Below are 70,037 nucleotides of genomic sequence, written 5' to 3'. Positions count from 1 at the left end.
CTTTGAAATCAACAACATTCCAAGATGGGTGAAAGAAGGTCAATGCAAGTGTTATTGTTAATTTTTTCTTGCATTTGTATCACATCCTCTTCCTTTTCCATACAGCTGCTGAGAAGTATCCAGCCAATGCAAGGTGCAGCTTATGTGTCTAAAGCTAATAAACATGATGTTTCAAAAGGTAGAAACAGCCTTAGAACATCAAAAGTGTAGGTGTTCATCTTACAATATTTCTGAGGTTCTTTCTTCTGAAAGTTTTTTTGGCTTTTAGAAACATTGTGTGGCTGGCACTTGTTTTGCAATGTTCTGAGACTCTTTTTATCTTTTGAATTATCATTAAAGATAACCCCATTGTTTCCATTAAAAGTTTCCAATGCTATAAATGCCAGAAATGCCAAAATTCAATCTCTGTGAATTTTATCTTCAGTTTTAGCCCAAGGCTCACATTATCATATTTCTTTATATATCTTCACCTTTTAATATAACTGAAAAAATATTGTTACCTTCTTTTAATGGCTTGTCCTAAAAGTGATACTTATTTTGCATATCTGACGTGCTAACATATTTTTAAATCAGATTTGAAATTATTGCCAATATAATTTGTGTTTTTCATAACAGCTAATCTTTAGTTTGAAAATTGTCCCCCAGGGAAGTTCTTATTATTCTATCTAAATATTTCAACCAATCCTGCTGCCAATTCATCTTGCTTAGAGTAGGGGTTTTTAAGTCACTGAGGGGTGCTTCTCCCTGCCTCTGATTCATGAATACTTTTTCCCTCGCTTTGAAATTTGTTTCTTCTCCACTTCACTCTCAAGTAAACTTTTTCTCTTATTAACTTTCTACTTTTCTTTTCCTGTCAGTCCATCAAGGTCAGCAAGTTCTAGAAATAAGAATCACTAGGAGGGCACTTTAATGTGGTTAGGATATTTTAACAGAATCTTGAAAGGCTATTTAAGTCCTTCTCTACTTCACTTTGTGCCTAACATAATCAGCTGCTTTGAGTTTCTTCCCAAACTTATGTTCCCAGGTCAGTAGTGAGTTGCTCCTGGTTTGGCCTGGTTCTAAGAACTGGTAGCAGTGGCGGCAGGAGGCTCCGCCCACCTACCTGGGACACTTGGTTGCACACAAACGTGAACTGTTAGTAAAGGGTTTTAGAACCCATTACTGACCCAGGTAGAAGAATTTGCCACTTCCTTCTCTAAATCAAGTTGATTATCTATCATATCCCTTCAAAGTTACCTCTGTATTCTTATCAATTAGGGTTTTCTCCTAATTATTGTTTTTTAGAGTTTGTCTCTTCAGACCAAGTCTGTCTGCATCAAGTGAAGTATCTGGGTTTCCTCCAATCTCTGGATTTGTTTCTGTACTTAAACTTCACTTTGTCCCAAATTTTTAATTTGTTTATTCCGCTCTTATGTCCTTGATAGCATTTTCATTTCCAGTTTTGGTTTCCTGGTAGGCTCCACACTGCCTGGTAAGTGTGTATTATTATTATTATTATTATTATTATTATTATTATTATTATTATTAATTAGATTTGTATGCCGCCCCTCTCCGTAGACTCGATATGATACCCATTTTGTAAGGTGGGTGGCTATTTAAATTCCATTTAAAAATAAAAAAATTAATAAAGAATCGTCTTGGTTCAATATATAATCTCTTACTCCTATTTTACCTTTACACTGCAAGCATCTTTATTATTTCCCGATAATTACACCTCCTGACAATCACAATTCTAGCTCCCATCATTTCCTTGTTTCTGGTGGCCAATTTCTACTAGTTTTCTTCATTCTCCTAACTGCAACTCACGAGATTACGCTAGTGAAAGAGTATTAAATAAAACCCAAGAAGTTGCAGACTTTAAAAGTCAACATTAGTCATTCCATTTAATGTTTTATGCCATAGAAGTGTTATGACTGAAAAACTACTTCAACTGAAATCTGTGGTTAAAAGGAGCTATTATTTAATCCAATTGCTTTAGATTACTCAGGGAGAAAATGGTTCCAAACAAACAAAATTGAATCTGCTGCTGCCAGATTTTGCCAACACAATAGCAATTCTCTCCTCGCCATCCTTATTGCTCCATCTTATCAATTACAGTGAAGATCTTTTCTGCTTGTAGTAGAAAATCTAATTTGTAATGCTCATTGACTAAAGGAAACAATTTTTTGCAGGCACTCTTTCAGTGGAAACAGTTCCTCTCTTTCGCTTGTCTTTTGGTCATATGGAAAAGTCAGCACTGTATTATTCTGTACAGTTATAGGAATGCAAATTGCTTGGGGGACTGACACATATTTTTTAGCATACTTGTAATTGCAATCAAGTTGTAATTGCAATCAATTGCAACCATTGCCTGTTTCCTTGTTTTAGAAATAGTGACTGTCCCAAAGTCACCCAGTTAGTTTTAAGCCACAGGCAGCACTGCAAAGCACGGCTTCCTCTTTTTCCAACTCTCTGCTTTAACTTTGGTTCTCTTAATGTAATCATTATTGTTATTATTAAAATAATAATTAAAATAATAATTTAAATACTTTTCAAATTACACTTGCTTTTATTCACTTAGATTACTAGGTTAAATTATGATCTGTTTTTAAATAAAATTTATTTATTTAAAGCTGCTCCAGAGACTCAGAGCAGCTAACAACAACAATAAAACAGTGTACAATAGTAGTCTAATACTAAAAATGATTAAAAAACCCATTAATATAAAAACCAAACATACATACATACATACATACATACATACATACATACATACATACATACATACCATGCATAGAATTGTAAAGGCCTAGGGGGAAAGAGGATCTCAATTCCCCCATGCCTGAACTGATTTAGTGTTTTTTTTAATTGAAATTTAATCTAGACCCAATTTAAGTTTATGATCTGAAATTTGGGAGCAAAAGAATTCTACTTAAATCACCTGAAGATTTGATTTGGAATATTTGGAATATAGGCTCTAACACAGAAGTATCAGAATGTCCTGAAATTTCTTCAATTTTGGAAAGAAAGAAATCAAAATAGCAAGAATGGGAGACTTAAAAGCATTGCAGCTAAATATCTTCAAATGTTTTAGCACTATGTTTGAAATATCACTTCCATGTTGCTTTAAGCCAAAGATAAGGAAAGGATAGCACAGGGCTTCCAAGTTGTTCAGTAAAGTGTCTAGATTTACTGAACTCATCCAGTAAGTATGTCACCCCAGGTTAAAAGTAAGAACTTGTCCAAAATTGTTTACTTTTGAAATGTTGGAATTGTGTGCTTGGCATGACATTGAAGAATAGTAGTTTCCTTGCCATTGTGGAATAATGTACTTTGCTGTCTCTGAATGTTGTATTTTGTGGGTGAAATATGGTTAGGATAGTTAGGATAGTTATTTGCATATGGGGAAAGATTCCTAATCATTAGGAGAGTGAGGAACTTCACTGTTTCAGCCAGGTCTCTGAAGAACATCAGAGAACATCATTTTATCATGGCTTTTGGACATATAAAAAAGCCAGAAATTTCAGGATTCAAATACACATGATGATACATTTGTTGTTGTTGTTGTTAGTGTCCATCCCATCATGACCCCATTGACAACTTTACTCCAGGCCTTTCTGTCTTCTATCATCCCCCAGAGTCCATTTAAGGTCATGCCAACTGCCTCAGTGACTCCATCCAACCATCTCATTTTTCTGTCGTCCACTGCTTCTTTTGCCCTTAATTGTTCCCAGCATTTGGCTCTTCTCTAGTGAGTCCTTCCTTCTCGTTAGATGATCAAAGTATTTGAGTTTCATGTTCAGGATCTGGATTTCTAAAGAGTAGTCAGGGTTGATCTCTTGGACTGACCAGTTTGATCGCCTTGAAGTCCAAGGAACTTGCAGGACTCTTCTCCAGCACCATAGTTCAAAGGCTCCAATTCTTTGGCACTCAGACTTTCTTATGGTCCAAATTTTACAGCTATACATTACAACTTGGAAAACCATAGCCTCGACTATAGGCACTTTTGTTGGCAGGGTGATGTCTTTGCTTTTTAGTCGGCTGTCTAGATTTGCCATAACTTTCCTCCCCGTCGTTCCTCCAAATGATACATAGATTTTTAAAATCAGCTTTTGATTGATACCAGAGGATTTCTTGCTGGGATCAATGAACAGTCAATTAGAAAAGAGACATGGGAGATTATTTCTATACAGGATTATATGCCAGACTTTCTTTCTTTCTTTCTTTCTTTCTTTCTTTCTTTCTTTCTTTCTTTCTTTCTTTCTTTCTTTCTTTCTTTCCTTGTTTGTTTGCTTGCTTTGTCAAGTACATATTGGTGATATACAAAGATAAAACAACATTTATATACACGATACTCATAAAAAAAGATTAGGGCAGGGGACAGAAGGCACTTTGGTGCACTTATGCACTTATTATATACAAAAAAATATGTAAAGACTCTTTTCTTTGTTTTTTTTAATTTTTAAAAATATGAAAATCTATTATTTGCTTTGTATTGGCTACTGCAACTTGACTAATGATGAATATTAGATTTTAAGGGTGACAGGATGCTCAATACAGGTAGCTGGCAAGCTTGAGTCATCCTGAGGAGCGCATAATTATGCCCAAATATGAGAATGTGGTTAGCTAGCAATATTCTATTAATTATTAATTAGCAAAACAGCAAAGACAGACTTTCATAGTGAGATATAATACACAGAAGAGAGGCAGGGAATAGAGAAAGAGACAGGAATCAAACAAATACATTCACAGATTTCTTTACCTTAAAAACAGAAGGGGTTTGAGCCTTCTCTGTGGCGGCCCCGACCCTCTGGAACAAGCCCCCACCCTCCTTGCCTTTCGTAAGCTCCTCAAAACCCACCTCTGCCGTCAGGCATGGGGGAATTAAGATAATCTTTCCCCCTAGGCTTCTACAATTTATGCATGGTATGTTTGTATGCATGATTGGTTTTATAAAAAGGGTTTTTAGCTGTTATAGTATGGGATTTTTACATTCTGTTTTTTGTCACTGTTGTTAGCCGCCCCGAGTCCAAGGAGACGGGCGGCATACAAATCCAATAAATAATAATAATAATAATAATAATAATAATAATAATAATAATAATAATAATAAGTGGATGTAAGTGTTTGTTTGACACTAATTCACAGAGTGATTAGAGCGGGGGTGTCAAACTCAAGTCATCATGTTGTCAGCACGTGATGTCTCATAACTTTATTTCTCCTGGATGACCAGCATGTGACATATCTTGCCTGTGGGCGGGCAGTGAGTTTGATACCCCTGGATTAGAGTGTTAAATTTATCTCATCCTTGCAGGATTTAAAATTATTTCTGGACTGGCCAGTCCTGAGTCCACATTCAAAATGTTAGAAGGACCATGGCAGGATCAACCCCAATGTGCATTATTCCATAACTATTAAAGAAGAAAAATCACTCTTGCATCTCCAAAACATTCTAAGAGACAGAGTATTTATTATTATTATTATTATCATCATCATTATTACTATTATTATTATTATTATTATTAATGAACTCAATCTGTATAGTCTGATCGAAACATTTAAATATGTTAAGGGGTTAAATAAGGTTCAGGAGGAAAGTGTTTTTAATAGGAAAGTGAACACAAGAACAAGGGGACACAATCTGAAATTAGTTGGGGGAAAGATCAAAAGCAACGTGAGGAAATATTATTTCACTGAAAGAGTAGTAGATCCTTGGAGCAAACTTCCAGCAGACGTGGTTGGTAAATCCACAGTAACTGAATTTAAACATGCCTGGGATAAACATATATCCATTGCAAGATGAAATACAGGAAATAGTATAAGGGCAGCCTAGATGGACCATGAGGTCTTTTTCTGCCGTCAGTCTTCTATGTTTCTATGTTTCTATGTTTCTATTTAGATTTGTATGCCGCCCCTCTTCAAGGACTTGGAGCGGTTCACAACAAGCAATACAAAATACAAATCCAATATTAAAAACAGTTTTAAAACCCTTATTAAAAACAATCATTCGACCCAAACAAACCATACATAAACGAAACAGCCAAGGGGTATTAGAGTGTTAAATTTATCTCATCCTCAAACCATATAGCCCATAGGCTGGCTATTCATGGAGAACCTCATTTTGCTTTCCATAATCTCCCTGTATAGAAGTGAGGTTCCAACACCATTTATTCATTGTCAGAAACAGCAGAAAAGCAATGTGTTTAGAAAGATATGAAGCACTTTAGTTTAAAGCATCTTGACTGCCTTCAGTGCTTCAGAACTGCACTCGATTTTGATTAGTGAATTTTCTTTGATGGGGTTGATTTGACTGAAGCCTTCACAAGCTGCATCGCCCCTTTGAAGATTTGCATGGTTTACAATCTTGTTTGAGTGAGTTTGCACATAGGTGAAACTGTATGTATAATCCCCTCTTGTAAATTTAAAGTTCTCTTCAGTTTTTTTTCCTTTTGATCACCGTCCTCTTTTGTTGAACTTATCAATGCTGTGCCTCATCCTGTGCTTATAAGTAAAATTACACTTTGCAATTCCTTAGGTAGCATCTTAACAGTAGCATTGCAGTGAATTTAGGGCCAAAGCATGTTTCCCAAGCCCTAAAGTAAAATCTGAAAATGGCCCAAATTTGTTCTATAACAACTTTTAAAACACATTTTGTCTCATAGCTATTTCTTTCTACCTAATAGAAATCATCCCTTTTCATGATTATAGGCAATTTCCCCCTTGAAAATGAATCTTGTTGGTATTAAGACTTTAAGCTGATATTTAGGTCTTGCTTCACTTACTGGTGGTGTTGTGTCCAGAGGACAGTTAGGCCTTGTACCCGCCCCATATTCTTTGGGCAGGAAAATACTATAATGTGATTGGTTGGCAGCCCGGCATATATATAGCTGCCAGGCACGGCCATGTTGTCTTTTGTTTCAGTTCTGTAACCGTTACTCCTCGTTAATAAAGAATAGTTATTTACCATAAGAATGCCGTCCTTCATTCAAGCAAAGATCTAACAGGTTGTATACGTGGTATACGTTTATGTCGCATGTCATTTGTCTTGGATGTTTTCATGTGTATTAGGCACTTGGCTTGAGGACTTCTCTAGCTGGTTGGCTTTCTCCTCCTGCTTTATTCCATTTCCATTTCAAATAGAATAAATAGATGATTAGTTCACTTGTGAAAACAACAGCAAGAATCATCATGAGCAAAATCTGTTTGGTTAAGCTAAATGTAAGTGTAAATTTACCTATTTTTCTTCAGAATTCTTCAGTATACATGCCATAAGCACTAGCAATTTTCTAAGAATTGGAATAAATTTCCCAATCATTTTAGAACTACAGTACATTGCTTAACACCAATTCCACCCCTCACCAGAAATTATTTTGTATTTTAATTTCTCTATCACTCCCTGTCCCTCTCCTTCTCTTTCCCCCTGTCCCTACCCCCTTTCTTTCCCCTTTGAGTCACTGTTCATTTCTGGGGATTACCTGGACAAGACCTTGCAAAGCTTTTGGCAAGATTTCATCATTGGTTGCCATTGCCTGCTTCCTAGGAAAGCTCAAGGTCACCGAGTTCTTTTTGTACCTCGGATAGACCAGAATTCCTGGTCTTCTAGTCTCTTATCCATTGCCTAACCATTACACCAAACTGGCTCATGCATATTGTCTATTATCTATCTATCTGTCTGTCTGTCTGTCTGTCTGTCTGTCTGTCTGTCTGTCTGTCTGTCTGTCTGTCTATTATCTGTCTGTCTGTCTGTCTGTCTGTCTATCTATCTATTATCTGTCTGTCTGTCTGTCTGTCTGTCTGTCTGTCTGTCTGTCTGTCTGTCTGTCTGTCTATCTATCTATATCTGGAGTGCATTTACCCTTAGACGTATATACTAATAGATTATTAATCCCACCTTCTCTTGGTTTTTGGCCTGTTACTTTACTCACTACACAACATTGGCTTCCTTTACAAAAAAAAAATAGAAGTCTTAAATTGAGGATCTGTATTTGCTATCTGAACTAGTACAAAGATGAGAAGGATTATAGTTCAGCAATGGAAAAACGTTACTGTGCAGAAGAGACCTCAACTTCAATATATTTGATTGAACAAGGGATATAATAGATGATATGATGGACATTGATTCAAGTAATAATTGAATTATTTAAATTAAGAATTAGAAATCAGCAAGGACTGCCAAACCTCTATATTCTTAATTTCAAAAATAGTCTGATATACAATATTTTGTTCTGCCCTTGAGAAATAATCCTAATTTATCCAAATTCAGTAGCCTGGATTGTGGAGGAGGGCGATGAAGCTCTACTCTCCTAACATTTAAGATGGGAAAACATAAACAAATAATATTTTGTATAAAATTGGGATGAAATTTATAAAATTAGATTATTTTAAAGAGACGTGTATCACATTTCCTAGAAATTGCCAAAGGAACTTTTTGATGAGATAGATCATAATGAAATTGGAGACAAATGGATCGTATATGGGGGAATATCTGTGGCAAATTTCCATCAAATGGGCTATGACATTTCATATAAAATGAAGACAAGGTATAATGATATAGAATAGACTGGAACTAAATGTTGAGAAGAGATAGTAGAAAGACATAGACAATATTAATTCATCCATCTTTTTCCGTAAAGAAAATGCAATCCTTAAGCCAATCAGATAACCACAGAAAAAGCTTCTTATGTCAGAGAATGAGAGATGAAAAATAATGAGCTGAGGAAATTATAAAATTCTTCCAAGCTATCTCCCCCCTGCCTCCAAGATCCTGGTGATTTCATACACACACACACACACACACACACACACACACACACACACAGAGTTTAACCTTCATGTTCTGTTCGGGTCTATATGACCTAAAATGAAATTTGAGACCCTGTAGATTTTTTCCCCTGCAGATCTGAAACTTGTGACTTAAATGACTTTGCCTCATTACTTTTTGCTGTGCGCTCATTGTTACCCTTATACAGTTCGGATCAATATGACCTGAACAGTTTTACAGGTCTGAAACTTGTGATTAATTGACTTTTCCTCATTTGAGGGGTTGTTACTATGAGTGTTTTTGGTGTTTTCAAATGCCAGGCAGATGGGGGCAGTGTGAATCTCTGGACAGAGTTAATTCCGGAGACCTGGAGCCACCACAGAGAAGGCTAGAACATAAGAACATAAGAAGAGCCATGCTGAATCAGGCCAGAGCCCATCGAGTCCAGCATTCTGTGTCACACAGTGGCCCACCAATTGTATATGGGCATCTTGAGCAGAAAGAGAAGGCAAAACCCTCCCTTTCCCTTGACCTCCAACAAATGGTACCCAAGGGAATCCTTCCTGCCTCAACCAATATAGAGGCGGCACTTAGACATCCGTTTCAATAACCACTAGCTCTTCTTGGTGGTCCCGCCAGCTGGCACTGCTTGGCTGATGGGACCCAGAGAAGGCCAACTCTGTGGGATCTAACTGGTCACTGGGACATGTGAGGCAAAAGACAGTCCTATAAGCAATCTGGTCCTAAACCATGTAGAGCTTTATAGGTAATGACCAACAGCTTAAATTGTGTTTGAAGACCAATCAGAAGCCAGTGCAGCTAACAGAGTGATGGAGTTATATGGGTATATCTGAGTAAACCCATAATAGCTCACGCAGCTGCATTCTGGACTAGTTGAAGTCTCCGAACATTCTTTAACGGTAGCTCCATGTAGAGCACATTACAGTATTCGAGCCTCGAGGTGATAAGGATATGAATGACTGTGAGAAGAGACTCCCTATCCAAATAAGGACGCAACTGGGACACCAGGCAGACCTGTGCAAAAGCCCCCCTAGTCACAGCTGAGAGATGTTGCTCTAGTCTCAATTGTAGATCTAGGAGGACTCCCAAGTTGCGGACCCTCTCTGAGGAGATCAGGATTTGGATGAACAGATGGAATTGTCCTTGGGAGGCAAAACCCACAGACACTCTGTCTTGTCGTGGTTGAGCTGACACCCATCCAGATCCCCACAGTAATATTAAGATATTGAACTGACCAAGTAAATTTTTTCAGACATTGTATACATATTTAACATTGTGTACATATTAATTTTATGTTGTGGATTTTTAATGTTGCAAACCATCTCCTATATGTGTGTTTCAGTGGCCATTAATATTAGTTACATAAATAAATAAGCAAGGAAGCAAGTAAGTAAGTGAGTAAGTAGGTAGGTAAGTAAGTAAGTAAGTAGACAAACAAACAAACAAGCAAGCAAGCAAGCAAGCAAGCAAACAAACAAACAAATAAATACTATAAAAAAGTTTATCAATTATTTTAGGACAGTAGGCAGATACTAAATTTTAAGACAACACCATAAATATGGTCATAGTGATGTGATTATTGCCTGGTCATAAAATGTTTGCTATGGTGAACCTCTCAGTTCCTGGCAAATAGATGGGAAAGAAATGGAGATAGTGACAGATTTTATTTTTCTAGATCTCCAAGATCACCACAGAGGGGGACTGAAGCAGGGATGGGTTCCATTGACTTTCACCACCGGTTCCCATCACAATGTTTCACGTGTGAAACAACAACAACGTGGTGAATCTATTATGGTTAAGTCATAAATCAGCCATTCGTAGCTTGCAAGTATCCAACTGCTTTTTGTTTTCAGAGAGAGAAGCACACTTCCCAAAAAATACTGGACTGTAGCCATCTTCGTTCTTATTTTCTAAGAATATTTATGAGAGTTAGAAAGAATCTTTGTCAATATAGAGCTTGGAACTTTGCTTTGTAACTATTTAGTTCCCAATATTTTAAAAATTAAAAATAGTTTAAGAAATGGGACGAACAAAGCACTATAGGATTATTCATGGGCAAAGAAGCTTGATAACATGGAATAAATATGGGCTCTGAATTTTTTTTTTTAATATAGCACTATAAAATGGATGCTCACACTTTTTCTATGACATTTTTAGAATACCTTTTCATTTTTTGGGGATTTATTTCCTTTCAAATGTGAAAGAGATAATTTCTTATCCACATTTCAGAATAGAGAGATTGTAGTAGATTAGTCAATTCTGGCTTTTGATATGGTAGAAAAGAGTCACAACAGACTTTTGCACATCTTCGAAAAAAGAGATGTTCTTGAATTGCGTTTATAAGCGATGTGAAATTTTACCTGTGATCCACTTTTTATAGCAGTTTGAATTGTTTGTTGTCTTTTCCCCCAATGGAAAAAGTATTGTTTTTATTTCTTATTACACATCTTTAATTCAAGTTCCTTTTAGAATAATTAACAAATCATATTCAAACATAAGTATTTCTGGTGATATGTCATGTAAAATCCTTTATAAATTTGCAATATTAGTTAATAGTAACCCTGTCAGGTGTGAAAAGTCAGGCCCATATTGACTGATTGCTAAAACCTGTAGATAGAAATCTTCTCATATTGAGTTTGCACCTAACAAAATTATACAAGGATCGACAGTATTCTAAGGAGGTTAGACCTCATTCTTTTGTGGCTCTGAAATGATTCTAAACTAATGTCTCATTTAACTACTCAAGCTCTGCCAGTTTCTCTCCTACAAGCACCCACCATTGGCAAAGCAGACAATAAAACAACTAATAATCTTTAAGGAGTCTACGTTTAAAACGTCTATCAATAAAATACCAGTCTTTGCCTGCTGACTTGATCCAATCGATGTTCTTAAGACATAATCCATTTCTGGGCTTTTCCATAGACCCAAAGTTGATTATGTGTAGTGATGGGTGAACACAACGGAGTTTGGGTTCGGCAAGTTCGGACGAACTTCACGCAAAATCCCAAACCGAACCCGAACGGGGAATCCCACCAAGAGATTCCGGGGGCAGAGCTTTGACATCACGTATACCAGCAGGCTGCTAAGGACACCAAGGTGATCACTTCCTGGATTCAATGGAATCCAGGAAGTGATCACCTTGGCATCCTTAGCAACCTGCCGGTGACGTCAAAGCTCCAAACGCCAAACGCGACCCCGAACTTTGCCTGAAATTTCTAAACATTTTGGGTTCGTGTTTGGCATACCAAACACCACAAAATTCGGTACGGACCCAAATTGTGCGAGTTTGGTTCACCCATCACTAATTATGTGCCATTAAGTCATTTTTGATTCCTGACAACTACATAGATTTTCTCTGTGCTATTAATATAAAATAGAAGCATGAAACTTTTCTTTGTCCTCAAAGTTTTAATATGGGATGGTCTTAGGCAAATTCAAAATAGAGATTGATTTTCATGATCAGCAGAACAATTACAAATATATATTGTCTTTCCATCAAACGTTTCTAGAAATTCATCTACCTTATTTTTCCTTCAGTTCTGAAAAATAATTTGGACAATATTTTATCTCATTTTTTCCTTTCTTTTTAAAACAATATGTACATTGTTCTGTTAATATGAAGCAAAAATAGAGCTTGTTGTACCATAGTTGCTTTAGGACTAGACATCTTTTTACATAAAATCTTATACTAACGTTCAGTAGGTCTTTGACATCTGTGTATCAGACATAGCAGATTGTAATCTGAATTGCCAGTCTAGTGTCTCCTCAGGTAGCCTCAGATTTTGGACTGGACGAGATGAAAAATGAGCAATTTAATTGTTTCTTCATTTATTATTATTGTGTGGTTTCCCTTTACCCAACGTCAGAGAAAGAAGTGGTTTTGAAATTTTCTGCCTCAAGTGCCAAAACAACACTAGCCTCTGCCATGTTATAATTTGTCTTATATAAGAAGGAATATAATTTCAGGAAAAAAAATGTCTTGGATCAGACCTCCATTTCTGTGTAATACAAAAGGCTTTTGAAAACCTGAATAGCCGACTATTCATTGTGTACCCAAAAGTTGCTTCAGGTTCTCAATGGGAGCCATATTTCCAGTAATCAAAAATCCAGTAAACAGCTGCTTTGGCTTCCTCTCAATTCTCAGTAAAAGCTCTGGAAAACAGAAAGCACACATGGAAACTGTCGTTATTATTTCCAAAGTAGTCATTAAATTTGATGTTCTATACAAAAAGTGCTACTTACAAAAGAGTTTGACAGAATGAAAAAACCGCCAACTACAAGTGAAGACTATCTTAAGCAAATAAGAAAGCAGAGAATTTCACAGCACAGAACTGAAGCAATCCAATGTTTGTTAGAATGTTTAATTTGGTAAGGTTATTAATGACAGCCAGCTTGGTGTAGTGGTTATGGTACAAAACTGGAAGAATATGAATTCTATTCCCATCTTAGGTTGAAGACAGGTGGGTTTCTTTGGGTTTTCCATCAGTTCTAGGAAGAAGACGATAGCAAACCACTCCTGAAATCTTGCAAAAGAAACTTCAGGGATTTAAAGGCACATATACACACCTAAACAATTATTGCCATAAAACCAGATTCATATTGAATTGGTTTGTGCCTCTATCTTTTAATGAATAAACTAAGAACCACATAGCATTGTTCCCAATCCAATTCTATTGCTCAGTCTCTCCTGATATTTGGAAGCTATCCATTCATTAGCTTTATGCAGCTAACATGGAATGCTGAAAGAAAGCCAAAATCAGTGTATACCAACCAGTGTCTTCTCCAAATGCCCAGCTACATATGAGCTGTCATTCACTCAATGCCCCACTGTGTAACCGGCTAGAATTCTCTTAACCATCTCACATTAAAAAGAAAAAAAAATATAACTGCCTCACTTGTTGGCAGTACAAATTACAAGTATTCTAATCTATTTCTTCAACATCTGAGCTGTTTCTTTGAAAGAAAAAGCAGCTAAGACACAATTCACTTTATTTTATTTATTTATTTATTTATTTATTTATTCTTTGTCCAATATACAATACATATGGAAGAGAATAGACATTAAGTAATATATATAAAGATAGAAAGTAAAAAAGAAGAGAAGATATATGATATAAGAGATACGGATAGAATATATATGATATAGATAGATAGATAGATAGATAGATAGATAGATAGATAGATAGATAGATAGATAGATAGATAGATAGATAGATAGATAAGGAGAGAATATATATGATATATGAGATAAGGAAAGACAATTGGACAGGGGACGATAGGCACATCAGTGCACTTATATACGCCCCTTACTGGCCTCTTAGGAACCTGGAGAGGTCAATCGTGGAGAGTCTAAGGGAGAAATGTTGGAGGTTATAGGTTGACACTATTGAGTCCGGTAATGAGTTCCACGCTTCGACAGCTCAATTGTTAAAGTCATATTTTTTACAGTCAAGTTTGGAGCGGTTAATATTAACTTTGAATCTGTTGTGTGCTCTTGTGTTATTGTGGTTGAAGCTGAAGTAGTCATTGACCGGAAGGACGTTGCAGCATATGATCTTGTGGGTAATACTTAAATCGTGTTTTAGGCGCCGTACTTCTAAGCTTTCAAGACCCAGGATAGTTAGTCTATTTTCGTAGGATATTCTGTTTCGAGTGGAGGAGTGAAGGGCTCTTCTGGTGAAATATCTTTGGACGTTTTCGAGAGTGTTTATGTCTGAGATGTGGTGTGGGTTCCAGACAGATGAGCTGTATTTGAGAATGGGTCTGGCATAAGTTTTGTAGGCTCTAGTCAGTAGTGTGAGATTGCCAGAGCAGAAGCTACGTAGGATCAGGTTAACAACTCTGGAAGCCTTTTTGGCGATATTGTTGCAGTGGGCTTTAGCACTTAGGTCGTTTGATATTAGTATTCCAAGGTCTTTTACTGAGTGTGGGTTGGCTGCGAGAATTTGTTTATTCAGTTCATATATGAGGTTTGGATTCTTTTTGCCGATGTGGAATGTTTGTTGGTTGATATTTGAAGTTGCCAGGTGTTAGACCAATCTGAAACAAAGTCAAGGTCTTTTTGGAGAGTGAGTGTGTTGTCAGTGGTGTTGAAAAGTTTCACATCGTCGGCAAAAAGCACACACTTGCTTGTGAATAGATGCCATTACATATAAAGCTTTTGGACTTAGGAACATGCCTCAATACAGGTAACCATAGTCATTCACCAGGCATATTTTCCAGACCTGAAAGCAAACAAGTTATTGAATGAGGAAGTTGGGGTGGAAGAAATAGCAGGAGTGACAGCAGTAGTGGGATTCTTTTTTTCCCCCTGAAGTAAAGTTTGAGATAGTGCTGTAGCCAAGCAGCTGAAGAACAAGGCAAAGTAGCAGGCAGTTGTCTCATAATAATTTATTTATTATTTATTTATTAGATTTGTATGCAGCCCCTCTCTGCAGACTCGGGGCTAGTGATGGGCGAACCGAACTTGCACAATTCAGGTCCGTATCGAATTTTGCAGTGTGCGGTATGCCGAACACGAACCCGAATTTTTTTGAAACTTCGGGCAAAGTTCGGGGTTGTGTTCGGCGTTTGGAGCTTTGATGGGCAGGTTGGCATCCTTAGCAACCTGCCGGTGACGTCAAAGTTCCGCCCCGTAATCTCTTCGAGGGAGGGTTTCCCCAGCTCCTTCAAAGGGAGGTCTTCACATAAAAATAAACATTGTTATTTTTATGAAAACGGATGCCGCAGTGGTGCTGCAAGCAAAGGGCAGTTCTTTCACGTAAAAATAAACATGTTAATTTTTACGTGAAAGGACTGCCCTTTGCTTGCAGCGCCGCTGCGGTGTCCTTTTTCGTAAAAATAACAATGTTTTTATTTATTATTTATTTATTACTTAGATTTGTATGCCGCCCCTCTCCGAAGACTCGGGGCGGCTTACGTGATGTCAAAGCTCCACCCCCAGAATCTTTTGCTGGGAATCCCCGTTCGGGTTCAGGTTCGGTTCAAGTTCGGCCAAATTTTGCGTAAAGTTCATCCAAACTAGCCGAATCCGAACACTGTTGGGTTCGCCCATCACTACTGGGGGCAGCTCACAACAATAATAATAACAATATACAATGTAACAAATGTAAGATTAAAAGAAAGTATGTAAAAACCCGTCATTTAAAAAACATACAACACAAGCATACCATACATAAACTCTATGGGGAGATGTCTCAATTTCCCCATGCCTGGTGATATGGGTGGGTCTTAAGCAATTTATGAAAGGCAAGGAGGGTGGGGAGCATTCATTAGAGCAGCTTTTATATTAAATAGTCATTCATACTCTGCCACTGAGATTGGGTGACTTATGAAGAGGTTGGTACTTGTCCTTCACTATGCTCAGTAAGAAGGAAACAAACAGTCCAATTGCAATATTGAAAATAAAATAAGAGGGTACAAAGCTCAAAATAGACTTATGTTGCTCTTGTAACTCACCAAAGATGTATAAATATGCAAATCAGCATAGGTACTAAAATGGTGCAGAGATAGAGTGGAGAAGAAATAAAACCATAGAAACTGGAGTAATGAGAAAGAAAAAAGGATGATGTCCTGTTGTCATAAGTCCATTGAAAAGACAAGATATCATGTGAACATTCTCATAATTTAATCTACTGCATCTATTTAAAATGTTCATATTATGTCTACTTTACCCCCAGAATGATTTATGCTACTATATCTTTCATTCCATTGAAAGTGGATGTAATAATTCTGTGATTGGTGATTCAAGTTAGCTTATTTTCCTTGCACAGTAAGTAGCAACATTGGTGGTGCTATGTCTAAATTCTATCTTGACCTTACCCTATGCTAGATACAGTTAGCAGTAAAACCGGGGAGTGGAGAAGTATGAAATTCAGGGGGAGGGAATTGAAATTTGCCTGTTGTGGATTGCTGTGATGGAAGTTCACAGAGATTGGTGTTTATTTCAGACAAACTTGCATAAAGAGAGAATGTCATGACCTAGCATTGGTTTGACAGAGTTTCTCTGGGGAAAAAGGCAGGAGGGCTCAGCTTGTGAAAGCATAAATGTGCAGATAAGAACTAAAATAAAAGCAAATGTGGATTACATAATACAAAGTCTGGGAAATCCCTGACATGATATTGCTGCCTCTGGCTGCACTTGCTTTGATGAAATCTAGCATGACTCAGATGATGGTGTTTATAGAAGTTATAACAATTCACATGAGACAATGTTATATTTTTTCCAAACGGGTATGCTTGTACAAATCTTGATCAGAAAACAGCTCTGTGGGAACTGTGCAAGTGTATTCTGTCTGCCAAATTCTATTTTCTTTATTTTTCTGGACTCCTCCTTTGATCAACATTTTTTTACTTTATGCATCTTGAAATTTGTGGCAAAGAAGTAGCTTAATTGTTGAATAGTTGCTGCTCAATGGTCAATGGCCTTCTCCATTCTGCAGATGTACTTTTACATATGTGCAAAGTGGACCTTCAGATTTAATGAGCACACCTTTTTCCAGATAGTCTGCTAAATTAAACTCTGACTGTATATGAATGAAGAATAACTATATTGAGAAGAGAGGGGAAACACAGAAGATTATAGCTAGATAGTGTTCTGTCCCAGCGATGAGTCCCCCCAAGAAATAGTCCCCCACACACTGATTTTACAGGATTTAAGCATGTAATTCTAATATTTTAGGAGCAGGGAGGTTTGGATTTAGAAATCCAGCAACAAAGCAAGAAATAGGTCTGGTGCTGTTCTGGTTTCTGGTAGAAAATTAGCAATTACAAATAACTCTTATTAAATGCATCATTTCATGAATAAAGAAACTCCATTTATTTCTCTGCTCTCCTGTAATTCAAACACATTCCATATAGCACTCGTCAGTTATCTCTCTTATCTGCATTTTTCACTTAAACAAGATTTATTTTCCTAACCACATAACTTTGAAAAACAGCAGCACTGACTGATAACAATACAAAATACTTTGGCTTACTTTAGCATGGCAAAAACACATCCATTTTCCTTTCGGCAACGTTGAAACTCCACCCTTTTTCTCCACTGACCCCCTGACATGCCCCCTGACATCACTACAATATTTAACCCATTCCTCTCCTTAATATCTTCTTCCAGACCTCTGTTCTCTACGTTTTTGGGCCCTTCTGAATTTAGGGTTAACCCAGCGCACGTCTGATTCTCCCTCACTAGATCCTGAGCTCATAGCTCCATCCTGTGGCTGGCCTCCCACCTGTTCTACTACCTGTAAACCCCCCCCCCACTAATTCATAAACACTATCTGAATCCAAGTCCTCCATATCTTCATCATCTTCCAACTGATCAGGAGTATGTACAACAGATGCTAGAGTCCAAAATATAAACTAAAACTCACAAAAAATTTATTTGATCACACAGCTCTCATTAACTGATTCACTCTGAGTTGGCGAGAAGCCCAGAGATAATGAGCCCAATTTCCCAGTTCATAATTCATCATTGAAATAATAATATCCTAAGAGAGAAATCCAAGTGGATATCTGGAATATTAAGTCGGAGGCACAGCTAGGTAATCAACAGCAGCTTTATTCAATTCCAACATGGAAAACAACCGGTACAAGCAATACATGAGCTCTAGGTAACTTAGGCTGGTGACAGCCCATTTATACTCCAGCCCATAATAACTCTGCCAATTAGCACACAACATTGCTCCCGCCAAGATTCATCTCTACCCAGTGACAGGAACACCCAATGCTATTCCACCACTAGTCACTGGGCAGAGACATAACATGGAACATAACAAAAGTTGACTTCCACACTGAAGCATCACGTGGTTCACCCTTAAATAGCCTAAGGGTGGGCCAATTGTTCTAGAGATCTATTCACACAGAGACGTCCTCTTACTTAGCCGCTTGTGCCTTCTGGCAACTCTGCGTACTCTAGCATCTAGAAGAGGCTTCTCCTGAGTCACTCATGTACACCTTGAGAGGTGCAGAAGGCCTGGTTGGCTGTCAGCTTTCAAAACCACATCCTCTCCAACCTCCTCACTATAAGACTTGGGTGCCAAGTGCACAAGCTTAGGGTATCAGGCCACAACCATCTCTCGATCCTCGGGATCCGTGATCAGCTGTTTGGGATATGGACGGACCACAACAGATAGATAGATGATAGATAGATAGATAGATAGATAGATAGATGATAGATAGCTAGAAATTCTAAAAAAATGTGGAAAGTTTACAGAGAGAAAGATGATATGTGAAGCAGCATATACAGTAAGACCTCACCTATCGCGGCTGTTATGTTCCAGACCCGGCCACGATAGGTGAAATCCGTGATGGGGAATTTATCCTCCTTCCCACCAGCTCCGGATGCCTGGAGGCGAGCAACAGCTAACCTTTCCCCCCAATACTACTTACTCTGCACCTGAAGAAAAGAAGGGGAGGGGGCAAAAGAATTGCAACCCCCGAGCATTCCCGACCCACTGCTGTTCTTTGCAGCAGTTCGGCCAAACATTGTCTTTTTTGCCTTGCCCCGGCTGGAAAGTCCCTGGTGAGCTGCCCCGGCTGGTTCTTTTTTTCTCTCTCTCTCTTTTCTTTTTTTCCCCCCTCCACCCACCCAGCACTTCCTCTTCCGCCCTCGAGCCCAGTCTGGAAATCCCCACCGTGTCGCGTTCCTTTCTTTGCTTGCGCTCACTCGTTCGCGCGCTGCCGGGAGCTCTTTCTACAACCCCAAGCACACCGCCGCTGCCGCCAATCACTAAGCGCGCCTCCAAAGACTGCCTTCTCGGCACTGGCAAGGCGGGTTGAACCAGGGGACGGGCCTCCGCCGGAGCTCAGTCCCTGCCCCGCTCATCATTCGGGAGTCCCGCTGGAATTATTCTAGCGCTTGTTTGTGTGGTGAAATGATTCAAATGAAGCTTCTCTCCTAGCATGAGCTGAGCGCTTGTCCTGCCCTTCCAAACTTCTAAGCGCCGTATCTGTGCCAACGCTGACTTCAAAACCCGCGATGAAGTGAAGCCGCGGTAGGGGAAGCGCGATATAGCGAGGGACTACTGTATATGTAATAGAAAGAACAGTGGTGCATAAGAATGGAACAGCATAGATAACTATAGTGTATGATGTTGGTGCAAATCAATTTAGCTATACAACCTCTTTTTCTTTCTTTTTTAAAGCACTTTGAATTACTTTGACATACTATTTCTTACTTCTTTTCTGTGCTCTGCATAACGTTGCTTTCTCTAAAAAAGATTGGCAAAGCAAGTTTCAGGCATCCTGAGATGTAGAATGAAAATAGATACACTGGGATAAGTTATGCCTCATTCTGTACCCATACATGACTTTCATTTAACAATAATTAAGTTATGAATTATAAATCTGCATATGCCGCATGCTAAAAATTCTTGCTATTATAAAGTCAAAGTCATACTTGATGATAATATGAGGTTTTGCTGCTCAAAAGGGAGGAAAAAAATGTAAATTATTCTACTGAAGATCTACATTCCTCCATTCCCTCTTCCTCTAACAAATCATAAGCACAGAAATGACAGAAGCTGACAGTTTCACAAATTACTCTTGAACTACCGCTATGGTCCAGATTCCGCTCACATTTAAATCTACATTTGGTTCAACATTTGGTTGTCTGCATCTTGAAATGATGGATCTTGAAATTTTACTGCCTGAGGTCTCCCTTCTGTTCTGTTTTCTTCCAGTGTTTTTCTGTGCTATGGAGAATGAGCTGAGAAGAAGATAAGTGGATGCTGAAATTTAAGTGGGTCACACTGGAGAGAGAGAGAAGGAAAGATCAAGGTATAAACAACTGTGAAAAACCCCAAAACCTGCAGGTAAGATGACACTTCCTCTTTCTGACTGAATTCACTTGGGGGCAGCATTGAACACAGAACATTTTCCAACATCTGGACTAGCCTGTCAATAAATTCACATGAACCTTATTGTTTTCCGAAATCTGAACACTTGGCAAAGCTGGTTATGTAGCATGTCACATTTGTTCAGTGTTGGAAAAAAGAAATATGATTTTTTAATAATCCATAAAAAGTGCATTCATTTTGAGAACAATCACAATACAATCTTAAAATGTTGTAAAATTAATATCATTCAATGATCATGTAATTTTATATTCAAGTGGAAACCCCCCCACACACAAAAAAAAACCCCACACACAGAATCAGCATTCTATGTGAGTAAATATTGGCATCTTATTTACTAAGTTCATATTTGCTAAGTTCAGAGTAATAACAGTGAATTTTCTATATGTGAGAACTTAAAAATGACTTGGAAATGGGCATCTTTCATGTCTATTAATTTATTAATAGACCAACAATCCATGTCCATATAGGTGTCTTTGTGGCGATAGTGAAAATGATTAAAGTCCGTTTGAACTTTAAATTACCGCGGAGCTGATGGATGGAAGCTTTTAGTCATTTGTTGAAAACAAGATTTCTTTTATTATAAAAGTAGAAAAAATAAAACATGTCCCGGTGGACAAAATAACAAATACATCTTACATGATGGTGGATAGGAATAAGAATGGAGATTTTAGAATGAAGAAGAATGAAGTGGTATTAGATATGGCAGGATATTACATCATAATAGGAGGAACTTAATAAAGCACACACAGTTAACTATTTAATTACTAAATGTCTCTGGGGCTGGCAATATTCAGCGTGACAGTCTTGCTATGATAGAACTCTTGGAGGGCGGGAGGGATTTCAAAATATGACAATGAATATATTTTTCAGCTTTACCGGGTAAAAAAGAAGTGCTAGCTCTTCTTAAGTAATCTGTAAAATGTTCAAAAGAGTTCACCAAAATCCCACTTTACTGAATTGAGCAGTTGGTGGCCATGGCAGGAGAAGGATACTGCAAAATCCCCATTCCCACCCACTTCTGGGGATGGATACTGCAAAATCCCCATTTCCTCCCTACTCCTGGGGGGAGGATATTGCAAAATCTCCATTCCCAACCTATTCTTGGGCCAGCCAGAGGTGGTATTTGCTGTTTCTCAAAATTTCTACTACCAGTTCTACATAACCTGGCAGAACCTGCTGGATTTCATCTCTGGAGTACTTCGATACTAAAAATAGTACAGTAGTGTCAATGGGAAGGAACATGGGAAATTAGATAGTACTATGATGCAAGTCCTAGCCCTTTCCTACATGAGTTGTGGTATATTACCCATTCACTAATGGAGCAGAGCTGGTGGCAATGTGTTGTTGTTTCTTCATTTTGCCAAAAGCAACAGAAGCTCCAACATTCAAAGTTTATTGGGCAATGAATAGTATTGTTGCCAGGTTGGTTGGAGTTCTTTATATCTGAACTACGTATATTGTACAAGTAGATATCTGTAATAAAACTACATATAAATATAGAAATTTTAAAAATAAGAATGGATATTAGTTCAGTCCCAGATATTCAAGCTGTCCACATCCTTCTATATTATATTTTCAAAGAAGTATAAGAACAAGGCTCTTTAGAAAGGCACTTAGAAACTCTTGAAAATGCTGCTCAAATGGAGACAGATATGTTTATGTTATTGAATGTGATAAAATACATTTTATTTGTAAGCCACGCAGTCTTTGGAATTAGAATAACATTTAAGCTGTTATTATTATGGTTCATCACATAGTCAGCCAGATGTTTGGAGTGGGATTTGGTATTTTTGTCTATCTACTGAGTCCTTGTCAAGGACCTGGGATAGACAGATAATATTGTTTGATAGAGTTACATTTACATTTTTTTCAAGATGTAAACTGTTCCAAAATAATCTGCTTTTTGCAAATGACTGATGGGGATTTTGTCAATGCCGATGGTATTCTAGTGGTGCTCCAGTTGTTTTGAGATTGCACCCAAGGTATCTATTACTACTGGTATTGGCTTTGCTTATTTTGCCACAATGTTCTATTTGTAGGTCTTTATAATTTATTATTTCTCTCAAGTCCTTTCTCTTGTCTCCTGCTACCTCTGTGTTTATTATTGACAATATGTTAAGTCTGGGATGTTATGTAGTAGGTGTCTGTTTGAATTCTGAAGTCCCATAACAATTTACTCTCTTCATTTTCTATTACTTTTCTATTTTATGGTCACACGGCTTCTTGCTGGCAGGCAAATGGCATTCTTTGCAGATTCCACAATACAAGATTGTTCCTACTTTGTCATATTGTCATTTATAATAGGTCTATGTCAGGGGTGTCAAACTTGATTTCATCAGGGTTGTGTTTGATGTCAGGGGACCGGGGGGGGGAGTGAGCTAGGGCTGGGGTGGTCATAATGGGCATGACACGGAACTTGTGTCAGGGGAAACAGGGGTTTCCAAGTGCTAAGGCATGAGTTTCCTGAGATCCTCCCTTATACTCATTATAATCTCCTTCCTCCTTCCTTCCTTCCTTCCTTCCTTCCTTCCTTCTTTCCTTCCTTCCTTCCTTCCTTCCTTTTCTTTTTCCTTCCTTCTTCATTCTCCTTCCTTCTTCCTTCCCTTTTCCTTATTTTTCCTTCCTTGCTCTTTTCCCATCTTTCCTTCTTTTTCCCAATAGCTAATTAGGTGGTTTAACCTATTGATTACTATATAATGATTCATAAAACAATTACTGTTATCTTTTGTATGTTTATCCAAAATGCACTTTGCTGGCTAACATTATTGATAAGTTCCAGATCTCTGTACCATAGAGTTGATGGCAACAGATGATTCATAAAGTGAATCTAAAGTGGTGATGGTTATTAAATTATCAAAGAGGCTAATTTATTTAACAGTTGGAGACCATTCTATTCATATTATTTTATTTCAAATTGGATCTCATTCCTTTGCCTATTTCTATTACATCTATTGTTTAGAGAAATACCTCAATTTTCAAATCATTCTTGCGTTATAACAACTAGAAGGTAGCTTCATATTCTCCAATTTCAAATATTTTATTATTATTGAAAACTCCAGCCTAATTATCTTTACATATGCCTTAGAACAAAAGATGGTGACTTTTTGCCAAGGATAGAGAGATTTTCCAGTCAGATATAGCACTAGCATGTTCACTGTTTATTTTTTCTGGCATAGGGCCTTTGTTCCTCCAGCTCAAAATAAATGTTAATTTAATAATACAGGTTAGAGTTAAATGCTGGAAAAGTCATCCAACCCCATTAGGGCTTTTGCACAGTTTTAAACTTTCTCAGAGAGAAATCCCTTTAGTCACAGAAGGAAATGGTTTTTGGAATCTCCCTTGGTCAGCTTGAAGCATTAAATCTTCACAAAATTTAACATATTATAAAAGCCAGCTTAAGTCCTACCATAACACTTTATGTAATGACGGTCCCCCACCCCCACCCCAATAGTCTGCAAAGGATGGCACTTGTTCCCAAAAAAGTTTTTAAAAAGCAGTGAATACAAAAGCAATATCTCTCTGTTGAAACCATCCAATATGTAGTTGTAGTCATGCAATTATAGTCAATTATTAATAATAAGATTTTATACACAAAACCTCATTTTAAGCCAAATGCCGTAAATGTATATTATCATGTGTGACTTATTGGATATTTATCTAGCTATCTAGCTATCAAACTTGTTATGCTTGCATTGGTGTCCTGGTATGAGATCTTCAATGATTTTCTTCTCAACCTCATTTGATTTCTAGCCAGGAAAGAACTGGAAATATATCCTTCTTCTGTGTATTTAACATTCCCGGTTTACTTTATATCATGATTGTCTCCATTATTTCTGATTTTTAGTATTTTATTATAAGCTAGCTGCAATTGTAGGATATTTCTCTTCTTTCCAACACATGTTGCACAGACAAAAGCAATTATGTAAATGCTTTTTCCCCAAGGGCTATGGCTATCTCCAGCAGGCCTTGAGAAACAATGTTTTCCCAAGATGTTGAGAGCAAGAGAATTTGGAGATCAGCTATTTCCATTACCATTACATTTGCAACGATGAGCCAACTAAGTGGGTGGTTTATGGGATATATTGAAAGAGGATGACTTTGGTGACTGAGAAAGAGATTAGGCAAGATTAGATTAAACGAGGGGATAATCTATGTATTTTAGGAATATTTGGCTAAGAATTAATCTAAATATTTTCTAAGTTTTTAGAAAACAAAATCAATTAATCTAAGATTGGACAACCATTTGTCTGAAATCCTACCTAAGGAGGAGTTTGGCCTTGAAGATCTCCAAGGTCCCTTCCAACTCTGTTATTCTATTTTATTCTAATTCTAATCACTCCCCAGTCATTATTTTAGTAAAAAGTTGAAAAGTACATAGATTTACTGCACACACACATACATACTGATGTTCATTTTATCCTCCTTGTTAAGCTTCCCTGGTACATATTATTTACATTAAAAGTGTTCAATGTAATCACTGGATAGCTGCAATGGCCATATGACTTCCACTTTTTCAGTCACAACGTTTTTTACAGTATCAATGCATTAGGCACAGAAATATTAATGGCTGATGACTATGTGCATAACTCTTTATGACCTTAAAGAGGGACTTTGCTATGGAAGCAGTAGAAGTGATGTGCCGGTGCCTGGAGGCTGTTGGGGTCTGGATGGGTGTCAACAGACTCAAACTCAACCCGTATAAGTCGGAGTGGCTGTGGGTTCTGCCTCCCAAGGACAATTCCATCTGTCCCTCCATAACCCTGGGGGGGGAAATTCTTGAGCCATTCAGAGAGGGTCCGCAACTTGGGCGTCCTCCTCGATCCACAGCTCACATTAGAGAACCATCTTTCAGCTGTGGCGAGGGGGGCGTTTGCCCAGGTTCGCCTGGTGCACCAGTTGCGGCCCTATCTGGACCGGGACTCACTGCTCACAGTCACTCATGCCCTCATCACCTCGAGGTTTGACTACTGTAATGCTCTCTACATGGGGCTACCTTTGAAAACTGTTCGGAAACTTCAGATCATGCAGAATGCAGCTGTGAGAGCAATCATGGGCTTCCCAAGGTATGCCCATGTTACACCAACACTCCGCAGTCTGCATTGGTTGCCGATCAATTTCCAGTCACAATTCAAAGTGTTGGTTATGACCTATAAAGCCCTTCATGGCATCGAACCAGAATATCTCCGGGACCGCCTTCTGCCACATGAATCCCAGCAACCGGTTAGGTCCCACAGAGTTGGCCTTCTCCGGGTCCCATTGACTAAGCAATGTTGTTTGGCGGGACCCAGGAGAAGAGCCTTCTCTGTGGCGGCCCTGACCCTCTGGAACCAGCTCCCCCCAGATATCAGAGTTACCCCCACCCTCCTTGCCTTTCACAAGCTCCTTAAAACCCACCTCTGTCATCAGGCATGGGGGAATTGAAATTTCCTTTCCCCCTAGGCTTATAGAATTTATACATGGTATGCTTGTATGTATGAGTGGTTCTTTAAATTGGGGGGGTTTTAGATTATTTTTAATATTAGATTTGTTTACATTGTCTTTTTTATTGTTGTTAGCCACCCCGAGTCTTCGGAGAGGGTCGGCATACAAATCTAATAAATAAAAAAATAAATAAAATAAATAAATAAATAAAAATAGTAGGTGCAACACATGACTTGATCTACCCAAATTTAAGGGCCTACCATGTATTTGCCAAAGTCCTGACAATCTCACAGCTTTTGCAGTTTTGGAAAACAGCAAAATGTGGCACATTAAGAAATGCTTGTTACATGACAAGTAGCCGCATTAAGTAAATTGCATTAAGAATCCCCAGGTGGAAATCTTTCTGAAAAATGCACACCTGGTGAACCATACAAAGACATATGGTTTGACTAGGTTTTGCTGCAATTCATTATATAGCCTCAAACAAAGTTTGCAATGAACTAGGGCACATAAATAGATTTTGTAGTAAATGATTGTACAAAATTAGCTTATCATATACAGTAACTGCAACTAAGCAGTTCTGTTTGAATCCTCCTGCAAATGGATACTTTTGTGAGGAAAATGATTTGCTAGCCCAAGGACAAAGACAGTCTGTAAATGCGAGTAAAACAAAATGAAGTAACAAATTTCACTCCTTTTACTTTTATGGACAAAAAACTTGCCATAGCATAACTGAAATATAACAAGTTAGAAAAACGTGACTTTGAATTTAGAACTTGTACAGTACTACCTATTTGATTTGTTCAGAGGGCAGGAGATAGGAAGATGGTTTATCATGAAAAGTTCAAGTATTTTATTTATTTGTCTAATAACCTTTGAAATAATTGCTTAGGAATAGCAATCTTTTACAAAATTAGATGAACAGAGTTCACTGAGACAGAATGCCCTTAATATAGATGTATGAAAGCAGAAATGGGTATCTAATTTCCCTGTCTCCAAGGATGTTCAACTATCAGCAACTCTAGCAAATATTTCTTCAGATATTTAGTGTAAATGAAAAGAAAGACTAGGAGTGACATGATAGCAGTGTTCCAATGTTTATGGGGCTGCCAGAAAGAAGAGGAGGTCATTTTCCCAAGCACCTGAAAACTGAACAAGAAGTAACAGACAGAAACTAATCAAGGAGAGAAGCAAATTAGAACTATCAAGAAATTTCCTGACAGCTAGAACAAGTAATCAATGGAACAACTTGCATCTAGAAGTTGTGAGTGCTCCAACAATGGAGGTTTTAAAGAAGACATTGGATAACCATTTGTCTGAAATGGTGTTGGGTTTCCTGCCTGAGCAGGAGGTTGGACTAGAAGACCTCCATAGTCCCTTTCAAGTCTGTTCGTTAAATGAGTACATAAAATGTGGCTTTTCCAAGACCTGTAACTTATATAAACAGTTGTTTAAACTATCACTTTATGGTGATGTCCACATAAATGGAGCTTTGATTGCTTTTGTCTCTTGACTAAATCTTTGAATTATAACTAGACATTGTTGTGGTTGGCTCTGGCCCAGCTCCTGCCCCAAGGAATGTTGAGGGGCAGGGGAAACCTTAACATGTCATAGGCCTGTTTTATTGCCGACAGAGGCAGGTAGTACAGTTTCCTCATATGAAGAAAAAGGTGGGAGTGATTTGGAAGAGGGGGGCTTGGCACACAGCCCAGGAAGCCAATCTCCATTATCTTCGGTCGATTCAGATGCGGACGTCTTGGAACCACGCAGGCGCAGAGTTATGCGTAGAAGAGACCAATTGAGGACATATTACAGGAGATAAGAGAGGCCACCTGTGTTTGGGTGGGGCTCTAGTAATTAGAGCTGCAGATACAAATAGCAGCGTGTTGGTTTGGCCGTTGTGGAAGATTATCTGATCGCAGTTCTTCAGGACCGTGCCGTACTGTTTTCTGGACTTATTTATTGATTTTTCACGCCTTTGAAACCAAAGCAGAGCAAAGTGTGTGTGTGTCACTTCATTGGAAGAAGGAGGGCTGTGACGTTTCTTCACAGCTGCTAGCTAAGTACTTAAGGACTGATTAAGGGACTTGTACAGCCTACAAGGTTGTTTTGGGACGAGTGCAAGGGTGCTTTGTTTCTTTTGAATTTTGTGATAAAGAACATTGTTTTGAATTTTCAAACGTGTGTGTGTCTGAAATTTGTACCCTTGAATTTTCGGGAGGCTCATACCAGAGAGCCCGGCAGAACAGACGGCAGATATTTTTTTCTGCAGAGTTTATATTCCTCATACTTGGTAGAACATCTAGCATATGGCCATGCCTCCTGCAAGCACTTAGCTGATACATGTGTTCTGCTAGCTTAAGAAAGGAAGATTAGTAGAAGCATTTCAGAAGAAATGCCAGAGCAGAAAACCTGCATTTTCCACCAACCAAATATTAAAAGTACTCTCCAGTAAAAGCTTTTTGGACCTTTCTGTATCCTAATTTTGATTAGACTAAAGAACATATATCTTTTCTCAGCAACTGTTTATTATTACTATGTGTGAATTGCAGATATTCTTGTATGAACCATACAGAATTCCAAATTTAGTTTGAGGGGTAGAATGCAGATTTTAAACATATTTAGAACGTGGCCACCAGCAACAGGATAAATGAAGGATTAAAAGTGGAACATAAAACCAATTTTCTTCTCCTGAATTACAGTACGATTTTTCACATCTGTCTCTTCTACATGACAATCTCATATACATTTTTAACTCCAGAGAAGATAATTAAATTGTCCAGTGATGCTTGTGCAATTTGTAAAGATACAAATTGTTCTAGGAGTTATTGCAATTCTGCTCAACATTCTGAAACATGTGTACTCTACAATTCCATCATCCACTTGATGAGGAAGATAACGATTGTGATGATGAAAATGAGCTGGGTGGGTAAACATTTTATCTTTGACTCACTTTCTGAACGTAAAGCAGCATATTCTTTTTATAAAATGAGTTCTATAGAAACTATTTTTGGATGTCCCCTATTTCAGTGCTCTCTTCAAAGTTATTATAAAGTTGCAATAAATCTATTTCAATTGAAGGTTTAATGTCCAGCCGTAACAGGAAATGATCTGACCATGACAAGGAAAAGATGTCTATAGCCCTTAATATCAGATCATGACTCCACTGCCTTGAGAAACGGTACATTAAAGTTCCCCAATGCCAAAAGTCTGGGGAACTCGACCACCAGCCTGACTACAGCCTCAAGTAGCACAGGCAGAGCTATTGTAACGCAGTTGGAAAGCAGGTACATTAGCAACAAGCCGACCTGAACTCCTAGGTCCAAACTCAAAAGGAGAGAGTCACACCCAACGATCTCAGTTGCAGGGATTCTGCGAGGGCTAAGAGTCTTCTGGACTACGAACGCCACTCCTCCACCCCTTCCCTGGGATCACGGCTGATGTAGTACCTGAAACCCATCTAGGCACATTTCTGAGAGAGGAACATTCCTCTCATGGCCCAGCCAGATCTCAGTTACACATGTCAGGTCAGACCCCTCATCCAAGAGTAAATCTCAGACAAGGGGGGCTTTGTTCACAATTGACCTGGCATTGAATAGCAGCAGCCTGATACCATGGCTCTGACTTTACCTGTCACCAACTATACAGGTTGAACTTGATGACTGAGAGGGGTCGGAACAAGCAATCACTTTTTAGCAGTGAGTTCTAGTTTTCCGTGAGCGGCCTACCCCATAGCTCCTGCCGTATTTGCCTCTCCCAGTCAAGACTGGTATACTCTGACTCTCCACCCCTCCAGAGATCGCCCACCCCACCAGCCCCTCTCCAGGCCAAATGTCCCATTCACACCATTGAAAAGTGTTCGGAAACTTCAGATCGTGCAGAATGTGGCCGCGAGAACTATCGTGGGGCTTCCCAGATTCGCCCACGTTTCTACAACACTTCGTGGCCTGCACTGGCTGCCAATCAGTTTCCGGTCACAATTCAAAATGTTGGTAATGACCTTTAAAGCCCTACATGGCAGTGGACCAGAATACCTCCAGAACCGCCTTCTACCACACGAATCCCAGCGGCCAATTAGGTCCCACAGAGTTTGCCTTCTCCAGGTCCAGTCGACAAAACAATGTCATTTGGCAGGCCCCAGGGGAAGAGCCTTCTCTATGGCGGCCCCGGCCCTCTGCAATAAACTCCCCCTGGAGATTAGAACGGCCCCCACCCTCCTTGTCTTTCGCAAATTACTCAAGACCCACCTATATCGCCAGGCATGGGGGAACTGAGACACCTCCTCCAGGCTTTTATATTTTATGTTTGGTATGCATGTGTTGTATGGTTTTAATTTTGGGGGTTTTATATATACTTTTTAAAAAAAATATTAGATTTGTATTACTATTATATTGTTTTTGTTATTGTTGTGAGCCGCCCTGAGTCTTCGTAGAGGGGCGGCATGCAAATCTAATAAATTATTATTATTATTATTCATATCAATCCAGGGTTTACAGTCGGGCCCCTCCTGCTTCTGTTTCCACAGTCAGCAGGGGAGACTCCAGCCTTCACCCCTGGCCCTCTCCTTCTTTACTTCCAATCAATCTATCTATTTATTCCATAAATAAGCCATTATCTCATACATTCACTCAAAGAAAACCCCCTCAATATAAAACAATATTAAAATTGACTAAAATAAAGCATATAAAAGATGTAAAACATTGCCCAAACTCAGCCAGGGGTTGTCCTCTTTCCTAAATATACGGAGGTCAATAGAGTTATACAATTTGTCCTTTTCAGTTGAGCAGTCCCATTAAGAAAACTCTTATTTTGAAGGGAGAATGTTCTTCCTAGGGCAATCTGGGCTCTTCCCTGAGAGAGTCCCTTTCTGGTTTGTTGTAAATCAACCAAGTTTATTATTAGGACAGTGATCCAGGCAAAAGGTGTTATAGGACCAACATTATGAAAGTGCCCCTCACCATTATCTTCCCTGCTCATGTCTATTATAGTTGTGACAGTAAAGCCAAAGGTCTAAATCTGAACAAGGAGGTCTCTATCATAATGAAGCTCTTCTAAAATGTCTTCCACACTCAAACACTGATTTTGATGTTTCTCACTGTGAATGCATATCTCAGTCTTCTGCTTCACCCTGAGAAAGCCACTTAGGTATTGGCTCACATTCTAAATTCAGTCATCCATCTCCCAAGCATCCCAGAATTGATCATTCTCTCTATGGCTGGCCACCGTCCAGCCACTGCCCAAGCAAACTGCTCTAGCCGCTGTCCTCAGCATCAACCACTCTCACTGGTCGGTGTCTCCAGCACCACACTCCATGTCTGCCCATCAGAACCAGTTGGTCTCTTGGCCATCCCTGTTTCCAACGTGACTGCCATCACCATTTTCACCACATCACTGTCAAAGCCAATCACTCTCACTGGTTGCTGTCTAGTTGTTATACTCAACACAGTCCTCACTAGCAAGATCTTCTCATCTGCTATCGTCTTCCACACATGGCCGTCATCTTCCATGTCCGCAGCTTCTTAGATCTCCAATCAACAGCAATTTTTGAGGTTTTTCAGGCTGCCAGAACCCATTCGACACCAGTCCCAGCTACCAGGCATATAAGAAAAACCCTAGAGTGGTCTTTGCTGTGGACAAAAGCCTTGACTAAATATTTTTAGATGTTATTTGCCATTTTCCTTGGCGGTGTCCTTCTGCTGCCGTTGGAACTGGAAAAATGAAGAAATGAATTAAACATGCCATCCTTTTGTACCAAAGCTCCTTTTATATTTGAAATGTTTTGCAAATTTCTCAGGTTTGTTTATAAATTTGAGGGACTTCCCTTGATGTTAGCCTTATTATTTCACTTTTAGCCTCTTTGCCATTCACCATGCCTTATCATGGGAAATTTAATTCCATTTTATTTTCTTTCCCAGCACTTATCTCCAATCCTTCCATCTTTCTAGAAGGAGCCCCGAACTCATGTATGCTACTTGCCCAAAGGTTTGGTTCCAAGCATATGCCTGTGGACTATTATTTCTCAGACATCATAGAGAAATCCTACTTTCTGGTAAAGTAATTTTTACCAGCTCAAGGATGAATGTAGTACTCATATCCTCTTTCAAAGTTATAACATATATTATATGCTATCTCCATAACTTTCTCCTAATGCTCCTATAATGAGTATTATAGGCTTCAGTTTTCCATGGTTTTCTATATGGATATGTGTGCTTATGTCTAGAAGTAAGACGGGAGTATTCATTACCATATGCAGCAGCCTTTTTTTGGTGTGTGTGTCACTTTTGAGTTAAACTACTCAGAGACAATCTGGTGTAATGGCTAATGCACTTGGTTTGTCATACAAAATTGAGTCTCTTCTTCTGTCCTACATTAAAATCTTTGTTAATCCAGCCTTAAACTGAGAATTGGGTGGTGGAGTGACAACACCCTTGAAAATGTCCACAGATATTTCACCAGAAGAGCCCTTCACTCCTCCACTCGAAACAGAATACCCTATGAAAATAGACTAACAATCCTGGGTCTAGAAAGCTTAGAACTACGGCGCCTAAAACACGATTTAAGTATTGCCCACAAGATCATATGCTGCAATGTCCTACCAGTCAATGACTACTTCAGCTTCAACCGCAACAACACAAGAGCACGCAACAGATTCAAACTTAATATTAACTGCTCCAAACTTGACTGTAAAAAATATGACTTTAACAATCGAGTTGTTGAAGCGTGGAACTCATTGCCAGACTCAATAGTGTCAACCCCTAAACCCCAACATTTCTCCCTTAGACTCTCCACGATTGACCTCTCCAGGTTCCTAAGAGGTCAGTAAGGGGTATACATAAGTGCACTAGTGTGCCTTTCGTCCCCTGTCCAATTGTCTTTCCTTTATCTCATATCTCATATATATTATCTTCTTTTCATATATCTTCTCCTCTATTTTTACATATTATCTTTATATATATTACTTCATGTCTATTCTCTTCCATATGTATTGTGTATTGGACAAATGAATAAATAAATAAAAATAAAAAAAACTTGGAGGGTACCAAAATGAGAAGACTATTCATTCTTCAGTGTACAGTATGGACCCTTCTTTTTCCCCACATAGACTGCCCATAAGGAATGCTTTTAAATATGCACTGAGGAAGATTGTAGATGGATGCATTTTCCTCAGACAACCTCTGTGTTTAGTCAAAGCTTCTGAAACTTGAAAAGACTGAAATCACTATGATATTTCTCCAGTTATTTAATCTAGTGGGGGGCGGGAAGGCAGGGCTGATTTCTCTCATTTAACAAATGGTTCTTTCATGGTCTTCTGGCTGCTTCTGTCGCTAGCCTCCATTCGTGCTCAGTCAGCAGATTTGCAAGCTGTGCATCCTCTTAGTTCCTCCGTGAAAGTCCTGCTTGTTGTTCTGCTGACTCAGCACTGCAGACCACATTCGCTTTGGAAGGAGGACAGACCTGTCACATTGTTGGCAACTCAGATTAAAGCCTTCTTTGGACCGGAGCAGTGAAAGCAAGCAGCTCATTTAGGTTTAAATATATGTGTGTGGCTTTCATGCTCTTGTGGTTGCTATTTCCTTCTCCTCACTTAGATGGTTTGTTATATATATACTGTATATATCATGGATCCAATAGGAATAAATAAACATAGCCAAATCCACGCGATCCAAGTAGCAGACAGAGGTCTTTGTTCATGCGGCCAAACTCTTCAGAAGTATTTCCAAGGAGTGGCCATGTGTATTGGCTGAAGAGAATACAGGCTAAAGGTCAACAACATCCATTTTTTGTAGATCCCAAATCATTTCACCAATTGTATGAAGTCTATCCTGAGACAATACATATGTGTTTGTGCATGCACACAACCATACACCAAAGACTATAGAGTGAAGAAATCAAATGAAAATAAAACTGCATCCAGTTCTGGTCACCACACTTCAAAAGAGACATTGAAACTCTGGAGAAGGTGGAGAAAAGAGCAACCAAAATGATTAGGGGACTTGAAACCAAGACTTACGACGAGAGACTATGGGAACTGGCCATGGATAGCCTAGAGAAAAGGAGGGCCAGAGGGGACATGATAGCAGTCTACAGGTATACGAGGGGTTGCCACAGAGAGGAGGGGGTCACTCTATTCTCCAGAGCACCAGAGGGCCGGACAAGGAACAACGGCTGGAAGCTGACCAAGGAGAGATTCAACCTAGAAGTAAGGAAGAACTTCCTGACAGTCAGAGCAATCAACCAGTGGAACAACCTGCCTGCGGAGGTTGTGAACTCCCCAACTCTGGATACTTTCAAGAGGAGATTGGACTGCTACTTGGCTGGGGTGATTTAGGATTCCTGCTCAGGCAGGAGGTTGGACTTGATGACCTGCATGGTCCCTTTCAACTCTAACAATAAAAATAAATAAATAAATAAATAAATAAATAAATAAATAAATAAATAAAATTAGTTCAGTAGTATAGAATAGAATAGGATAGGATAGAATTGGATAGGATAGAATTGTTTATTAGCCAAGTGTGGCTGCACACACAAGGAATTTGTCTTTGGTGCATATGCTCTCAGAATACATAAAAGAAAAAGATACATTTGTCAGGAATCATGAGGTAAAACACTTAATAATTGTCATAGGGATCAAATAAGCAATGAGAAAACAATCAATTTTAATAAAAATCTTAAGGATAGAATCAACAAGTTACAGTCATACAGTCATAAATGGCAGGAAATTGGTAATAGGAATGATGGGGAAAAACTAGTATTAATAGTAGTGCAGACTTAGTAAATAGTTTGACAGTGTTGAGGGAATTATTTGTTTAGTAGAGTGATGGCGTTCGGGAAAAAACTGTTCGTGTGTCTAATTGTCTTAGTGTGCAGTGCTCTGTAGTAACGTTTTGAGGGTAGGAGTTGAAACAATTTGTGTCCAGGATGTGAGGGGTCAGTAAATATTTTCCCCACCCTCTTTTTGACTCGTGCAGTATACAGGTCCTCAATGGAAGGCAGGTTGGAAGCAATTGTTTTTTCTGCAGTTCTGATTATCCTCTGAAGTTTGTGTCGGTCTTGTTGGGTTGCAGAACCAAACCAGACAGTTGTAGAAATGCAGATGACAGACTCAATGATTCCTTTGTAGAACTGCATCAGCAGCTCCTTCAGTACAGCAATATGTGTTACCAAAATGCTTAGGATCATCCAATGCAGATAGGGGTGGCTGGGGGAATGCCGGAAACCTAATTTTTCCAAGTCGTGTAGCATTTTGTAATTTACTAATCTGCAATATTCTTAAAATGCTGAACTGAAATTGATTGTGTCAAGATAACAACTTGCTAGCAATATTCTAATTCAGTTAGGAGAAGAAGCATAAGACAAAATGGCACAATTAAGTGCAATGCTACAAGCACAAGACAAGGAAGTACGGGAGGCTTTAGCAGCCTATCATCTAAAGCTAAATGCCTGGCTCTCATTCATTTATTGTCAAGAGGCTTAATCCTGCCCAATGTATGGAGAATGTAAAAGCAAAGGCTGCCTTCGAGTCCATATATAGAATGCTAAGAGCTGAGCTGAGCTCCTATTATCTTGGCAGGAAATGAAAGATTCCATTAACACAAGAGAACAGTTAGAGCCTGTGAGTGGCAGCATTGAAAGATTGAGAATTGAAGAAGTAAATGAAGCCCAAAGCAGCGTTCTGGTTGACACCCCAAAAGATAGGCTCTTAAAGAAATTAATGAAGTGATACATCTTGCTGGCCAGCTGCCGATATCAGTGTCAGGAAGCCCATCACACTGTTCAGCCCCTCCTCCCCTTCAACATTGTCCATTTATGGAGCTGAAGTTACATGAACAACTTCCAGAAATGCCATCAAAAGTCAGAAACACTTCAAACAAATGCAAAATGCTTTGGAAAGTGCTTGTTGCTTCAAAGCAGCTGCACTCCTGAAGCTGCTTGGATGGAACAATTTAATTGCCACTTCATCAAAACAAATAATGCAAAAAGAGCTTTCCACAGCTTAAGAAATAGACCCAGAGGCATCAAGGAAGAAGCAAAACCAAAGAATGACTTCTTTAAATCTGGACCAACCTGGAAGAAAGTTTTATTTACCAATCTAGTCAGCTTCAATAGATTGAATAGCAGTAGGTCATTTTGCCAGTGTGGGAAGGAATGCATGTATGCAAGTGATTGCTTGACTAATTGATTGACTGGGATATAGAATTGTGGGGTTGATAAGATTTATTTTGAGCTATAAAGCTGTAAACTAAGCAAGTAAGCAGGTAAACAGGGTATTTTGGAGTGGACAGCTGTACAGCTGCAAAATTTAAGTTTAATATTAAATATAAGCAGCAGCAACAAAAACAATCACCAGTTTAAAACTTCTAGCTATGATATTTCCTTTTTTATTATTCTTTTTTTTCATATATCAATCATGTGTTTCATTATTGCTCACAGTTTTAATGTATATAATATTTTCTCCAATTCTTCATTTCTTGTGCTCTTACTATTAATACAAATTCATTTTTCAACTTATACAATTTATACAATTCTAGTAATAATTTAAATTCCTTAACTACATTCCTAAAAAATATTCAAAATTTTTTTTTATCTTTTACATTACATACAATTGTTCATTATGTACAACTCTAATATTTGTACACATTATTAAAAAGCTTTCATAAGCTGTTTTGCTTTATACTCCTTCTCTTTTCATTCTCTTTTATCCCACATCTTTCACCTTCATCCAAATTTTTAATCTTCTTCTTTTTTTTAGGTTGCTTCCCATATATTTCTTGCAGATCATTTATTTTATCTTTGCTTATTAGAATGTCTTTAACTATTAGAATGATAGGAGAAGGGGGGGAAAAGAGGGCTAAAATAGAGACAGAAATATGAGGGGGAGGGAAGAATAAAGATGGATATTAAAATGATAGAAAGTGTGACAACACTATGAGAAGGATTAGAATTGAAAGATGATAACAGACATTATGTGTTACAATCAGAAATGAAAATGAATTGTAATTATTATGAATAATATTGTTATAATTATTTGTATTGATATGTATGGAACCCAGAAAATAAACCATTCACAACATGAGATATGTAAAAATAAAAATAAAAAACGTTTACCTGAAGTTACCAAAAAATTGTAAGTTACAAATAAGGTACAAACAGTGATGGACTACCAAAATTTTTACTACCACACCGTGGGCGTGGCTTATGCATTTTGTTTCAATTGGGTACTCCGGGGGTGGAGCTCCAAATTTTGCTACCGGAACTGCATTCCTGGCCGTTCCCGTAGGAGCCCATCACTGGGTACAAATAAATTAGCATCAAGATCAGGAAAAGTCCCAATGGGGGAAATGTCACAGCAATCCAGGGATGGTTCAGTAGCAATATATATTTGGAACAATCTTGTTATGGAAAACCAAAGTGGTCCAGGCTACAAGTGGTCCTGCACTTGTAAGTAGTGCTGGCTACTGAAAAAGCCTTATGGCGCACTTTGTTGGGAATGTGTGATAGACATGTTGGCCTGTTGCCTACTGAAAAGTGTGGTTGCAGTTTCTATGTGAATTGGGACATGCAGGGATGGCTTCCCGGAAAAGTAGGTCACTATGGTGAGAAATTAAATAGGCTTGTATATCTACTTATAGAGAAATCTTAGTGGTTCATGATGTTAACATGGACTCCTGTATCTATTATCATAAATCCAACTACAATATGAAGCAAACTATTTTAAGTTGGCAGGAAAATTCTTGTTTGAAATGAGTAATATTGGATTAGTTTGACAAATGGTACAACTCAATATAAGGCTCGGCTCTGTCATCCTATGATGCCCTGTGACATTTACAATGGACATTGTTGCTTGAGTTTCTCAACCACTTTTTTTCATTATGAGCAAGTGCTGCAATCAAGTGCTGAAGAGAGTCAGAAAACTCTCTCAAAACAACAATGAAAAGACTACAATATAGCAGGTTTTATATTGCTGTAAACAATTTCTTTTTACAACTGTTCCATTCCAAAGTTTCTGATATATACTCAAAAATTGTTTTTGTCTCTGCAAGGCTGACTAGAGCAACTTCAATCCAATAATAATATATGAAATTAGGAGGCTTCAAGTTTAGAGAATTAAAAAAATTACCCAGAAGGGAAAATCAACATTTGGAGTGTGAAAAGCTACATTTGTTGATGTAATATGTTGTGTTTAAAGCTTAAGCTTCTTAATTAATTCTCAAAAGAGAACAATATTTTTACCCATTTCTAATCTAAATACACTGCATTGTTGAGAACCTCAGATTCAGAGTAAGAAAACTAATGGTTAAATGGAGTAGAAGAAGGAAAGTTGCATTAATTCTTTTTAGCAAACTCAAATTGCACACAATTGCCCCAAACATTATAGCAAATTATACTTCTCAAAGATAAACACTACTATGAAATTATTATGTTTAAGCTACATTTCTAGTTTGGTTACATATGAATAAATTACTGCAACATCAGTAGTCCTAAATTGAACACTAATATATTTATTAAGTGCAGACTTTAGTTGATTAATAAAGTGAGTTTTGATTGATCAATTAAAGTTGAAATCAAGGTATGCTGGAAGATAATAGGCTAATGCAAATATCTGGGAATTAGTGCAAACAAGGGAAAAAAGGGATTTGACAGAGACAAAATTCACAATTATGCTATTGGTTCTCAAGAACTCTAAAACATTTCTTTGTGCTGTTACTTGTAAATCTAATAAAAAAGATGTTAAATAGGTAGGGAAATGTAGGAGACTGGGATGAGGCAGACTCAGGAGTAACAGCAACAGCAATCTTTAATTCAGCAACAACCGACAGAACAGAGAACAAGTGGCTTGACAGCTCCTTTTATAGTGGAGCTGTCAAACTCTGAACCAATAGCAGGGCTTTATTTTCCCGCTTGCTGGCTGCTTGCTTTTGAGCCAATCGGGCTTGAACAGCAGCCAGTGCAGTCATAAATGTGACGACTCAGCAAAAGGTATCAAACTTTGTTATCAAACAGTGCTGCAGCTGCCAACAAAGCCAACACAGTTCTAGGCAGCATAAAAAGAGGGATAGAATCAAGATCACATGAAGTGTTAATACCACTTTATAATGCCTTGGTAAGATCACACTTGGAATATGACACCCAATTTTGGTCATCACAATGTAAAAAAGATGTTGAGACTCTAGAAAGAGTACAGAGAAGGCCAACATAGATTATTAGAATAGAATAGAATAGAATAGAATTTTATTGGCCAAGTGTGATTGGACACCCAAGGAATTTGTCTTGGTGCACATGCTCTCAGTGTGCATAAAAGAAAAAGATACATTTGTCAAGAATCATGTGGTACAACATTAATGATTGTCATAGGGGTCAAATAAGCAATGAAGAAACAATCAATATTGTTAATCAATAATAAAGGAGACTCGAGGATAAAACATATACAGAATGGTTGCTGGAATTGGGTATGTCTAGTCTTGTGAAAAGACCTAGGGGAGACATGATCCCAGTGGTTGCCACAAAGAAGAGGGAATCAAACTATTCTCCAAAGCACCTGAGGGTAGAATAAGAAGCAATGGGTGGAAACTAATCAAGGAGAGAAGCAACTTAGAACTAAGGAGAAATTCCCTGAGTCTTAGAATAATTAATCAACTGCCTCAAAAAATGGAAGAAATTAGATCAGTGATGGTGAACCTATGGCACGCATGCCAAGGTGGCACAAAGAGCCATATCTGCGAGCAAGTGCGCTGTTGCCCTAGATCAGCTTCAGCATGCATTGCACACTGGCCAGCTGATTTTTGGCTTGCACAGAGGCTCTAAGAAGGCATTTTCAGCTTTCGGGGGGCGTCCGGGATGGTGGGAGAGGGTGTTTTCACCCTCCCCAGGCTTCAGGGAAGCCTCTAGAGCCTGGGGAAGGTGAAAAACTGGCCCAATAGATATTGGGAAATGGAGCCATTTCCAGTCTTCAGAGGGTGGAGGCAATTTGTACCTTCCTCGGGCATTGAATTATGGGTGTGGGCACTGACACATGCATGATAGCGCATGCACATGTGCTTTCGGCATCTGAGGAAAAAAGGTTCCCATTACTGGATTAGACAACCATTGTCTGAATTGGTGTAGGGTTTCCTGCCTAAGCAGTGGGTTGGACTAGAAGATTTCTAAGGTGCCTTCCAACTCTGTTATTCTATTCTAAACCTTCCTTTGGTACAATGGAATAGGTTGCAAGGATAGGAAAAACAGAGATCAGGGTTACTTAAGCATAAAATTACACCAAAGGTATAGCCTCAGTTCCAGAATCTATTTAACTCAGGTATCCATTAATCCAGATAAAACTCTATACCAATAGTTCTGTAAGCATGCAATAACAATAGTTGGATAATAAACCACCTTAGGAAATCATTATCCACATTCTTCAGTATTTACCTAATTGTTGTGGTTGGCTCTGGCCCAGCTCCTGCCCCAAGGAATGTGGAAGTGGATGCAGGGGAAACATCAACATGTCATAGGCCTGTTTCATTGCCGACAGAGTCAGGTAGTGAAGTTTCCTCGGAAGAAGAAGAAGAAGGTGGGGGTGACTTGGAAGAGGGGAGTTTGGCAGACAGCCCAGGAGGAGATCAATCATCCCTGGATTCGGAACAAGAATGTATGACACATCCACGCATGCGTAGAGTGATGCATAGGAGACAACAACTGAAGGATTATTACAGGAGATAAATGAGGCCACCTGTAGTTGGGTGGGGCTGCTGTAATTAGTGCTACAGATAAAAGAGCAGCCTGCTTTTTTAGCCTCATGGCAGTTTATCTGATTCATAGTTTCGTCAAGATTGTGGTTTTTGCTGTTTAATATTGTGTGTGGACTTTCTGGACTTTAGAATTGGACTCAATTTCCCAGTTATTGGATGAGCAATTGGACTGCATTTAACCTGTGCCTTGTGTGTACCAGAAAATCCCTTTGACATTTAAAAAGGGAGCTGTTTCTGTTTTTCTGTTGATAAAGACTTTTGGGTTTTCCTTCTATCGTGTGGTGTTTGTCTTCCTGGACTAATTACCCTGTAATTACGGGCGGTTGAGACACGCCAGCAGAACACCTAATGATCCATATGCCTTTATTTCAGAATACTACTGGCAATGCTTCAGGTATTATTTTTCAATTATTTGTTTTAGAGATCAGGATGATAAATAAATACATACAGTAATTTGTAGTAGAAGAACTCATAACACAGCTGCCTGGATGAGGTTACTTTAATTGTGTGCATAACCCCTTACTGTTATTTACACCACATGTTAATCCTTTCTTGACCCTTTTAAGCGTGCTTTGAAAACAGAGCAACTTACTTTGACCATGAAAAGGATATTCCATAAACTCTCTAGAAGTATATTCACTTGAAAATACAATAACCAGATAAAAGAAAAGAAAATCAAAAATAACAATTTGAGTTAGAATAGACAGTCTAGTTCTGTGATGGCAAACCTATGGCACATGTGTTGGAAATGGCTTGCAGAGCTATTTCTCTGGGCATGTGGAGCTGTCCCCCTGGCTCTTCTGGTATGCCAGCCAACTGGTTTTCATGTGCATGGGTGTGCCAGAAACCAGAAGAACAGCTGCCCATTGCGTATGCACACACCAGGAAAATGATCTTCCTGTTTCCAGAGTGCACTTGCACTCTGGCCAGCTGGTCTGGTTTCTGATGCTCATGCAAGCACAAAGACCAGCAACAGGCACATGTGACAAAAGACTTGGAGACGGATCCCAGCAGTCATTTCCTAAGGGAGCAGAGCAAGGTATGCCAGGCTCCCCTCCCTCTCTGCCCGCACGGGCTTCTTCTATGGTCCCAGAGGGTCCGGAGCACCATTAGATGAGCAGCCAATGAGGATGGGTGGTGGTGGTCAGCTACTTCCTCAGATGATCCCATGGCCTGGGCTTCTCCCCACTGGGAGCCACTGTTGCCCAGCCACCAGCAGAGCTCTCTGCCCCCACACTTCAGCAGCTGCAAAAGCTCCAAAAGCATGTCCTTGCCTGGGGGTCCTCCCCACTGGGAACCACCATTCCCCAGCCACCTGCATAGCATTCTGTTCCCCCACATTGGCAGCTGCAGAAACTCCAAACACGTGGCCTTGCCTGAGATCCTCCCCACTGGGAACCACCATTCCCCAGCCACTGGCAAAGCTCTTTGCCCATCACTCAGCAGTTGCTGGCAGGGGAGTCTCAGGAGAAGGGTGGCCTAGAAATCAAACAAACAAACAAACAAAGCTGCAAGTATGTATTTGGAGGAAGTGAAGGAAGTGTGCCTTTCGTGCCCTATCCAATTGTCTTTCCTTTATCTCATATATCATATATATTTTCTTCCTTTCATATATCTTCTCCTCTATTTTTACATATTATCTTTATATATATTACTTCATGTCTATTCTCTTCCATATGTATTGTGTATTGGACAAATGAATAAATAAAATAAAATAAGTCCAGGGTGCCCAAAGCAATTACTTTGTGTCAAATTCTTTTTGGAATTTTCATGTTCAGCAGAAGCTGATAGTTTTATTGGAAAGGGGAGCTGTGCTATTTTTATTTTTTCTCCAGAGCTTCTAATGAAAATTAGTCTTTTAAAAGAAATAGAATATTTTTACTTTTATAATTCTCAGTTTAATAATGACTAATTAGATATATTCACAATCAGAGACTTTAAGAAAATTGCATCTGTTTTATTGATCCACTTGGTTAGTTAACTTATTAAACTAGAAGGATCATATGAAATACTTTGTGGTGTGGGGTCCAACAGAAAGAAACATTTCAAAGAGTTTTGTGCTTTTATGATTCACTATTATATCTGCTTGAGAATTTTCTCTTTTTGTTTCCATGATGATGTTTTAATCCTGCATAGCATTAAATGTATCTTCCTGGAACCTAGATATTCATATCTTTTATTTTTTTTATTTATTGTTAGAGTTGGAAGGGACCATGCGGGTCATCAAGTCCAACCCCCTGCCTGAGCAGGAACCCTATAGCATACTAGCCAAATGGCAGTCCGATTTCCTCTTAAAAATGTATTGGAGTTCACAATGTCCGCTGGTAGGTTGCTCCCCTGGTTGATCGTTCTGACAATCAGGAAGTTCTTCCTTATTTCCAGGTTGAATCTCTCCTTGGTCAGCTTCCAGCCATTGTTCCTCGTCTGGCCCTCCGGTGCCCTGGAGAATAAAGTGATCCCCTCCTCTCTGTGGCAACCCCTCGTATACCTGTAGACTGCTATTATGTCCGCTCTGGCCCTCCTTTTCTTTAGGCTATCCATGCCCAGTTCCCACAGTCTCTCTTCATAAGTCTTGGTTTTTAGACCCCTGATCATTTTGGTTGCTCTTTTCTCCACCTTCTCCATAGTTTCAATGTCTTTTTTGAAGTGTGGTGACCAGAACTGAACAGGTGTGGTCTGACCCGGGCGTAGTAGAGTGGTATTAAGACTTCCCTGGTCTTGGAGTGTATTCCCCTGATGATGCAGCTTAGGATTGTATTGGCTTTTTTGGCTGCTGCTGCACATTGTTGGCTCATGTTTAGTTGATTATCCACCAAGACTCCGAGATCTCTTTCGCCGTCGCTACTGCTGAGAGGGGTTTCTCCCAGGCTGTATGTGTGTCCAGGTTTTTTTTTATCTAGGTGATGAACTTTGCTCTTTTCGATGTTGAACATCATTTTGTTGATTGCTAACTGTATGATTGCTAACTGTATGGAAATAAGCCAGGATCGGAAGTACTACAACAGGAGATTGGACCAAGGCCTCTCCTAATTTTGATCAAGCAAGGGCATATCATGACCAGATAGAGACATGTGCTCACAGCTCCTGATTTCTACATATTTTGGGTCTATGTGGATTTATCTGTGGATTTATACCCCATTTCCTTTGATCCAAACATTTTAAAGGGAATTGTGGCTAGACTTGGAATAGAAACGCCATTCATCATATAAGTAAGCACATGCTGGGCTCTGCCAGCAAGGATAGGAACACAGTCTTCCCAAATGCTTCCCTTAGAAAACCTAACAGAACAGAGAGAAAATGGAACTATAGAAAAGAGCCACAGGAAAGAATAGAAGCCATGCCAGTGGTTTATTGTATTTCATTTCTGTCTGATTACCTCTTCTCTTCTTTAACTTATTTTTCCTATCTCCTGCTGCTTTCATCTTCTCCAGGTTAGAAACAAAAATTACATTTTTGTACCCCTAGAAGTGAACCCATTTTCAATGCCTGACTTTCTCTTTAAAAGAAATATAAATAAAACTGATTTGATAGATAGGAACAACTCATTTTAAATCAAGAGCAAAACCAAACCCAAACCAAACCATCAAAACAGAAACAAAGATTCCCACCGGTCAGTTTTGTTACTGTTCTGCAGCAAAAATAACTCTTTGTGGCCACCATAAATTAATACCTTTATTGTGGTACAGCCTTTCATGGACTCAAGCAAGTTGTTCTAACGTGGCAGCTTTACTGGAACAGAAGTTTCATCATTCTCTGTTCATACAGGGGAGGGGACTATTTTACTGTCGTGGGTCAGTGGAGTTAAAGCTATAGTACAACCAAGTTTGAGGACAACTGATTGGGACTTTGGTATATGAGGGATAAATTGTAGTCAAACCTAAATCTATTGTGAAATTCACACTTTCTGTTTGTTCTTTGTATATTTAGCTCTGCCCAGACATTGTTACATGGGTGTTTTCTCCATTTTGTGATCTGAGAACTTCCTGTTTCAAACAATCTTACATTATTTTATGTTTTTGGTAAGGTTTTTTTGAACCTCATGAAATTCTCCTGATTTATTTACCTCACAATTAAGTTGGGTAAGCTTATTCCCCCCCCCCCCCCTTTGATTCTGAAGTTGATACCTCTGGAGTTTATTCAGAAGTTCTACAAACCTTTCATATATACAGTGGTACCTCTACTTAAGAACTTTTCTAGATAAGAACCAGGTGTTCAAGATTTTTTTGCCTCTACTTAAGAGCCCGAGCCTGGAAAAATTTCCCAGGAAATTTGAGAGCAGCTCAAATCAAAAGGGGGAATGGCCACTTTCCTGCCATTACCCCTTTAATCCCAGCCATCTTGGGCTTTTCTGGGCTGCCAAAGGAGCCTTTCAGTGACACTTAAGGAGGCCTTGGCAGCCCAGAGCGAGTGGAGCGTTTTCCTTTCTCTGGGCATTTGGAGAGGGAATAAACCGCTTCCCTCACGCTGCCTCCCATATACCCAGCACGAGGTTGCCTCCCTGAGCATCTGGGCGTGGAAGATCAACTCGGCTTCAGCCAAACCGAGGAGTCACCACAGTGAAGGAAAGGCGCCAGCTACAAAGCGAACAAGTGAGAGGAGAGGGGAGCCCTTCAGAATGGGAAGGAAGAATCAGAAGGTAGCAGCAGTAGCAGCCGCTGCCTTTCGGTCAAAGGAGCAGGAGGTTCTCCCCTCTTGCCCGCCTGGGTTTCTCTCTCTGGCACAATGTATGGGAGGCAGCCTGGCGCTGGGTGTATGAGAGGCATTTGCTTCTCCTTGCTGCCTCAGTACTTCTTTTTTTTTGTTTTAAAGCCTTAAAGTTTTGGATTTTTTTTTATTCCCCTCAGTTCACCTTCTTCCTTCGGCAGCGACTGTCCTCCTCCTCTTCTTCCTCCACCTCCTCCCACCTAAATTCTGGGCTTTTATTTCTTTCCTAACGGGTTTGCATGCATTATTTGCTTTTACATTGATTCCTATGGGAAAAATTGCTTCTACTTAAGAACGTTTCTACTTAAGAACCTGGTTACCAAACGAATTACGTTCTTAAGTAGAGGTACCACTGTATTTAGTATTTAATAAGACTATTCTAGATCAGTGCTCCAGATATTGGGATACAAAGTAAGTGGAATTGGGCTGGCACAAGTCATTACACGTATTATTTATATTAAAATACTTTGCATGGTTTCTCTTGCTTACATTTCCAGAAACAGCAGCGCAGAATGAGGTTAAGAATCTGGGGATCAGTCTCTTCTTTTTTCTAATAGTCTTTTTTTAAAAGAGAATTGTATTGATTCTCTTTGGGGAGGTTTATAGGAATAAAAAAATTTACGAAACTGGAGCCAGCTCAAGTATGGACTACATAAAAGAAATAGAACTGATTTGATGAACCAGGGTGCAATTTCTAGAATATAATTTGCAATGTGGATGTTAGTGTATCATCATTTATGGATAATTTGGCTGGGAAATTGATGGACTTTTCTGAAATTTGTGTTTTGGGCAATTGCAGAGTATTTATCATAGGAAGTGAACAGTGTTCCCTCTAATTTTTTTGGGGGGTGGGCGGAAAATTATAGTGTCTGAGAGGCAGTCCCTTCGGGACTGGGCAGCACAGAAATAATAAATAAATAAATAAATAAATAAATAAATAAATAAATAAATAAATAAATAGACAGACAGACAGACAAACAAACAAACAAACAAACAAATAAAAAACTCACCCTGTTTTGCCTCAGAGAATTTCAAGATAAAATACTGTACTGTGTGTCTATAACAGTGAGCTCATAATAGGGCAACTCTATCAATATCAAAATGCCACTTAAATAGTTGAGCTAGTTTCAAACTAGATTTTGATTTTCTTTCTCTCTTCCTTACTCCCATTCTTTTTCTTTTCCTTCCTCTCTTTTTTCTATCTGTTTCTCTCTCTTCCTCTCTTCCTCTCTCTCTCCTTCCCTCTCACTCTTTCCCTCTCGGCTTCTGGGCAGGTTTGGAAAACTCTGAGTTGATGATGATTTTTAAGTGAGCGATTGCTCACTGCTCAGCTTAGAGGGAACTATGGAAGTGAATATTATCATGATACAAAGTCATGGCATTTCTTTTCCTAGCCTCATTACTTTTGTGATCTGTTTTTTATTTACTCCTTTTAATGAATATAGGGACTCATATATCTCATTATAGTTCCCTCCCTCTACTAATATTTAAATTTAAATTAAGGGAGGTTCTTCTACCAGAGTGTTTGGATCAGGTCAATGTGAGGGGCTGAGCAGAAATGGAGAAAAACAATGAGTTGAAAAATGGGGCAACCACATTTTAAATTTCAAAAATATAAATAGTCAATGCCTAGATTTTTCCAATTCAGATCTAACCTTAACTTAGTTCTTGCCTTCTTCTCTATTTCCACATTTCCACATTCTGTTTCAGAGAATGTTCTTATAGAAACATAGGCTTTACATGAACATTTAGATACTGTTCAACATTTAAAACCTGTTCATATTTGGCGCGTTTAAAGAAAACAAGGGAAGGCAAATACATTGAAGTTAGTAAATGAGAAGCATGAAAGATACGATGACTATAATGCCCTTGGAAATGCTGAAGGCAGAGATGATGAGCATTTGTCCATTCAGTCATCAGAAGTTAAGTCCAACCTGATGGCAACAATTTAATTAATTTGGTATTACAGAATTAATTCCTTTCCTTATCCATGCAGAAAAAAAATCTCCATGGATGAGGAGAGGGTTAATTAATATATCCTCCCCAACTGCCACTTGTATGTTTCATTCAACCCAATTATCCTGCTAATACTTTCTGTTGAAGAGCCTTTTTTAATCTAATCCTCCATATGTGCAGAGAACAGAATAAATATCCAATGATGTCTCTGCTGCATACTTTGGGAATCATGGATTATGGTATTCTTCAAATGAGTTAATTATTTTATATCTTAATCAGGGATGCTTATCTGCTTCAGAACAGAAGTAATCGAAAACAGAGAGAGAGAGAGTGAGAGAGAGAGTTAGAGAGAGAGGAAAAACTCAAGATCTATGCCATCAGAAAAATAAAAGCTTTAATCTTGAGTATTACTCTTACAGGCTATCTGATCACCTTTTTTTTACATTTTAGAAGTGGAGTCTGCACTGGTGTGATCTAAAGGAATAGTGTTTCTCAGTTTCCCTAAGATGATGTTCCTTGAAAGGGTAATTAGACATCAGATAAGTTAATAGTGAGTACAAACCTTTTTAGCAAAAGGTGTGATTTATCATTTAAAAGATTTATTTGGTGAAGAGGTTTCATAACTACTTTGATTTTTATACACATGATGAACGTTGCTATAGTATAAAAGGCAGCTACTGATTTAATGAATAAAGAAAAGGGGGATTTGGCACACATGCCATGCAATTATAAGTAACTGTAATGGAATAAACCAGTGATGGCGAACCTATGGCACAGGTGCCATGGGTGGTAAACGGAGCCATATCTGCTGGCACGCAAAGCATTTATTTATTTATTTATTTATTTATTTATTTATTTATTTATTTATTTATTTATTTATTTATTTATTTATTTATTTATTTATTTATTTATTTATTTATTTATTTATTTATTTATTTATTTATTTATTTATCAGATTTGTATGCCGCCCCTCTCCGCAGACTCGGGGCGGCTCACAGCAATAATAATACAATGTAAACAAATCTAATATTTAAGTTAATTTAAAAAACCCCAATTTAGAAACCAATCATACACACTAGCATACCCTGCATTGCCCTAGCTCAGCTCCAATGTGCATGTGTGTGCCAGCTAGCTTATTTTTGCCTCACACAGAGGCTGTGGGGGGGGGCATTTTTGGCTTCCAGAGAGTCTCCAGGGGGTGGTGGAGAGGGCGTTTTTACCTTCTCCTGGGTCTAGGGAAGCCTTTAAAGCCCAGGGAGGGCAAAACACAAGCCTACTGGGCTCATCAGAAGTTGGGAAACAGGCCTCTTCTGGCCTCCAAAGGGTCTCTGGTGAGGGAAGTTGTTTTCACCCTCCCCAGGCATTGAATTATTGACGAGACGCGATCCCCGCTGGACGGGGGTCTCGACAACCCTGTGATGGTTCACTTTACGAGGCCCGATCCTGAAACCATTACTAGTGCTTACCAATGAAACACGGAGTCAATGGTCTGGGTAAAGGGACAAAGCTTTATTGTTTACAGGTGTGCTTTTTATACCCTTCATATGCAAATGAAGGGGTTTCAGCTAGTAATTTTCTATTGGCTAAATACAAGTCTAATTTCTCCTAATATACATTTCTTATAGGCTACAAATATAAGGTTTTTCAAATCTATTTCTATATGCAAAAATAAGGCTTCTAGATACCTAACTGTTCATAGACTATTTCTATTAAGCTTCTAATTGGTTATAAAAGGTATCATCTACAGCTTATGATAGGCTGTTAACTTCTCACTTTATGCACCTATCGGTAGCTGAGTTGCCAGCCAATCACACTGTCAGTGTCTTATCTCGTGCCAGGAGCGCTGTTGAGGGTTTTTTCTTACTGTGTCCAAAGTTCATGGCTATTGTATGACTCACTGTCTCTGGGCAAATCTTCACCATGCTTTTTCAGATAACTGTCTCTGTGTATATCCTAAAGCATAGCTAATATTTGGCTTACACAATCCCTACACCAGGGGGTGGTGGAGAGGGCGTTTTTACCTTCTCCTGGGTCTAGGGAAGCCTTTGGAGCCCAGGGAGGGCAAAACACAAGCCTACTGGGCTCACCAGAAGTTGGGAAACAGGCCTCTTCTGGCCTCCAAAGGGTCTCTGGGGGTGAGGGAAGTTGTTTTCACCCTCCCCAGGCATTGAATTATGGGTGTTGGCACTTGTGCATGCACGATAGAGAATGTGCACACTCTTTCAGCACCCGAGGAAAAAAAGGTTCGCCATCACTGGAACAAACACAATACAATGATCTAGACCAGAGGTGTCAAACTCAATTTCATTGAGATCCAAATCAGGGTTGTGTTTGACCTCAGGGGTATGGCCAGGGTAGGCATGGCCAGGTAGGTATACCAAAGTATGTGTAGCCAGATTGACATTCTGCAGCCCTCTGCCAGTGAAAATGGAGCCCAGGAGAGTGGGCAGAGGCACCACGGGTCAGTCCTTTGCTGTTTTGCTGTTTCCAGGGTGGTCCTACAGGGTGGAGTGGATAGAGTAGCACCCACAGGCTTTGAGTTTGACACCCCCTGATCTATGGGAATGGTGATTTGCATGCACTATTGCAGTACAAAATGAGTGAAGATATTTTGCTGATTCAAAAACCCCGGACCTCTTCAGTGATAATATAAAATAATAATAAATAAATAATAAAAACTTTATAATAATAATAATAATAATAACAACAACTAGACCAGTGATGGCAAACCATTTTTTTCTTCAGGTGCTGAAACCCTGTACATGGCGCTATTGCATGTGGACGCATGCCCACACCCATAATTCAAACCCCCCCAAGTTCCCTGCAACCTGCACATACATATGTGATTGCCTCCCATCCCTCATTTTCCAACTTCCAGTGGGCCCGGTAGGCCAGTTTTTCACCCTATTTATTTATTTATTTATTTATTTTATTTATTGGATTTGTATGCCGCCCCTCTCCGGAGACTCGGGGCGGCTAACAGCAATAATAAGACAGCGTATAACAATAATCCAATACTAAAAACTATTAAAACCCATTATAATAAAAAACCAAACATACATACAGACATACCATGCATAAAATTGTAAAGGCCTAGGGGGAAAGGGTATCTCAATTCCCCCATGCCTGGCGGCAGAGGTGGGTTTTAAGTAGCTTACGAAAGGCAAGGAGGGTGGGGGCAATTCTAATCTCTGGGGGGAGTTGGTTCCAGAGAGCCGGGGCCACCACAGAGAAGGGTCTTCCCCTGGATCCCGCCAAGCAGCATTGTTTAGTTGACGGGACCCAGAGAAGACCCACTCTGTGGGACCTAACCAGTCGCTGGGATTCGTGCAGCAGAAGGCGGTCCCTGAGGTAATCTGGGCCGGTGCCATGAAGGGCTTTATAGGTCAAAACCAACACTTTGAATTGTGACCAGAAACTGATCGGCAACCAATGCAGACTGTGGAGTGTTGGTGTAACATGGGCATATTTGGAAAAGCCCATGATTGCTCTCGCAGCTGCATTCTGCACGATCTGAAGTTTCCGAACACCCTCCTCAGGCTTCAGAGGTTTCCCTGGAGCCTGGGGAGGGCAAAAAGAGCCCCCACCCCCACCCTGAGGCCATCTGGAGACCAGGAATGTGTTGAATATGTATTGAGTTATTGTAAATGGTTTGAATCAGAAATGTGAATTGTGATTGGTTTAGAAATTGACCGGGAAATTCAAGAAAGTGACAGTTGTGTTTAAGCGGGAAAGTGAGAGTATAAAAGAGGCAAGCTGACAATGCTTCAGTCAGTCGCACCAAGAGCTGAAGTCACAAGTTCAATTGTATTTCTGCTACCGAGAATAAAGCACTTTTAAAGAAGCTGACAGTCTCAGTATTCTTCAGAATGGCTCATTTTCCAATTTCTGGTGGGCATGGTAGGCCTGTTTTTTTTGCCCTCCCCAGACTCCAGAGGCATTCTTATAATCTAGGAAGGATGAAAATGCTATCTACCACCATCTGGAGGCCCTCTGGAGGCCAAAGATGCCTCCCCAGAGCCTCCGTGTGAGATGTAAATCAGCTGGCTGGCATACACATGCATGCTGGAGCTGAGCTAGGGCAATGGTTGCCATGCTGACAGATACTGCTCCATGTGCCACCTGTGGCATGTGTGCCATAGGTTTGCTAACATGGGACTAGATCATCAGCCTGAATTGCGCTCATGCTATATGGAGCTTTCACTGCTAATGGTAAGAACAGTATGGATAGGTTTTTGGCACATCTTCCCTAGTTGGCAACCAAAGTTCAATTTTATCCCAGGCATACTTACCCTATTCTGTGCAAGCCAGAATCTCTAACCTAAGGACTACCTTGCAATCCAACATAGCGTGTTGTCCGTATCCCACTTACTAGGAGCTACATGCAACTTTCTGATGTGATGGACATAAGGATGGTTGGCAAGAGTAAAAAGATAAAGATAGGTATAGTTATTCCTGCTTAGGCAAACTATGTTGTCTTATGACTTAATTTCTTTCCTTTACTATTTCTTTCCCCTCTTCTGCACTCTGTTCATCATTACTTCACCTGAAAGCGGAAAAGCATGATTGAAAGGTCAATGGAGTGTGTGTTTGTGTAGTTGTGTGTGTTAGTGTGTATATGCGTGTTTGGGTATATGTATATAAAATGATGAAATAATATTTGAAATTCAACATCATAAAAATTGCCAGCTAGTTGAAACCTAAAGACCTACCGTTCAGTATATAATGTAACATTTTTATTCCCCAATACTAACTGGGTAGGTAAAGATGATTCTGCAAACAAGATATGAAGCTGACACCTTCCTTTACCTTGACCAGCATTATCATTGTCTCAAAGGTGCTTTCTTCAAAAGACTTTTGAAAAAGCACCTTTGAAGCTCTAGTTCTTAAGAAGCTTCTTGGATGAGAAGCGAAACATCTTCAAGAAAAACAAAGTCCAGTTGCCTTTTGAAAAAGCACCTTTGTAACAACTATGACCTGAGAATCTCCATAGACATTCCTACACTGCCAGTGTTTGGTCCTTGGAAGATATTTGCTTGAAGGATTGAGCAGATTTTACTTTTTTCATGCCTGGAATCTGAAATAAACAGGAAATTTATAGAGCAAATCAGGAAACCAATAGTGATAATGGCATAAAAGAAATACAACACAGGAAGATCCCTGTGAAAAGAAATTGCATCTATAGTTCTTGTAGTTTTTCCTCTTCTGGTCACCCCTATCAGCTTTGCTAATACGAGGCTGGCTACAATAAATAGTATTCAAAAAAAATTCTTGCAGCTTTCGCGAAGTTGTCTTTTCCCATGAAAAAGGTATTTGCTTAACTCCATTATTCTCAGGGCATTTGAGAAATTCTTTCAAATATCCTTTGTGGTGCAGTTGAATTTACTTTATCACTGGAGTGACAGAGAAAGTGACGGGTGTTTTTGCAGGGTTTCGCTTTGTTATACCATTCTCTATCACTCTAAAGGTTTTCTGCTTTCCCATTTTGAACAAATACCTGTGGGAAAAGTTTCTTCTTAATATCTTCATCTAAAACTACTTGAAGTGGAGGAGAGAAGGAAAATAGTCTCCTAGATAAATTATTATGCAAAGGAGAAACTTCACATACCCTCCCGAACTATTCTCCACTCAAAAAATGCTCATCAACTTTCTCTTCTCTTTTATAAATAAATTTCAAAAAGAAATTCAGTAGTACGAAATTGAATGAAACCTATTAAAAACAAGATATTTCCACCCACCCAAATAGTATTGTCATGGAATCTCCCCATATCTTAAATTATTTTCCCAGTTAGAGAGGCATGCAAATATTCCACATTACAATAACTTTGAATTCTGTATTTGTTTTCTAAGAGTTAATGATATATAAGATAGAAACACAATTCAGGAAGTTAACATTGGATCTACATTAATATACTGTACATATATACATGCACCACAGATGTATACTAATATATTTTGCTTGTTAAGTAGGAAGTAGCCAATGCACAAATTCTTAATGAGTAACATTGTCATAGTATAAGTAAAAATATTGTGAGAGATTTGATAAAGCATAAATTAAACAAGATGCATTGGTAACCAGTATAATTTTAAATTGCAGTGATAAGAGTATCCCTACATACCTAAATAAGAGTTTATTGTTTATTTTTTATATCACAATTATATTCGGAATTCATAAAAAAAGAAGGATGTGAAAATGGTACGCTTAAAGACTATGAAGGATGTAGCAGAATCATAATTTAAGAATGTTAGGATTAGAAGAGTCTCAACACAATATAGACACTGATGCTCATCCATTGTGTTGGAAGAGGACCTTGATATCTAATGGGTTGTGGGCTGCATGGGATGTGTACACAGGTGGCTAGTAAGGCCTATATGGACACAAAATGTTCTGCCACATTTTGGGCAGACCTGTATATATAGACACTACTCTGCAAAGGAGAGTCATTAAGTTCAGCGCTTCTTACTCTTTAATCATCTTGCCACATTTTCCTGTTTTTAATTTATATTTATTTATTTATTTATTTACTTATTTAGTCCAATACATAATACACATTGAAGAGAATAGATATGTAGTAATATAACTAAAGAAACAAATAGAAGAAAAGATATAAAAGTATAGGTGAACAAATTTGAAAGGAAGAAAAGATAAATGAGATAAGGAGAGGCAATTGGACAGGGGACGGAAGGCACACTGGTGCACTTATGCACGCCCCTTACTGACCTCTAAGGAACCTGGAGAGGTCAATCGTGGATAGTCTAAGGGAAAAATGTTGGGGGTTAGGGATTGACACTACTGAGTCAGGTAATGAGTTCCATTCTTCGACAACTCGATTGCTGAAGTCATATTTTTTACAGTCAGATTTGGAGCGGTTAATATTAAGTTTCAATCTGTTGCGTGCTCTTGTGTTGTTTCGATTGAAGCTGAAGTAGTCATTGACAGGTAGAATGTTGCAGCATATGATCTTGTGGGCAATAATTAGATCGTGTTTTAGGCATCATAGTTCTAAGCTTTCAAGACCAAGGATTGATAGTTTGCTTTCGTAGTGTATTCTGTTTTGAGTGAAGGAATGAACGGCTCATCTGCTGAAGTATCTTTGGACATTTTCAAGGGTGTTGATGTCCAAGATGTGGTATGGGTTCCAAACAGATGAGCTATATTCAAGGATGGGTCTGGCAATGTTTTGTAGAATGTGTAGCTTTCATGGGTTAGAATTTGGGTGTGGATATTAGGTACTTTTGAAAGGGATTTATGAAGCATTTTTCCAATGCTCACCTACTCAGCATGCCCCTTTAAAATAGATTTTATAAAATAACTTATAAGTCTCCCAGGGGCACTTTTGCAACTTGAGGGGCCTAGTAACCAAAATGTTCAATAAATCAAAATAATAAATAACTAATATTATGAATACATTCCATTGAGCTGCAAAGTGGCTTCATAATTTCCTTTTCTATGGCTTTCCTGACAGTATTGTTACAGAGGTTCTGGACTCTTGGTTTTAGCTTCTTTGGTAATTTACTTTGTTTTGACATTTCTTGTTCTTTGTGTTTTGAATATGATATTATATGTCTTCTCAGTACTTGTTTCATAGTGAGAGAATTTTCCTCTGGGCTATTAGTTCAAAATATATTTCAGCATATGTATGTATGCATGTGTTTGAGGTTTCTAACCTTGTTCACTAGTAGACTACACTTTTTCCCCCAACTGAATTGTCTGCATTTCAAGAAAGAATAGAATAGAATTTCGTAAAGAATGCATTTTTGAATTTATCTTTCATCTTCCTCTTCACTGAATCAAAATAAAAGCTGCTGGAATTGATCTTCCAGTGGTTTTCTTTCCAACAAGTGAACTGTCCTTTGCCACAGTTTGACAGAGAAGCCTTTGTTTCTTTGCATAGTCTCTTGTGGGTCTACTTTCAAACACAGCTTTTGAGAAATGGAATTATTCTCCCTAAGGCAGTGTTTCTGAAAGCTGGCAGCTTAAAGAAGTGTGAACGTCAACATCCAGAATTCTCTTCCTTGCCGAGGAAGTCTGGAAGTTGAAATCTACACACTTTCAAAACACTAAGGTTGATAAAAATTGCTTTAAGGACTAGATATATATGCTGAAGCAAACGCATATACCTCTTCCACTGTTGGCATCCCATGGTGGCATGAATATGTTTCCTACATTTGCTGGAAACAATAACAGGAGGCAGGATAATTATTAGTGGGGGGAAACAAATGTCACACCAGTAAAATATTCCTTCTCTGATCTATATATGATTCTATAGAGATGATTCTAGAGCAGGGGTCTTCAAAGTTGGCAACTTTAAGACTTGTGAACTTCAACTCCCAGAATTATCCAGCCAGCATAAGCATATGATATTTTATTTTATATTTTATATTTTATTATTTATTTTATTTTATTTTATTATTTTATTTTATTTTATTTATTTTATTTTATTTTATTTTATTATTTTATTTTATTTTATTTTATTTTATTTTATTTTATTTTATTTTATTTTATTTTATTTTATTTTATTTTATTTTATATTTATTTTATTTTATTTTACTTTACTTTACTTTACTTTATTTATTTTATTTTATTTTATTTCATTTTATTTTATTTCGTTTTGTTTCATTTTATTTTGTTTTATTTATTTTGTTTTATTTATTATTTTGTTTTATTTTATTTTATTTTATTTTATCTTATCTTATTTTATATATCAAGACATTCCAGACTATTCCTTTATTTGCGGGGAGGGATGTTACATAGAAAGTGTATTTTAAGCATAGTTTAAATGTTTTTTAATTAAAATTTGATATTTTATTATTTATTATTATTAAATATTATTGTAAATATTACCATATGCATAGAAATAGCATCACATCATGTCATCAAATATTTATATTTATGTATGTGTATATTATACACATATAATACACTATTTCTATATATACTATAATGTTTATAAGATTTAAGTTTTAAAATCTATGCTTAAAATACCGTAAGAATTCATTTTATTTAAAATACCAGTTTCCTAAACAATCAATTTATTTTTATCCTTAGATTGTCCACTGTTGACCTCTCCAGATTCCTAAGAGATCTGTAAGGGGTGTGCATAAGTGCACCAACCTGCCTCCCGTCCTCTTTCCTAATGTCTCTTTATGTCTTGCTATCATCATGCATATGAATATTATTATCTCTAATGTTCTTCTTATTTTATATTCATGTATATTAATATGATTATTTCTTCACATTCCTACATTATGTACTTGAATAAACAAACAAACAAACAAACAAATAAATAAATAAAATTTAATAGTAAATAAGAATTTAGCCATGTTTTATACAAGGAACTGAAAACACAGAACTCAAGCAGAATGAAAGGCAAAATGTATAAGCAGTAGCTATTACATAGAAATATTGGTTTTGTGCAGCATGGGTAAGAGATAGCTAAAGGTGATTCAAAAGTTATCTTTCAAATATTTAAGCATTTGTCACACACATGATTGCTTTACATTCCTTCAGAGCACAGGATTAGAAGTAGAATTAATGGATCCAGCATTCAAGATCCAGAAAACTATTACTTCTGGAAGAAATTACTGGGAAAGATTATGATCTTTAAGAAAGGGCAGACAGAGATCTAGATTAATTATGGTCTAACCCTAATCCTAACCCTAATTTTGGATGAAATCTGTATTTTTCTAAGATAATGAGGAAGGTAACAGAAAGAATAGAGACACATTAATAAAGAAATACAGATACTATCTGCACTAGGAATAAGTTATCTTCACCTAAATCATGATGTCAAATTATAGTTTCAGGAGAACATGTTGCCCCTAATTAAGTCGCACCACCCAAGAATCTGACATTTGAACATTTTCCAAAAATACTGGGAACTAGTATCTTGAAAGTAATCATACTTTATTATGCTGAAAATACTTTTAGTATTATGCTGAAAGTAATTGCCTAGAAAATGGACTTGGTACTATATAAGTAAATGGCAGTTAGCTGTACAAGCAAACATTTTACAATCTTAAACTAATGTGGAGGGGGAAACAGGACATACTGTTTCTTAGAACAGTCATAGCATAGATTCACATTACATAATTTTTTCTTTGTGGTTTAAAATATATTTATAGTGGTCATTCGAGAAGCAGGTTTATTTAGAAGCTATTCAATGCCTGCTCAATTCTTAAATTTCAGGAGAGCTAACTATGTGTATAAATATTATAGACTAATTGTGATTAAATATAATTTTCCAATTTACCAACTCTCTTAGAAAAGAAGTTAGCAAGAGCTGGTTCTGTGCATCTTGGAGAAGAGAAAATAAATATTTTCTTTTTTTAATTGTTGTTTTTTCTATCTTATTCCTGGGAGAAGAACTTGAATCAATAGATTCTGGATGAAAAGACTAGAATCCACCATACCATTCATTAATTTCACCCACCTACCCATCTATCTCTTCCCTTATTTAACTATAAAATGCCTCAGAAGATTATGAATTCTATTTCATGGCCACCTCTAAGGATGCTATATAGAATTATGCATGACAATTTAATTCTCCCATGCTGTTTCCTATTAACTTTCATTTCATTTAATGGAAGGGGTTTATTTGTTTTTTCCTTAGAAATTATTTCAAAGAGAAAAAGGGTTTAGTAGATGTAGCTTTGAGCAATGCATTTTCCCCGAAGTTGCCAAGGAAAAAAATTAAAAGCAAAACAAAGTTTCAAGACAAAATACAGAAAAAGAAGTGATGCTTCACTACAATCAACAAAATGGCTTTGAATTAGAATTACAGGGTGAATAGCCTACTCACTGAACTGTAGTATCTTTGTTCTGTTAAAGGGAATTAGCCAGAACTGAACAAGAAGACTTTGTGAGGCTGTATAGTACTGTATATGTAGATGCATTTATATTGTGCACCTGCTTTTTTATGATTTAAATGTATAGATAAGGAAATATAGCCTTACATTTAAATGAAATCTAGATAGCTTCAATCTAGTATTTCTATGGCAGTAAAAAAAAAAAAGTTCTTAATCATCTTTTTAAAGGCAGCCATCTTTACACCTGAACACTGATCTAATGTGTCTCTTCAAACCAAACCGAACATTTTTAGAAACATAGAAACATAGAAGTCTGACGGCAGAAAAAGACCTCATGGTCCATCTAGTCTGCCCTTATACTATTTTCTGTATTTTATCTTAGGATGGATATATGTTTATCCCAGGCATGTTTAAATTCAGTTACTGTGGATTTATCTACCACGTCTGCTGGAAGTTTGTTCCAAGGATCTACTACTCTTTCAGTAAAATAATATTTTCTCATGTTGCTTTTGATCTTTCCCCCAACTAACTTCAGATTGTGCCACCTTGTTCTTGTGTTCACTTTCCTATTAAAAACACTTCCCTCCTGGACCTTATTTAACCCTTTAATATATTTAAATGTTTCGATCATGTCCCCCCTTTTCCTTCTGTCCTCCAGACTATACAGATTGAGTTCATTAAGTTCCATTTTTAGTTCCTTCTGTCAGAACCCATAGGAAAAAGGTTCTTAAATTTTTACTTATTATACATCCCTTTAATTATAATCAATGTAAATTCCTCCCCTGAAACTTCAAACATTAAAATAAATACCATTGAATAGTGAAAACTATACAAAGGATCTTTGGGAAAGTTAGATTTATTGTAGCAATGTACAACTAAATGATTCTTCACCGCTTACAATTTGGAGAACCTTGTTATAAGGATTTCCCCCCTTTTGCCCCTTTTCTGGAGATCTGTTGATCAGTACTCCAGGTGTAGTCTTACCAGTGCAGAGCAAAGCTTCAAACACCTTTGATACAATTGATTTTTGAATGAAATCCAGAGCTAGACTAAATTCCCTAACACTGATGCTTCATATTCAGTTGATATTAATGATCAACCTAAGTCCTTCTCTAATGAAATGCTTTGACGGCATAACCTCTTCCTATCTTGTATCAATATCATTCGTCCCTAACTTATATTACGTAATACAGTAGTACCTCTAGATACGAGCTGCTCCACATGCGAGTATTCCAAGTTATGAGCCACGATGCAAGCGAAATTTCTGTTCAACACCCGAGCTCAAATTCAGGATACGAGCCGAGCTTCCACTAGGTGGCGCAAGAATCCTTGCTTCTGGTTATCTCGGCACGAAAAACAAAGTCTAAAGGCATTCGTTCGAGATGCGAGTTGATCGACTTACGAGCTCGGGTCTGGAACGAATTAAACCTGTATGTCGAGGTACCACTGTATCTTACATTTTGGACCCTGGACCTGTGAGAAAAATGCTAGGATGATGTTGATGTTAACATTTCTCTATGTTAAAGACATCTTGTTTCCTTCTGGCTACACTTCCAGTATGCACAGATTAGTAAACTCATTCTGTCACCCTCAGTATTGTCTGTATGTCCCAATTGTATGTTATCCTCAATTTTGATAAGAAGTGTATCAGTCCCATTATCCAGGTCATTCATAAAAATGTTGAACAACACTGGCTCCAAGAGACATCTCTGTGGGATGCTATTGGTTGCAGCTGTCCAATACAATGCAAAACCATCAATAATTTTGGAGTCCAGAAGGAGTTGGGCAGCTTAGAAATCTATTAAATAAATAAGTAATTTTTTTCCATAACGTGCCTCAGATGAATTTAGATCCACCCTGCTATTGTTCAATTCAAACATTGTTTTAACAGCTTGTTAATGAAAGTGATATGTGAAACCTTGAAAATGTTTTGCGCAATTTGAGGAACAGTAAATCATTCTCTTCCTTCACAAAATACAAATTTGATGGACAGTAGTGGCAGTTAAGGACCACATTTTCTCAGATTAAAAACTAATCATAGCCAAATTTTCAGGAGATTATTATCTTTTTAAAAAAGAATGCCAGTCTTTGATGATTAGACATGTGACAATATTAAAAAAAAGAGAGAGAAGAATGTCCATCTGTATTGTTTATAATCAACATCTGTGGAAAATAGAACAAGATTTTTTTTTTCTAAAAAAGCAAATATGACCTTTGATTAATTTTCCACCAGACTAGATTAATTAGACAGCTCAGCTAGTAAATGCCAAATAAAACAATTTTGATAGATATATTTAGGGAAAAACAGTTTATACTGAAATTCATCTTTTTAAATTAACTTAAGGCTAGTAGAAATTTATACAATGGTAAAGGAAGAATCTTGGAAACATCACAAAATCAGAATCCCCCCCCCCAAAAAAAAATAATAAAAGCCCATTTATTGCAGGAATTATATGTAAAACATTCCTGACCAATGGCTATCCGAGTCTGCGGAGAGGGGCGGCATATAAATCCAATAAATCTAATCTAATCTAATCTATCCAGTTGCCACTTGAATACATCTTATGAAGGAAACTCACAACTTCCATTTTAGTTTATAACAGCTCTGTCAGAAGATTTCTTAAACATTTAAGAATATGCCTTCTTTTCCCTTAAACCCTTTATTGCATGTGCTGCATTCTGGAACTATAAATAAACAGGAGGTCTTGACCTTCTTCATTGTGATACCCTTCAAATATTGAAAAAGTGGCACTATATTCTCCAGCTGTCATCTTTTCTTAAATTTAGACGCACCAAGTTTCCTCAAGAGAATTAATCTTCAGATCAGCTTTGTTGTATGAACACATTTTACATTGGCACTAGGCCTGTTTTCATTCCTCTGTTTTGTTCTCTTCATTTCAAAGTTATCAAAATTTAAGAAGGTATTTAAAAGTATGAATATCTGAAAACATAATTATCTGTAAAATTTACATCATAAAAATATGGCAGCCATTTTTCTCTAGTATATCTTAATACGAATGTACCTTTTCTTTAATGTACACTAAGACTATATGCACCAGTGGTGGGTTCCTACCAGTGTGCTGGGCAACTCTGTTCTGGTAGTGGCTGCCAGATTGTGCAATTTGCATGCAACCACTCCGGTGCCATCTTCGCCAACATGTCGGGTGTCGCCATCTTTTTTCCTGAGTTTTTGGGCCTTTATTTGCTTCCTGCGCATGAAATTTCATTGATTTTTTGCTTCTCCTGCACGCATGGAAGCAAAGGATTATGAAAAGCATATGTGTGTGTGAGCATCCGCTCGCAAGATTTGGGTGCGTTTTTGCTTTTTGCTCATGCACAGAAGCAAAATTGTGTGAGGGGTGTGCATGCCTAGGAGGATGCATATGAAGTGCACTGGTCTTGGCTAATAAAGATTTCTGTTCTGTTCTGTTCTGTTCTACTCTACTCTACTCTATTCTAGTGTTTACAGACTTTGCAACTTCATATAACCAATTTAAATTAAAGGGATCTGTAATAGTGTTCTGCAGAAAAATTCTCATTTTTGTTATCCAGTTGCCATTCGGATTTCTTTTTTTTAATTTCAGACTGAAAGATTAGATGCCCAGGTTCACATTTCTCTCTCTCTCTCTCTCTCTCTCTCTCTCTCTCTCTCTCTCTCTCTCTCTCTCTCTCTGTATAGATAGATAGATAGATAGATAGATAGATAGATAGATAGATAGATAGATAGATAGATAGATAGATGACAAAACATAATGGCATCACAGTAGTATTCCATGCCACTTTTAACAATAGCATATACTCAAAGACTCTTTTGACCAAAATTAAAAAGAATTTCTCAGGCATCTTTAAAATAAAGTAGAAAAACAAGGATTTTTTTCACATGAGAAGTGACTGGCAAAGCAACCTTTCACCATTAATATGAAATTGATGTTGTTCCATCCTTCCATCATATTTATATGTTCTACCACCAAGAAAGTAGTGGTAGGGCAGAAGCTCTATAATAATAACGGTAAATTATTGAGGGTGGGTTAATAGTGAATGTGTGGAAACCCTCCGCCCCATAATCTTAGGATTTGGGCAGAGTATTAATACAGTACTGAAAATAGATGAATATATAAATAAATATTCCATTTGATTTCTAAGGACATCTGCTTGCACTCAGTTTGGCTCAGTTTGAGGTGGTCACAATGCCTGTTTTGAATAAGATGGGTTTTGCCTGGGACTTTTTTTTATTTTTTTATTTGGTGTAACATATTTTGCATTGGTATAAGCTTTTTTTTTAAAAAAAAAAAGCTGGAATTTGGTTCAAACAGAAAAGTGATTTGTACATACGTCAAAAAATCGACAGTGACAGGACAGAGAGTTTTATTTGCTCATTTTACTCTTCCAAGGCTTGGGTGATAAAAGTGTATCATGGCTGCTTCGCCTTCTCATCCTTTAATTCCAATCCTATGGATGACTGGAACCAATGCAAACAGCAGTGGCAATATAGCGTTAGACCTGTCCATACTGGGGGGGGGGGGAACCTTGAGACTATTTTAGGTGGCATTATTCATTTGTGAAAGTGGTAAATCTTGACAACCATCATTCTACATTAAAATAAAATATCACTTTGTTTGCTCATTAGTGACACAACTTGCCAGATGAGGTAGATTGCTTTTTCTGCTCCTGAACAGATTAAATCATTGAAGAAAGTAAGACTAAATAATGCACTAGATCTGCATCAAGCGCTTGAAAGAGGAAATAATAAAAGCTATCCTGTAAGACAAATGCTAATTGCTGTGGACCTCAGAACATTGTCATGTTGATTGGAAACTGGGAGAAGTTCATAAATGAAATGTAATAAAGAAGTGAAAAGCATTTAGCCAGGAGGAAATGACCAGTTGGATGCTGATTGAATCAGCCTTAGGTCATATCATATGTTGCATCCTCATTAACGCTCTAGGAGAAAAAACAAATGAATAGCATATTAAATTATGTACATAAAGATGAGCTAGAGGAAACTAGTTAAGTAAAAAGACAAAAGAATGGCAGTGATTTGATCTGCAGAGAACAATGAATTTCAGCTTAAGACAAAAGGGAAAGCGGTACAATGTAAACTGAAAAGAAAATTACAGGTAGTATTACTAGTGGTTGTAGCCTAAAAGTTAACCAATTAAAAGAGCAAGAAAGACTAACTGAAGTTTTATTGTTTTCTGGAGCTTTAAAGTATTGGCTCATATAATGGATATTATTTTCTTAATGGTTTGTCTCAAAATTCATAGTTCAGCTTCAGTTACTACAATTTTAATCAGTTCTTAGTGAAATATCTATTGACTTAGAGATTCCATAATATTAATTATAGTTGGTCCTTCATATTTCATCATATGGTAGCTTTGTAGGTTAAATCTCACTGCTTTAAAGATTCTGCAATGTATTTCTATCAGTCTGCCTAATGTGGAAGAATGGCAGAAAGAACTGCTACTAAGATACAGTATTTGGCTGCTTTTAAGACCAGAATTTTGGCATAAATGAACAGCCAGCCATTTTAAACCGCTGGCTGGAGTTGCGAGGGGGCCAAGAGAGAAGACGCTCTCCCGTCTTGCTGCCGGTTTGGGGAGATCGTGCAAGATAACGTGCGATCACCCTGTCGCCCCTGGCAACCAGCCAAGGTTTTGGCTGGGCCAGGGGACGGGGCTGTTTGCCTGACAGCAGGCAATGCAGCCGCATTTCCTGGGGCTTTGGCTGGTTGCTAGGCTACCAGCTGAAGCTATTTTGACAGCTGGGGACATGCTGATCGCCCGATAAGGGGCGATCCAGTAATGCTGCTGGGCTTCGGCTGGTTGCCTAGGCAACCGGCTGAAGCTACTTTTGACAGCTGGGGGCGTGCTCTGTGAGCCCTATAAATAAGGCTGTGCACGGGAGGCCTCCTCCTTTTCACCCCAGCTGTTATTTGAAGAGCAAAAACCTGCCCGCCCTCCTCTATTTTGCAGTGTGCTTCTCGGGGGTTGCCTTCTCAGGGGCCAAGTAGGAATTTTTAACGGTCTCAACATTTATTGCGGCCTACTTTACACTGGAGAGTGAGGATGGACTGGTTAGGGGGTGCGGCGCACTTTAGTTTCAATCTGGTTACAATTGGCTTATCCCTTTGGTCATTGGGGTCTGGCAGGTAAGGGGTGGAAAGGGGCAGCTGTAGCAACCACGCGTTCTCCTTTAGGGCATCTTTTGGGAGGTGATGGGCGGCCCCTCACCAAGGAACTCCAGGCGGTGACCTGCCTGAGCAATTGGAAGGGGGCATCTCTTTAAGAACATGCCACAATTCATTGTGATCCACACAATCAAATAGCGTAGTCAATGAAGCAGAAGTAGATGCTTTTTTGGAACTCTCTAGCTTTCTCCATAATCCAGCATATGTTGCCTCTTTAAAATCCTGCCTGTATTTTTGGTAGTCTCCATTCACATACTGCTGGAGCCTAGCTTGTAGGATTTTAAGCATAACTTTACTAGCATGTGAAATGAGTGCAATGGTGCTTGTGCTGTCCCCAGAGACAGAGATAGTTGGACTGTATTTAGGCATGTTTCTTTAAGATATTGCATTAAGGGAAATGTAGTGAAATTGCACTCTGGGTAATGTAGTTTTACATGTGACCACATTTGTGTATTCCTATTGGCTCTGACTCGGGATGAGGGGTAATTGGAGAGAACATTCCAGCAGGTCTTTTGTCTTCACTCACTAAGCCAGCCAGCATGTAGATGCTACACCTAGAGCTGGGGTCAATTCAACCTCTTTTTACCTGCACAATGGGAAAGATTATACTGCAGAAGAATCGCATCATAACTGTGAGTTATTGTGGGAATTCCTGTAATAAAATGATCTGGGATACCTCGTTGTGCTGAGTTATCTGACTGGGAAAAGTTACGCTTGTACCAGAAAATACCAGAACAGTGCTATAGTCTTAACATTTCTTTGGAATTGGAATGTAAAGTGAACTTTTCAAATCCTGTGGCTACTGTTGAGTTTTCCAAATTTGCTGGCAAATTGAGTATAGTGTTTTTACTGCATTGTCTTTTAAGATTTTGAATAGCTCAGCTGGAATACTGTCACCTCCACTAGCTTTGTTGTTGCTCAGATTTCCTAAGGCCAGAGTTAATATATAAAGTTTATATTCTGCCTGCAATCCCATATACACTTCCAACATTCAGTTCAGATTTGAACTGGATATCATATATGCAAGCTAAACATACTGCTCAAAAAAATAAAGGGAACATTTCCCTCAAATAACACATCCTAGATCGGAATGAATGGAATATTCTCAATGAATATTTCATTTGCACAACTATTCCATTTGCCCAACAGCATGTGAAATTGACTGTCAATCAGTGTTGCTTCCTAAGTGGACAATTTGATTTCACAGAAGTTTGATTTACTTGAAGTTATATTCTGTTTTTTAAGTGTTCCCTTTATTTTTTTGATCAGTGTATTTTATATGCTATACATCCTAGTGCTTTACTATTCAGCCATACTAGCTTGTGATAAAATTACCATTTTGGAAGTTATCAATTATACATCTGGGTGTAAGTTGTTATTGCTATTTTGTTTTCCTGCACACCAAAGGAAACTTTCACATTTTATGCTTTATTTCACCCACATTCTTCACTCACAACTCCGTTTTAAAACACAAGCTGTTTAGTCAAGAATTTTCTGGCATTTCTTCAGCCTGAGAATTCCAGGTGCCACTGAGTGAAAAATATAACAGTTCTTCTCTAAACACATACCTCATTCTTTCCTGCAGACTTCGGCTTAAGGGGCAGAAAGTTACTAAGTCTCAATAATATCCAGGTATCAAGTGCAGTTGACTTGTCACAGAGAATTTGAAAGAGCTGGCAATATTATACACTGCAGGTTTGTGATTTACTGAGGCACAGTTGTCAGGCTGACAATGAGGGGTATGGAAGTTGAAAATGGCAGACAGGTAATTCTTTGAGGAGTCTTATAGCTATTTGCCAGTCCCTTGGGCTCAAAGAAAAAGAAGTAAAGGAAAGCAGGAGAGATGGCCCTTTATAAGACACTTTCTAATTGGCCATCAAAATGATGGAAGGCAGAAGTGAGAGATGAAAGTATGAGCCCCTGAAGGATATTTTTGAACATTTTTTTTTCTGTGCTCAACATTTTTATATCTATGCTTGAATATTTGCCAGAGTGTTTCATCTAACACCTAGTTAAATCTCCTTCTGCCTCATCCTGAGATTCACAGCCTGAGATATATGCTCTTTTTCTCTCCCTTCCAATCAATCATTGTTTGCAGATCGCATTTTTTAAACATCTGAATATGCAGAGGAATTGACAAAATGAAAACTAAAAAAAAAAAAAAGCATTGGCAATACTTGCAGCCTACTAGTTTATTGTAAATACAACCATCTTGCCTAGATGGATGAACAAATGAATATCTGGGCTTTGCTCTGTGCTGGAAATGCATAATTTGGGGAAATTAAGGCACATGAAACCTGGAGATTTAGTTTCCAAAGCAGATATCACTAACCTTTCAAACCACAGGCACCATTAAGTCATAATTTTAAATTCTGTGGAGCACTAATATGATGTACCCAATGACCAGCTGGTGTGCATGGCTAGGTGGGCATGGCCAATTCAATGTCACTCACATCAAGGGGCGTCCAACCAGCCTCTACTCGCCTCTCCCCTCCCAGCCATTGCTTGCCTGGTCAGGCTCCTTAGGGCCCCAACAGGAAGCAGTTGTTGGAGCTAAGCACCCACCAGAAGAAAGACTTGTCAAAACAGCTGGCTAAGCTCAAATTGGATCTGAATGACAAGGAGGCTCAACAGAAGCATCTCACTGAAGACTAGGAGCATAGGATTTCCAAGGAATGGGGTGACCTGTGGGAGCGCAAAGCTCAGTGGGCTGAGATGATCAGCTAGTTCCAGGTCATGATGCAGTTCCACTGGAACAAGGCCTCCAGCTCTTTGCCACCCGGGACACTTCCCTCCAGCATTGGCCGAAGAAACAAGAGGCTGAATCAGACCCAAGTCAGAATTTCTCTCTCCACCCCACAACCAGTGAAGGGCTTCAAAATATTTTACCATCACGCTGTGGCAGTGGCTTATTTTGTGGGTGTGGCTTGCTGGTCATGTGACCAGGTGGGAGTGGCTTGATGATCATGTGACCAGGGGGGCTTAAAGGTCATGGTAACTGGCTTAAAGGTGGCCAACGTGATGTCACTTGCGTCAAGGGTTTGGATTAGAGTTAGGGTGCATGGCTTCTCCTCACCTCAAAGAGATACAATTTCCCTTACTATTACTGAACATCCAAAATATACTATTTAATTCTATGTATATGTGCCATATGTGTACATACATATTACACACAGGCATACTACATAAAGTCTATGTTCACACACACACTTGCACGGACAGCTCTTCTAAAATTATACACATTCAACCTCATTTACTGCGATAGGAAAAACATACCCAGAAGCCAAGAAGGGAAAAAAATTAAAAAAAATAAAACTTTTTCTACAGTTCGGCATACCTGACCATACCCATAGGAGCCCATTACTGCCCCCAACCCACACAAAAAGATCCCAGAGAAGGAGACTCTGAGCAGCAACACAAATGTTCATTGCATGTATCCAATGTCCAATCTCAATCCAAAACCCAGTCTCCCAGTTTGAGGACCCCTGGTTTAGTGCAATATTAAAAATGCAAATATTTTTTTCTGCGGTCTACCAACATTTTCTCATGGATCACCAGCAGTCCATGGACCAGCAGTTGGTGACTGCTCCTCTAAAACACATGGTTAAGGCAGTCCAATCTGAAAGAAATAGAAAAAAATACCTCAAGATGTTCAAATGATGATTGAAATGTGGTAGGGTTTTGAAAATAAAGAACACTGGGACATGAAAGTAAAACTGATACATAGATATAATGGAGTGAGCCCCAACTGATTCCAACATCATGAGAATGAAGTTATAGACCAGTGATGGCAAACCTTTTTTTCCTCAGGTGCCAAAAGAGAATGGGCGTGCATGATCAGGCACGTGTGAGTGCCCACGCCTATAATTCAATGCCTGGGGAGGGCAAAAACAGCTTCCCCTGCCCTCTGGGAGGCTCTCTGGAGGTCGGAAAAGGCCTCTTTCCCCACTTCTAGTGTGCACAGTAGGCTCATGTTTCACTCTCCCCAGGCTTCCCTGGAGCTAGTGAAGGGTAAAAATGCCCTCTGGCATCTGCCAGGAGGCTCTCTGGAAGCCAAAAACACCTTCCCAGAGCTTCTGTGAGAGCTAAAACTCAGCTGGTTGGCACACACCTGCACATTGGAGCTGAGTGGGGCAACAGCTTGTGTGCCAGCAGATATGGCTCTGCGTGCTATCTGTGGCACCCGTGCCATAGGTTCGCCATCACTGTTATAGACAATAGTAGAATTAATAGAAACTGAAGTCACATGGAAAAACTCTATGGGTGCATCTAGCATATAATAGACATAGAAACATAGAAGTCTGATGGCAGAAAAAGACCTCATGGTCCATCTAGTCTGCCCTTATACTATTTTCTGTATTTTATCTTAGTATGGATATATGTTTATCCCAGGCATGTTTAAATTCAGTTACTGTGGATTTATCTACCACGTCTGCTGGAAGTTTTTTCCAAGGATCTACTACTCTTTCAGTAAAATAATATTTTCTCATGTTGCTTTTGATCTTTTCTCCAACTAACTTCAGATTGTGTCCCCTTGTTCTTGTGTTCACTTTCCTATTAAAAACACTTCCCTCCTGGACCTTATTTAACCCTTTAACATATTTAAATGTTTCGATCATGTCCCCCCTTTTCCTTCTGTCCTCCAGACTATACAGATTGAGTTCATTAAGTCTTTCCTGATAATTTTACCACCCACTCCACTGTAGATCTCTAGAGTTTCAAGTATGAACCTTTTCCATTAAGAGCTACTTGATCATTTAAAACAGGAAATGCTCAGTACTAAAGTTTAGTCCAGGATGCTCTCTGCCTCATAGCTGTGGTCTCAGTAGTAGGCAGGTGTAACAGTCAGATGGTTGGCAGGGATCCATTCCCACAGCCTCTTCGTGGCTTCAGATTTATTGAATGAGGATTGCCATGCAGAATAACAACAAGCTGTAGATGGAACATACCTAGAAGTCTGCTTCTATAAACAGGCAACAAAAATTCTGCTTCCTCTATTTATTGCAAACCCACCTACCATAGCAAAAGCATTGCCATACATTTTAAATGGATCTTCTTTTATCAATATCCCCAAATAATAAATGATAATTTGAAAGACAGCTTTACTAACTCACAGTGTTAAATAAACTGAATTTATTTTGATCTATAATTAGACCATCTTCCACTAGTTAGTTACAGGAACTTGAAATATTCTGCAGACATCATTAACACAGTCTAAACCTATTATCATCATATTTGTCTAATGATGGCAGAGTGACACTAGAAGACATTTCAAGTTACTAATGTGGAAATATATTTTATTTATTAATCAAACTGAGTGATTCTGAGTGATGCACAACATAAAAAAACAGAAAATATGAAAACAGCAATAACAAATATAAAAAAGATAGTAAATAAATATTCTAAAAACCCATAGAAATATAGAAGATTGATGGCAGAAAAAAACCTCATGGTCCATCTAAAATAATAAAATAAATAAAATAAAATAAAATAAAATAAAATAAAATAAATAAAATAAAATAAGATAAAATAAAATAAAATAAAATAAAATAAAATAAAATAAATAAAATAAAATAAAATAAAATAAAATAAAATAAAATAAATAAAATAAAATA

General features: G+C 38.3%; 1 long non-coding RNA gene across 1 annotated transcript; it reads right to left on the bottom strand.

Annotated features, from left to right (window-relative positions):
- Positions 1-12,188: 12,188 nt before the first annotated feature.
- On the bottom strand, positions 12,189-44,522 carry LOC139165962 (uncharacterized). Its single transcript, XR_011558856.1, has 3 exons — positions 44,437-44,522; positions 40,447-40,568; positions 12,189-12,913 (listed from the first exon to the last, which is right to left on the bottom strand). It is a non-coding gene; the product is annotated as an uncharacterized lncRNA (long non-coding RNA).
- Between the last annotated feature and the right edge of the window lie 25,515 nt (positions 44,523-70,037).

The sequence above is a fragment of the Erythrolamprus reginae genome, chromosome 3 (genome assembly GCF_031021105.1).
Source record: "Erythrolamprus reginae isolate rEryReg1 chromosome 3, rEryReg1.hap1, whole genome shotgun sequence".
Taxonomy (NCBI): domain Eukaryota; kingdom Metazoa; phylum Chordata; class Lepidosauria; order Squamata; family Dipsadidae; genus Erythrolamprus; species Erythrolamprus reginae.
The sequence above is the reverse complement of the archived record's forward strand: the minus strand, read 5'-3'. Positions and strand labels throughout refer to the sequence as shown.